Source organism: Heteronotia binoei, chromosome 15 (assembly GCF_032191835.1).
Source record: "Heteronotia binoei isolate CCM8104 ecotype False Entrance Well chromosome 15, APGP_CSIRO_Hbin_v1, whole genome shotgun sequence".
NCBI classification, from domain to species: Eukaryota; Metazoa; Chordata; class Lepidosauria; order Squamata; family Gekkonidae; genus Heteronotia; species Heteronotia binoei.
The window spans coordinates 10,554,840-10,626,127 of NC_083237.1; the positions used below are offsets into that span (position 1 = coordinate 10,554,840).

General features: G+C 43.9%; 5 protein-coding genes across 5 annotated transcripts in view; 3 read left to right on the top strand and 2 right to left on the bottom strand.

Moving 5' to 3' along the window:
- Positions 1-444, top strand: part of LOC132582981 (olfactory receptor 6X1-like) — a 948-nt gene extending 504 nt beyond the window's left edge. The window contains exon 1 of the mRNA XM_060254646.1: positions 1-444. This exon is cut by the window's left edge and continues 504 nt beyond it. Coding sequence (XP_060110629.1) covers positions 1-444 — 444 coding nt within the window.
- A 25,918-nt stretch (positions 445-26,362) lies between these two features.
- On the top strand, positions 26,363-27,280 carry LOC132582983 (olfactory receptor 6X1-like). Its single transcript, XM_060254647.1, has one exon. It carries the CDS (start codon positions 26,363-26,365, stop codon positions 27,278-27,280), a length of 918 nt encoding a protein of 305 aa, XP_060110630.1.
- Positions 27,281-34,599: 7,319 nt separating this feature from the next.
- Positions 34,600-35,532, top strand: LOC132582984 (olfactory receptor 6X1-like). Its single transcript, XM_060254648.1, has one exon. It carries the CDS (start codon positions 34,600-34,602, stop codon positions 35,530-35,532), a length of 933 nt encoding a protein of 310 aa, XP_060110631.1.
- Positions 35,533-45,171: 9,639 nt separating this feature from the next.
- On the bottom strand, positions 45,172-53,781 carry LOC132582985 (vomeronasal type-2 receptor 26-like). The gene is made up of 5 exons (XM_060254649.1): positions 53,573-53,781; positions 50,821-51,112; positions 49,091-49,439; positions 47,511-47,645; positions 45,172-46,073 (listed from the first exon to the last, which is right to left on the bottom strand). Exons 1-5 carry the CDS (start codon positions 53,779-53,781, stop codon positions 45,172-45,174), a joined length of 1,887 nt encoding a protein of 628 aa, XP_060110632.1.
- Positions 53,782-57,997: 4,216 nt separating this feature from the next.
- Positions 57,998-61,549, bottom strand: LOC132582986 (vomeronasal type-2 receptor 26-like). The gene is made up of 3 exons (XM_060254651.1): positions 61,373-61,549; positions 59,820-59,949; positions 57,998-58,899 (listed from the first exon to the last, which is right to left on the bottom strand). The coding sequence occupies exons 1-3, from the start codon at positions 61,547-61,549 to the stop codon at positions 57,998-58,000; spliced, it is 1,209 nt and encodes a 402-aa protein (XP_060110634.1).
- Positions 61,550-71,288: the final 9,739 nt, after the last annotated feature.

Consider the following 71,288-nt stretch of genomic DNA (forward strand, 5'->3'; position numbering starts at 1 on the left):
TGTGGGTCCAATGTCATTGACCATTTCTACTGTGACATAGGACCCCCCTTAAGTCTTGCCTGTGCTGACACTCAGATCATTGAGTTGCTGGGGTTGTTTAGCTCTTTCATTATTATTGTTATGACCTTGTTCCTGACACTGACATCCTACATCTTTATCATCTCCACCATATTACGCATTCCTTCAGCCATGGGCCGCAAGAAGGCCTTCTCCACCTGTACATCACACTTGATTGTGGTGTCTATATTGTACGGGGCACTGATTGTCATGTATGTGAGGCCCAACATGCATTCCTCTTCTCGTGTAACCAGGGTATTAGCAGTCTTGAACACTGCCCTTACCCCAATGTTGAACCCTTTCATTTACACAATAAGGAACAATGAAGTAAAAGAAGCTGTCAAGAGCATGATCCAGAAGAAGAAGAGGATCCCAAATAACGTTTAAAATGTTTTTCAAGAAGTTATAGATATTATTAGTGGTGCAATAATTGAATGAGAGGTGGGGGGGGCAGGAATTTCATGTGCAAGGGTAGGGAATGTCCCAGTTTACCAGACATTGTGCACTATTCTCAGTGAGGTGTGATACCTCTTATCTAGGTTAGTTTGGTCATTTCAATGCCTTGTGATTACGATAGATGTGTAAAATATCCCAAGTCTAGAAATCACATTTTCTTTCAAATGTTCAACAGTCTTTTGGAACGCTAGCTAGTGGATAAGCTCATTTAATGGAAGTGTGGGACACTCAACATATAGAACCTATAAGCAAGCAAGAGACAGATAAGTTCTTAAATGATGTCTTTCCAAAGTTGTATCTCTGAGCAAGAGAGAATTGAGACGAAGAGAATGAGAGACTTTAATTGAAGACTTGTTTGTTTGTCTTTTAAAAGGATGGCTATTTGGGAGCATTTCAGGTGGGTAGCCATTTTGGTCTTCAGCAAAACAGCAAGATTCGAGTCTAGGAGCACTTTAGGGACCAACAAGATTTTGGAGGGTATCAGCTTTTAAGAATCAAAGCTCTGTTTGTCAGTGTTAACCAAGGGAGCTTTGACTTCCAGAAGCTTAAACCCAAAAAACCTTGGTCTTAAAGGAGCTACTGGACTAGAATCTTGCTTTTCTACTTGGAAGTGAAAATTCAAATGTTCTACTGAATGCATTTTGACTATGGTCATTTCCAAACCTGTAGTTGTCCAGAGTTTCTTGGACATTTACATGATTAAGATGCAATTTCTTCATGTCTTGTCCCCCAAACTGGAAGGATATGGCAAAATTTGTAAGCTGAACTCATAAATATATCCAAGACTTGACTGCTTCCAGTTGATATTGTTGCAGTGACTTTTACATGGGGCTCCGCTCCGAAAGAGCCCTGTGGCGCAGAGTGGTAAAGCTGCAGTACTGCAGTTGGAGCCCTCTCCTCATGACCTGAGTTCAATCTCAGTGGAAACTGGTTCAGGTAGCCAGCTCGAGGTTGAAGAAGAAGATATTGGATTTATATCCCGCCCTCCACTCTGAAGAGTCTCAGAGCGGCTCACAATCTCCTTTACCTTCCTCTCCCACAACAGACACCCTGTGAGGTGGGTGGGGCTGGAGAGGGCTCTCACAGCAGCTGCCCTTTCAAGGACAACCTCTGCCAGAGCTATGGCTGACCCAAGGCCATGCTAGCAGGTGCAAGTGGAGGAGTGGGGAATCAAATCCAGTTCTCCCAGATAAGAGTCTGCACACTTAACCACTACACCAAACTTGATTCAGCCTTCCATCCTTCTGAGGTCGGTCAGATGAGTACCCAGCTTGCTGGGGGGAAAGTGTAGATGACTGGGGAAGGCAAATGGGAAACCACCCCATAAAAAGTCTGCCATGAAAACATTGTGAAAGCAACATCAGAGTCGAAAACAACTGGTGCTTGCACAGGGGACTACCTTTTTACCGCTCCGAAAACAGCATTGAATTCCAGTTAATAGAAAATGTTGTGAAGTTTATTAACCAGCAACTGGCATCATTAAAACAAATTGCCTTATGTCCACTTTACTTGCTTCCTCCCAGAACTCCAATAGTTCATTTCTTTCTCTCTCTTCAGGAATTTGGTCAACTGACTAGAAACAGGCTCCAAAATGAAATTCTGACAGAGGAAGGAGCAGAAAGGGTCAGACGAGCAGTCTTTCAGAATTTCACCCTGTGGATGCTCTGAGGCAGATGATATCTTCCCAAACTACCTTGTTCTCCAGCTACATCATCATCCTCTGATGTATAACCTAAGATAACTGCAGGAGCATTAATTACAAAGGAGTGCATTCTTTTCTCTACACATAAAAATCCAAGAGAAATGAAAGGGAATTTCCTCTTTTAAAAAGAGGATAAGGTAAACCAGTAGCCATATCAAAAAGGGGAGGGGGGGAAGGACAGGGAGAATTTCAGAAGGGAAATCCCCTGCCCATAGGAACACTACTAGTGACATATTTTGGCATTTTAAGAAGACCCATTCTGTTCGTGGCTACTCATTTGTTCAGAGCACAATTCAAAGTGCTGGTTATTATTTTTAAAGCCTGGAAGAGAATGAGATCAGACTACTTGCAGGACTGTTGCTCAGTGGTTACCAACTCTGGGTTGGGAAATTCGGGGAGTTGTGAGGTAAAACATGGGAAGGGCAGGGATTGGGGAGAAGAGAGACATCCGCAGGGTATAATGCAAGAGTTTTCTCCAGGGGAACTGACCTCTGTTGTCTGAAAATCAGCTGTATTTCCAGGAGCTGGGGTTGGCAACTCTAGTCTGGGGTATTTGGAAACTCTTGTCTGCTCCCATATGAACTAGCCCACCATTGAGCCCACCCTCCGAGGTCCGATTCTGTATGCCCACATTTTGTCAAGTAATATATCCACAAATGGCAGGGCTCTTTCTGCTGCGGCACTGGAGCTCAGGAAATTCCTGCACAGATCAGTTTGCAATAGTTCACTGCCTCAACAAGTGCTGAGAGATTCTGGCAGTGGTTTCAATATGTTGTCTATATGTTTTCTTTTTGTTTCTTAAAGATCATACTGTCTTTTGCAGTCTGAATATTTCAATGTTACTGGCATTTTAGCTGATTAAAATTTAACACCTTCGTTACTAAGATTTTCTTCTTTTTGCTGATGCCTACTCATTCCTATAGGCTCCTTGCCTGCTACTTCCACCCACCAACCCCATACCTTCCTGCTCTTGCAGTATTTGAAGGTCATCTGAATACTGATGGAGCGGGTTTGCCTATTGCCAAAAGTCTGCAGTAATACCAGATGAAAGGGGGGTGGGATTAACCATCTTTCATTGCTATAGGCAAAATTAGATTGATAACCAATGTCACATCCAACCTTTCTCCCCAGTAGGGACTCAAAACAGTTGGTTAAGCGTGTGGACTCTTATCTGGGAGAACTGGGTTAGATTTCCCCACTCCTCCCCTTGCAGCTGCTGGAATGGTCTTGGGTCAGCCATAGTTCTTGTATGAGTTGCCCTTGAAAGGGCAGCTGCTGTAAGAGTCCTTTCAGCCCCACCTACCTCACAGGGTGTCTGTTGTGGGGGAAGAAGATAAAGGAGATTGTAAGCCGCTCTGAGACTCTGATTCAGAGAGAAGCCCGGGGTATAAATCTACAGTCTTATTCTTTCTTGTACCTTCTATTTGAGGTTGGTCTGGCTATGAGGTCCTATTGGCCCATAGTCAGCAGTTACCATCCATGGCAGAGTGAAAATTCAGACGAGGATTGCATTGATCCTAATTTAGTGTTCTAACTAGTGCACCACACAGGTTCTGATAGATCACGGAAACTGTTTAACTCCCATTGCTTTGCCAGAAAGGCAAAACACATCTAGAGAGTAGAGAAAGGTGCCAGCTAAGATGGTGACCATCAGTGTCCTCAACCAAAAGCCTGAAGGAACATCTCAGTTTTACAGGCCCTGAGGAATTGCATAAGTTCCCACAGGGCCCTGATGGATTTCAGTGCAGGGGCCCACCAGGTTGTGGCCAGGGAGACCCAGTCTTCTATAATGTCCACAAACTGTAGGAAACTTTTATTGTACATCCACTCTAAGAATGCTATAGAATTTCAAAACCCTAGCCGTTGAAGCTGAAAATCCCTGTTCAGTTTTGCATTTTTGTTATGTGAAATCATTATAAGTTTCACAGACCCATTTGATCTAGTTTTATTGAAACATTATCCAATATGACTGCCAATCTAGTAGAATAACAGCACAATCCAGGGAGGGGGGGGGCGGAAAGTCTTTTGGGAACAGATGAGCCGCTACGTGGGTGCAGGAAGTATTTGCACCAACGTATGACCGGCGCCACCACAGTAGAGGGGAGTTACATGGGCGGGGGGCTGCCTGAACGCCGCTCCTCCCAAGGGCAGCGGCACCTGAGGACTGCGCCCGAGTGTGGGTGGAAGTAAGGCAGAGCACAACATTCAGGTAAAGGAGGGGGTGGAGTTGGGGGCACGGCCAGGCTTAGGCGGCTTCCTGAGCAGTTTTTTTTTTTTAAATAATAAAAAGCTTTATTAATATAAAGTTCAAGATACAAGTATGAAAATGCATCGGCAGATGTGTAGTATGTACCCATATACAGCGGGAAGATGGATATAAACAAAGTTAGTTATTAAAATACAGGTTACAACAACAGTTGACATGACATCAGTATAGCATGATATGGGTCATTAGGATTTTTGCTGTCCTTTGAGACCTTGTCAATAAAGGGACGCCATTTACACACAAAGTCCAGAGAAGCAGATTGGGAGGTGTTACGAGGATCTAAATCATGAGTGAGTTTATCTAAGACAAAGTAGTCCCACAGCTTTAGCCACCATGCCTGCCTTGATGGAGGGTTTTGCTGTTTCCAAACCGAGGCGATTGCAAATTTGGCCACCACAAACATATGTGAAATTAAATCCTCTGTTTGTGTAGGAATACGCGAAGTGCCTGTATGATTCAGTAGAGCATATTCCGGCGTGAATGGGGGAGAAAATGAGGTGAGGTCATGTACTTCTTGGTAGATTAGTCTCCAGAAATTATTTATGATGGGGCATAGCCACCAGGAGTGAAAAAATGTGCCTCTCTGACCGCAGTTCTTAAAACAAAGGGGAGAAATTGAGCAGGAGTATGATAACTGTACCGGGGTCTTATACCAACGTGTGAGAACTTTAATGGCTTGAAGTTGTACATTCATTGCTTTTGTTTTATATATGGTGGAGTTCCAGATGGCCAGCCATTGCTCTTTGGCTAGTTCAATACCCAGATCTCGGTGCCAGGCCCCTTGATAGGAGTGTGGTTTCATGTCAATGGAGTGGAGTAATAATTTGTAAATTCTCGATATCAAGCCTTTAATTGGGGTTGAATCGCTGAATAGAAGTTTTTCAAAATCACCAAGAAGGATTCGCAAGGGAGGACTAAAGAGGTGAGTATCCAGTAAATGCTTGAGTTGCAGGTATTCAAACCATGGAAGTCGGATGTCGAGTTTGCCTCTAAGGTCACTTTATCTTTTAATACCCCTTCAGACAGGACATCAACAAAGCGAGTCAGCCTCAGCCGTCTCCATTTTATGAAAGAGTTTTTATACCGACCTGGGGTAAACCAGGGTTGGCCGAGAAACGTGGCTAAGGGGGATGTTGGAGGGGCTAATAGGTTGCAGTGTTTGTGCCAAATTTGTAGAAGAGAAGCTAAAAAGGGATTTGAGGAAAGGGAAGGTTTGACACGCCTGAAGACACCCCAAAGCTCTTCCTGGAAGGAAGAAGTCTTAAGATAAGAATTTTCAATGAACTTCCAATCCGCCACATATGACGGCCTGTAATATTTTATTAGGGTAGTAAGGATGATAGCATCATGGTACCTTGAGATGTCAGGGACCGCCAGCCCTCCCGTCGAAGTAGGTCGTCTGCAGGACGCAAAATTAAGCCTTGACTTTCGATGTTGCCATACAAATTCATTCACTTGAGTCTGCCATTTACGTAGCAAGGGGGCTGGGATACACAAAGGGACAGCGCGTAGATAAAACACTATCTTAGGCAAGACCAGAGATTTGACTAGATAGATGCGTTCCAACAGAGTGAGAAATTTTTCGCCAGAGAGAGTTAAAAGGGAGTTGATAGAATCAGAGATCTCCGTCCGGTTGATGGAAGAGAGGGTATCGAAATTTAGAGGGATATGAACTCCAAGGTGTTTCCAAGATTTTGTGACCCATTTGTACCTATAGTGTTTTTTGATGAAGGCACTGGAAGCAGAGGATAAGGAGATGGGATGTAGAAGGGATTTATCAAAATTTATAGTGAGGCCAGAAGCTGCAGCAAAGTCAGCCAGATGGGAATGGATTGCCGGGAGCGATAAGAAAGGATTGGTGAGATATAGGGTTATATCATCTGCGAAAAGGCTTATCTTAAAAGTTCTTATCGTTACCGGGACACCATGGATTCGTGAGTCTTCTCTGATTTTGATGGCAAGAGGCTCAATTGCAAGAGCGAATAAGAGAGGCGAAAGAGGGCACCCTTGGCGAGTACCCCTAGACAATGTAAAGATATCTGAGTTAAGGTTATTGATCCGTAACAGAGCTGAAGGGGAGAGGTATAAAGAATCTATAAGGTTGCGAAATTTGGGACCAAAATTCATTTTTTCAAGCAAAGAGTGGAGGTACAGTGGCTCAACCGAATCAAAGGCCTTCTCTATATCTATAGTTAGGATGCAAGCATCACGAATGGCCTTAGATTTGCAATGGTATATTAAGTTCAGCGTTTTTTGGGTGACATCTGTTAAGTCGCGACCAGGAATGAAGCCTGACTGATCAGGAGCAATATAATTAGCTATGAAGCTATTTAGCCGTTTAGTTAGGATACTAGCAAAGAGTTTGTAATCAGTGTTTAGAAGGGATATCGGTCGATAGGATCTAGGGTCCTGTTCATTTCTTCCCTTCTTGTGCAAAACGATGATCTTAGCGAGGCTCCATGACTGAGGAGTAGAGCCAGTGTTTAAGATATGGTTGAAAAGGGACAATAGATATCGAGAGAGAGAAGAGCCATGTGCTTTATAGAATTCGGAGGTGAAGCCATCGAGGCCCGGGGATTTATTTGTATGCAAGGATTTAATAGCTTCAGCGAGTTCCAGTTCATCTATGGGATGGTCGAGGTAACTTCTGTGAGATTCTAGTATCTTGGGCAGAGAGTTGATAGATTGAAAAAAGGTCGAGATCGATTCTAAGGATGGATTTTTGGATTGATATAAGGAGGAATAAAATTGTTTAAAGACTTTTAAAATGGATTTTGAAGAAGTGCATAAAGTGTCGTTACGGTCTCTGAGACCCTTTACATTTAAATTAGCGACTTGGTGCTTGGCTTTCCATGCCAAGAGCCTTTGGAATTTGGGGCCTCTGAAACAGTAAGCCTGTTTAGTGAATAGTAGATTACGCTTTTCCTGAGCAGTTTGGCCCATGACACGCCCCCCCCCCCCCGAGAGGCACAACGTTACACCAGCAAAAACAACGGCATGTCCCATAGGCACTCGTTGAAACCAAAAACAAAGGTCGCCTACACCGCTGCAAAAGCTCGCAAACCACTTAGGGAGCGGTGTGATTGCCTCATCAATCCACTCAGCCTGGGGAGCCCCCTCCCCAGCACCCAATCACGGTCTCCCCCCTCCTAGAAATACTTTCGCTCTGGCCTCGCACAACTGTTAGGGAAAGGAGCGCATGGTGGGAAACTCTGTTGGCAAGCTCCCGGCCATACAGACTTAGAGTGAGGGACAGGCAGACACGGTTGGTGACGGGTTTTGCACTGCACAGTTGCTTTGACAGTATCTTTGACTTGTGAGAGCTAACTGCTCTTGTTTCCAGGTCACCACAGGTTCTGGGCTCCCGGAGGCTCTGCATGCGAGGACTGTCACCCATGGCTGAGTAAGTTCCACTGTCCCCCTCCCCAGCCTCCCCCTCCCCTCACTCTCAACCACTTGGTGTGTGAGCATCTCTGGCACTTGAACCAGGCAGTGGGCTCCAGCAAGGGGCATTTGCTGACCCCGCTCCCCTGTGCTGCCGCCTGCTGCCTTCCCTTGGTCTGCCCACTGCCGCATTCACAACCCCTGGCAGTGCATGGTGTGTGTGTGTGTGTGGCAGCTGCCCCATTGCGAGGAGGTGGGTTGGAGACTGTCCCTTTAAGAGAGCGCCCGGCTGAAATGCAGCCTGCTCTTCCAGCCACCGCCCCTTCAGGTGCTCTTGATCTCTATCTCCATTTTGCAGGTGGGACTCCAACACAAAGGCTTCCACGTGTGTCACTCCACAGCCCCCCACTCCCTCAGCTGTTTCTGCCCGCCACTCTGAATGAAGCCCCGCCCAAGGCGAGACTGCCTAGCGTGCACCAGGGAGACTGTTGCACTCTGTTCCAGAAAAATAAAGTCTGAGCGGTGCCCTCTGTTGTCTCTCCTGCTTGGCATCTGCTGCACGTTCACTGGACAAACCCTCCCTCCCTCTGTCAGTGGCCTCTCTGAGGGAATTCCTTGGAGGGTGGACAGAATTGGTTCTTAGGGGGGGAAACAGTCTATGAGCCACCACGCTGCTCCTGCGAGGCTGGACAGGGGAGGGGAGTGCCACCCCTCAGCCTGCCTGAGCTGACAATCTACCTGACCCCACAGGGCTGCTGTGCACAGTGCACTCGCACTCTGAGTTCTGTGGCCCCCGGCAGAGGTGTTCTGTGCACATGGCAGGGGGCATCAGAGCAACGCAGGGGGTCTCTGGGTGAAAGGGTGTTTGCTGCTGGGCTGCTCACTCCCAGACACACATTTCAGCCGCTGTCTTTGACAGCGAACTGCACTTCGTAGTTCCTGCTTGTCTGCCTGTCACTGGCAGAGTCTCTGACAGCGGGAGGGTGTGAGGGGATTGACAGCTTCTCCATGGTCCCGTGCGGGCCGGTCTCACCCCAACCCCAGCCTCGCCACCAAGCCAGACTTCTCATGCGCGCATGCCCAGCCTCACTCTTGTTCCCTCCTCGTGTTGGTAGGATGTCTCTCCTTTGCCTTTGATGGTCTGCCCATCATTGGCTCTGTTCTCTGTTTGGGGGCAGATTGGGGATGACTATCAATCTCTCTGGGGCCACTACTCCCCATCCCTGACTGTCATGAGCTGCAGCGCATGCGCCAGGACCCCTTTGGCTGCCTCCGCCTCCCTTACGTGCCTACACCAGTGGTGTTGCCATGGCAACCCTCTTCCTCACAGCAAGCTATGCCTCTCCCCTTCCCATGCTCCAGCATGCCAAAATCCTCGGGAAGTCTACTAGCGGCGCGGCAGCTACGCCATGGCTGGCCGCCACTTATGTATGGATTGGGTTGCTCATCTGCTAAATCTTCTGTCAGGCAGAATAAGGGGGCAGAATTAAAGATCAGAGGAATTATTCTGTTCCAGAAAGACAGGAATGGTTATTTAAAGCAAATCATTCAACCTGAATTGACATATTTACTGACCAGGCTCCTCATTCTCATTTGCACAGGAATGAATTGTATTTATAAAATATTGTGATATATATTTGAACTTCATTAAAACAAAAGTGGCGGGGGGGGGATATCAACTGAAGTCATAGTACTCTTTCTCTTTTTGGAAGTCTGTTTATACCCTAAAAAACATATCAACAACAACAACAAATTTTATTTGTATCCCGCCCTCCCCACTAGAGCAGGCTCAGGGTGGCTAACAGCACAATTCAAGCTTCAATCATACAGGAATAAATAAAATTACATTTAAACAGTTTAATTAAAATTCAGATTAAATTTTAAAAGTTAATTAATAAAAGTGCTAATGCTTTTATGATGGCAGTTTTTCTTAGCAATTTCCTTCTTCTTCAGCGAAAGCCAATCGGAAGAGGATGGTCTTGCAGGCCCTGCAGAACTGTTCAAGGTCCCACAGGGCCCGCATTTCCTCTGGAAGTTGGTTCCATAGGCTCGGAGCTATAGAGGAGAAGGCCCGGTTACGGGTGTTTTGCAACTTCACCTCTCTCGGTCTGGGAATAGTCAACAAGTTTTTCCCGGCTGACCTCAGTGCTCTCTGGGGTTCATATAGGGAGAGACAGTCTCTAAGGTAGACAGGTCCTCGACCATATAGAGCTTTAAAGGTAATGACCGGCACTTTGTAACGAACCCGATATACAACTGGCAGCCAGTGCAGCTCGCGCAGCCCAGGCTGTATGTGCTCCCACTTGGGAAGCCCCAACAGCAGTCTAGCCGCCGCATTCTGCACCAGCTGCAGCTTCTAAGTTCGGTACAGAGGCAGCCCCATGTAGAGGGCATTACAGTAATCCAGTCTCGAGGTGACCGTTGCATGGATCACTGTTGCCAGATCTTGGCACTCTAGGAAGGGAGCCAGCTGCTTTGCCTGTCTTAGATGGAAAAAGGCTGACTTGGCAGTGGCTGCAATCTGGCCCTCCATTGATAGTGAAGGCTCCAGTAAGACTCCCAGACTCCTGACCCGGCGCGCCGCTTTCAGCGGTGCCCCGTCGAAGACTGGGAGAGGTATTTCCCCTCCCCGAGCACCCCGACCTAGACAAAGGACTTCTGTCTTCGCTGGATTCAATTTCAGCCCGCTCCTCCTCAACCAAGTTGCCATATCCTGCAGGGCCCGGTCTAAATTCTCTGGGACGCAGTCAGGCCGTCCGTCCATTAGTAGATAGAGTTGGGTGTCATCTGCATATTGATGGCACCCAAGTCCATGTCTCCTAGCAATCTGGGCAAGGGGGCACATATAGATATTAAATAACATTGGTGAGAGAACTGCCCCCTGAGGCACTCCACAGTCCAGTGTGTGCCTCTGGGACCGCTCGCCCCCAATTGCCACCCTTTGTCCCCGATCCTCGAGGAAGGAGGAAAGCCATTGTATGGCAGACCCCCTCACCCCTACATCGGCGAGGCGGCGGGTCAGTAGCCGATGGTCGACCATGTCAAACGCGCCTGACAGATCCAGCAACATCAGCACCACCACACCGCCCCGGTCCAGATGCTGTTGGAGATTATCTACCAGGGCGACCAGTACTGTCTCCGTCCCATGACCCGGGCGGAAGCCGGACTGGCAAGGGTCTAGGACGGAAGTGTCATCCAGAAAGTTCTGCAACTGCGACGCCACTGCCCTCTCTATAATTTTACCTAAAAATGGTAAATTGGAGACCGGTCGGTAGTTTGCCAATTCGTCCGGGTCTGCTGTACTTTTTTTCAAGAGGGGACGGACCAAAGCCTCTTTTAGGGATGATGGAAAATGCCCCTCTGAGAGGGATCTATTTATGATGTCCCATAAAGGACATTCAAGCTCCCTCTGGCAGGATTTAATTAGCCAGGAGGGGCATGGGTCCAAATCACAAGTTGTAGGGCACGCAGATGAGAGAATTCCGTCAACTTCCTCCAGGTTGAGCGGGTCAAAATGATCCAGAGTTAAACCGGAAGACAGGCACGGGGCCTCGGGCTCATGTACTGTATCCAAAGTGATGGGCAGGTCCTGGTGGAGCGACGTGATTTTATCTGCAAAAAATTTCGCAAAAGCCTCGCAGCCTATTTCTAATTGTCTAATATTTGGTCTGCCCTGGGGCAGTGCAGTTAAATGTCGAATTATTTTAAACAATTGTGCCGGGCGCGAATTTGCAGACGCAATCTTGGCCGCGAAGTACTTCTTCTTCGTGGCCTTGACTGCCATCTCATAAGACCTCATAAACGTTCTATAGGATGTTCTCGCCGCTTCGTCACGAGTGCGCCGCCACTGCCTCTCTAGTCGTCGGAGTCCTTGTTTCAACCGGGGTAGCTCCAAGGTGTACCAGGGAGCCAGCCTTGAACGAGGACGCAGAGGACGTTGGGGTGCAATCTCGTTGATTGCCCCGGATAGCCAATCTTGCCAGGCCTCAACCAGGGCATCAAGGGAATCGCCAGGGAGCCAAGGATCCCGAAGAGCCATTTGGAACCGTTCCGGGTCCATCAGGCTCCACGGGCGAGCCAAAATAGGCTCTCTGCCCTTACAGGGTTGTGGTAGCGTCTCCTTACAGGGTTGTGGTAGCGTCTCCTTGAGAGCTAAGTGATCCGACCATGGTATCGCCTCCGTTGCGATTTCGTTCACTTGAATCCCGGTCGCAAAGATCAGATCTAGAGTGTGCCCTGCCTGACGCGTGGAAGTCATGACAAATTGAGAGAGTCCCAGTGTCACCATGGAAGACACTAGGTCCATCACCTGAGTGGAAGCTGCGTCATCGGCATGGACATTGAAGTCCCCCAGGACCAAAAGCCCTGGGTACTTCAATGCCCAGCCGGACACAGCCTCCATCAGGGATGGTAAGGCGCTGGCCGGTGTGTTAGGCGGATGGTATACCAGCCAGATCACCAACCTCTCTCCGACATTCCACGCAAAGCCAACGCACTCAATACCGTCGATCTTTGGGGCCGGGAGAGCCCGGAAGGAGTAACCCTCCCATATGAGTACCGCCACCCCACCCCCCCACCCGCTAATCCACGACTGGTGAAAGACCGAGTAGCCTGGGGGGGTCATCTGGGAGAGCGCCATCGTCTCCCCCTCTTGAACCCAGGTCTCGGTCACGCAAGCCAGGTCAACGTCCTGCCGAAGCAGGAAGTCCCTAATGGTCTCGGTCTTATTATTTATAGACCTGGCGTTGCATAACACCAGTGTCGGACGCGGGCAATTTCTCTTGGTCCCACTACTTGCCACCATTGGGATGGGAAGTAGACTGGAAGGGGGCCGAGCACTATTTCGTCTCAGCCTCCTTCCCTCGCATCTCCGTCCATTCCCACCGTCATATATTAATTTTACTTTAACAGAACTTCAAATATGCATTCAATGTATCATAATAAACACATGTTGTTCCACAGAAAGTAATATTCTCATTTAAAAAAATCTATTGCTAGTAAAAAAAATAATTCTTAATTGATATGGGAAGATTTTCTCCAGGGAAGCCTTGAGCTGTTAACAGTGAAACACAAAATAGAAAAAAAAAATTTGTACAGTAGGATAAGAAGCAGAACTGATACATAGGATCTTTCATAATCACAGCTATCTCCTGAATATTTGGGAATCCAATAAAGTAGACATTAGGAACTGAAGTGAAGAGTTATCTGCCAACAGCAGGAGGTCCAAATAAGTAGTGTTTTAGCTGCAACTAGCAAACGTGGACTATTGCACCCTTCTTAAATCTTCGTTCGCGAAGCCAAGCCGAGAGAGAGAGAGAGAGAGAGAGAGAGCAATATAGCAATAAGCTCTTTTGTATGTTTGGAGATACACAAATTTGGTCCACAAATAGAGCAAGATGGTTTCTGGTTTGCTGCCCTGTCATGTCTAGCCTGACCCACACCAAGGTAGTATCCATGTCTCTTGGCTGTTCCGCTTTAGATTACAGGCAGAGGAGCAGATGAATGAAGATCTAAAGATTTCTTCTTTGTTTCCTTTAGCTCCTTAGCTTCAGTCCTCCAAATTCTGAAGAGACTACTTCAAATACAACAAAGACTCTTTTATCACTATCTGACAAAAGGAACGTTGACTCTTGAAAGCTCCTCTATAATCTTGTTGGTCTTTAAGGTACTATTGGACAGTAATCTTCCTCTTCAGACTGCAGACCAACCTTTACCACTATCCTCCTTTGCTTTGTGCCATTGTTCATGGTTAAACGTTTAAACAAAAATCCTCTTGTTTTTTTTCTGACAATGCTTGTTTTTTTTTTCTAGACTCATTAACTATTATTAATTTTTAAAAGATGTTGGAAGTCTTTTCTACCCAATTGTCGCCTTGTCAGGAAAGGAGAAGAGTGATCGATTGAAATAGACTAACACAAATGGTCCAATCCATGTCCAGAATACAGATACTCTCTGCAGAAATATAGGATCTTTTTGTGATCTTATTTCCAGCTTTTTTAAAAAAAGTTTTCTTCTAGCATGTTTGTCTTGTAAAGTGCATACATGTGTATTTTATCTTTCTGTGAAAGGAAAGTATTAATAGTGTTAATTAAAAAGTGTGTGCAATATTTGTTCATATCAAACATCTGACATTTAAACTATGTGGCTCTTACATTGATAAGCAAGTTTGGCCACCTCTGTGATATATATTTGGATATGAACAGATGGACAGAGTTAAATTTTGCATTATAGGATGAAATACACACAACATTAATATTATACCGTGTGTGTGTAGATAGGTAGATAGATAGACAGACAGGTAGATAGATGTATATATAAGATGTATATATAGATATAGATATAGGATATTTTTGTGGGGCTCTTTACTGTCATAAAAAGAGGGTAGAACAAAGTTGGAGTCCAATAGCATCTTTAAGACCAGCAAAGTTTTATTGAGAATGAAAGCTTTCATGCGCAAAAACACACTTCATCAGACAATAGTTTAGAATGTAATTAACAGTCCAACATATATAGAGAGTGGGTAGCAGATTAGTATGTAAAAAAAAGTGAAAATGTTTTTAGCAGATTAAAACAATAACAAGTTGAGGGTCTGATAATAATCAGTTTGGGTTGACTGGGCAAAAAAAAACATTAAAAGTCAGAATTGGATATTGTTGTCTACGTCTTCATTCTGAAGAGTAATAAATTAGAGCCTGTTGTAATGTTCCATTGGTCTCTTCTAAAGCATAGATTAAAATAACAACATTTTTTCTGTAGAATGAAGCTGGAGTCTACTCTGTTCAAATACAAATACAAAAATACATTAGAATACAGTGGATGTATACCTCTCAAGTATGGATTGAACTAAGAACATTCTTTTCTAAGAGTAGTTCTGTTAGAGAGATTTCTACTCGATTATATTGCGTAAGTATTATTCTGATACACTATTCTAAAAGAGAAATACAGTGGAATACAGTGGATGTATAGCTCTACTTTTCATGAGAATGGGTTTAGATAAGAAACCAATATCCATTTTCAGTCCCGGGGAAGTGTTCCAGGTTTCATAATAACTTGTGATTCAGCAATTTCCCTTTCCATTCTGTTCTTGAAGTTCCTTTGCCAAACGAAAGGCAGCTATGATTAGGCTGCTTAATAAGCATGTTTAATGGTGATGATGCAGATCAGCTATTTTGATAAACTAGTTAGTTTCATGCTGTTGTCTCATGCCCTTGTTTGGTGTAGTGGTTAAGTGCAGGGACTCTTATTTAGGAGAACCGGGTGTGATTCTCCACTCCTCCACGTGCACCTGCTGGAATGGCCTTGAGTCAGCCATATCCCTTACAGAGTTGTCCTTGAAAGGGCAGCTTCTGTCAGAGCTCTCTCAGCCCCACCTCCCTCTCAGGGTGTCTGTTGTGAGGGAGGAAGGTAAAGGAGATTGTGAGCCACTTTGAGACTCTGAGGTTCAGAGTGAAAGGTGGAATATAAATCCAATTTCTTTCTTACTTCCTTCTTCTCCTCCTTCTCCTTCTACATTGCTGCGCCTTTTCAGTAAAGGACAAAATAAAGTGTCTAATGACTGGCATTGCAACTTACAGGTACTTTAGGCCAGTCCAGTCATTTGGTTTCTGGGGGGGGGGGTAGTAATTACATCAGTTTTGTATTAGAATATTGATTGCTCTTTGAGAAACCTCTGTACTTTTAAACTATTTGCCTCTCTCCTGGAGGCTAACAGGTGGTTGATGAAAAATGGCCCTCCCCTCTATGATTTTACTGTAGATAAAAAAAGACTTCAATTACAAGATGGGAGAGGTAGATGCTCACCTCCCACAATTCAGAGCCTTACCTTATATCCTTATCAGTATTTGAAAATAGGACATATAGATGACAATATGCATGGCTTTATTCTTAGATATTTGGAAAACTCTTATAGAAGCATACCTGCCACCATTGTCACAGTTTTATCTCTATGCTGAATAAATATAAAATAACATTTTTTAAAAATAAAACTTTCCTCCGCTTACCCAGAGATGCTTATCATGAGCAGTTTTATTGACACATACTCTTGCTTTGGTTTAAGACAGGAAGAAAGGAAAGAGATGGCCAACGACTCATCAGTCACAGAGTTCATTCTCCTGGGATTTCCTGAACTTCATGGACTGAAAGGAGCATTTTTCGCCGTATTTCTGCTGATGTATCTTCTGTCACTTACAGGACACTGCGCAATCATCATAGTTGTCCTCAAAGAACCCCTGCTCCATACTCCAATGTACTTTTTCCTTGTCAATTTCTCCATGGCTGAGATCTGTTCCACAACAGCAGAGGTTCCCAAGATGCTGGACAATGTACTGTCTGGGAAAAACACCATCTGCTTTGTGTGCTGCATGGCGCAAGGCTTTGTTGTCTTCTCAATGGGGGCTGTCGAATTCATCACCCTCACCAACATGTCTTTTGACCGCTATGTGGCCATTTGCAAGCCCTTGCTCTATAATACCATCATGACTGGTGAACTATGCCTCCGCTTGGCCTTATTAGCTTGGGTGGGAGGGTTTGTGATAATTATTTCACAATCCGTAGTTGTATGGAGTTACCCGTACTGCAAAGAGAATGTAATTGACCACTTCTTCTGTGATGTTGGACCTGTCTTGAAATTGGCTTGTGCTGACACAACTTTGATGGAGTTGACTGGTCTCTTATACGGTGCTACCGCAATGTGGGGTTCATTTGGCTTTTCTCTGATCTCATACGCATGTATTATAGCCACAATCATAGGGATGTCTTCTGCTGCTGGACGGTCCAAAGCCTTTTTCACATGTACCTCCCATCTTACTGTGGTTATCATTTTTTATCTAGCAGACATGTTTATGTACTTGAGGCCTTCAACTCAAGGAGATACTCAAGTCAACAAAGTGGTGTCTCTCGTGCGCACAAGTTTCATACCCATGTTAAACCCTTTCATCTACACCATCCGAAACAAAGAATTCAAAGCAGCAGCTTGGAAAATATTGAGAAGAAAGTGTCTCAATATTTGACTGACTAAAAGAGCTTTGACTCTTGAAATTTTATAGAATTTATGGTATCAAATCTCTAGTCCATGTCATATTTGACTATGAAGCTTATAACGATCATCGAGAAGTACTGCCATTTTCCACTGCCATACCTTTTGCCAGTAGCCAAAAATTGCAACTCCTTAAAGAATCTTTTTTAGTGATAGGAACCCTGAGGTTACATACAAATTAGCAAAATTTGGCTGGCTTGCCACAAGAATAAGGAAAACTCTAATAATTCAGTCAGGAAATGGCTAAACACCTTTGCCAATCTGTTTGCTGTAACTGTCATGTTTTGTTATATTTGTAGTTTTATAACAGTATTTTATGCCTTTTATGTATGATTTTATGGTCAATCAGTTTTAATTCTGTATGATTATACTGCTTTAAATGCTGGCTTAGGCAGTGAATAATTTGTCCCCGACCTGGCCAGGCCGCGAAAGCAGCTACGCGCCGTGGGGACGTCCTTTGCCTCACCGGAAGGCTGATGAGAACTTCCCCGGCATCCGGGTGCTGCCAGTGGGCAGGAGGTTGAGACTATATTTAGCCTCAGCCCCACCCAAACTGCGCAGTTGCTTTTGGCTCTCAACTGGGTCGGAGGCATGTCAGGCTTTCAAGACCGAGAGCGGGGAGGCGTCAACGCGTTGCTGGAGGGCCTGTGGCCTGGGCGAACAAGCGTGCAGAGGCAGCAGCATGCCGCGGAGTATCGTCGGGGAGCGTCATCGATTGGTGGCGGGTCTGTGGCTCCAACAAGCAAGCGAGCAGCGGCAGCAGCAGCCCGTGGGAGTGACAGAGAGCATCTTCAGCAGTGTGAGGCTGCATGGGTTGGCGATCAGCCCCTAAAGGGGCAGTAGTAAAGAGGGGGAGGGAGGGCTGTTTGGGAGCAGCAGCCCTTCGTTGTGCTTTATCAGGGGGTGAAGCGGGGGTGATTTTTCTGGTGTGGGGTGGAGTAGGAACAATGGGAGGTTCGTGTGGGGGCTAGTGGCCTTTGTGCAGGTGCACACACGGCCCTCTCTCTCTCCCTCCCCCCCATATATAAGAAAAAGTTTATAGAACTGCCAGTGTGTTGGGGGCTTATTGGGGTGGGTGAGTGAGTTAACTGCTACCGCCCTCCCATGCATTTTCTTCTAGCTGGGGGTAGGCTTCTGAGAGTACAGCAGCAATGGGTCCAAAAAAGGGATAAGGCCCTTCTAAGGGCACACAGCCCGCTAAAGGTCCCAGAAAGCGGGTTCACCCGGGTACTCTGGGGGAGGATCAGTTGGAGGGTAGCGAGATGCTCCAGGCAATAATGGATTGTTTGGGTGCCTTAGAGAGAGAACAGGGCACGGCTGGGGCATCCACAGTTTGGCAAGGGCATTGCAGTGCCACAGGGAGGTTGGGCGCCTTTACTTTTGAAAGGGAGGTGTTCGCAAGACTCTCTGCGTTGCAGGAAGGCATGAGTTCGAGGACGGCACCTGATCAAAGCCAGGTGGCAGGGACGAGCAAGGATGCAGTGAAGGGTGACGAAATTGAGGAGCAGGAGGTTGTGGAGGAGAGGCAACAACCAGCTCAACCAGTGGCGGTGGCTGTGACGCCGGCAGGTGTCGAAGGTAAGATGACATTGACACAACATGCGCCCACATGGCCATGGGGAACATGAGGTCACAGCATTTTGCCTGGGCCCGGCGGGGCGGAGCAGGTCACTACACCGACAGAACAAGGCAGGCACTGGGTATTTCCGGCTCAGCCTGGGCCGTCATGGGCCTCAGGGAGTTCAGTTGCGAGGTGGGTACAGGGCCCCCTGGTGGGTTGGTGCCAGCCACCCCCCGCTTTGTTGTGGGCGGAGCCTGCTCAGGGGTCCTCTGCATCATCACCATCAATGGGGGTGCTCCCATGGGGGGGCACATGTCAATGGCCCACCCCTTGGGGTGGCCCAGTGCGACTTGGAATGCTTGGAGTTATCTCCCAAATCTTATGGGTCTGTGCCTTTCCTGGCCCTCCCCTTTGGAGATACTGCAATGCCATTGGGGGATCATTTGACCCCTGTGACGCAGGAAAAAATTCTGAGGGGAGAATACGTCAATGTATTCAGTCTCCTTTATAGGGAGTTAGAGAAGAAGAGTAAGGAGGAAATGGATGTGAAGGAGAAAGAGAAGTTCTGCGTAGGAAGGTGGACAGAATCTGGGCCAACTGGCTGCCAGGTTTTCTTATATACGCAGGAGTGATTGCCAGGATGCAGCCATGTAGGGCTGTGCCTTTGTTTCAGTATTGTGACATTATATACAGGGCATACAGTGATTTTGTGGGAGCTGCCTGGTTACAATATGACGAGACTTTTCGGATGACGGCAGGAATTAATCCGATGTTGCCATGGGACCAAATTAATCAGCAGTTATGGCTACAGCTGATGGCCCCGGCAAAGCCCAATGTGGGTGACAGGGCAGACAGTGGTCATTTGGTGCATAGGGAGCCAAGCGCCTCAGTAGCCCGCTCTACGGCGGGCCAGTCGGTTCAACCACGGCTGCTATGTTGGGAGTTCATGTCTCAAGGAGTGTGCTCATGAAAAGCATGTAAGTTCAGGCATGAGTGCCCGTTATGCAGCGGGCCCCACGCATTAGAACATAAGAACGTAAGAGAAGCCATGTTGGATCAGGCCAATGGCCCATCTAGTCCAACACTCTGTGTCACACAGTGGCCAAAAAATTATATATATATATATACACACACACACTGTGGCTAATAGCCACTGATGGACCTCTGCTCCATATTTTATCTAAACCCGTCTCGAAGGTAGCCATGCTTGTGGCTGCCACCACCTCCTGTGGCAGTGAATTCCACATGTTAATCACCCTTTGGATGAAGAAGTACTTCCTTTTATCCGTTTTAACCTGTCTGCTCAGCAATTTCATCAAATGCCCATGAGTTCTTGTATTGTAAGAAAGGGAGAAAAGTACTTCTTTCTCTACTTTCTCCATCCCATGCATTATCTTGTAAACCTCTATCATGTCACCCCGCAGTCGACGTTTCTCCAAGCTAAAGAGTCCCAAGCGTTTCAACCTTTCTTCATAGGGAAAGTGTTCCAGCCCTTTAATCATTCTAGTTGCCCTTTCCTGCACTTTCTCCAATGCTATAATATCCTTTTTGAGGTGCGGCGACCAGAACTGCACACAGTACTCCAGATGAGACCGCACCATCGATTTATACAGGGGCATTATGATACTGGCTGATTTGTTTTCAATTCCCTTCCTAATAATTCCCAGCATGGCGTTGGCCTTTTTTATTGCAAACGCACACTGTCTTAACATTTTCAGTGAGTTATCTACCACGACCCCAAGATTTTTCTCTTGGTCAGTCTCTGCCAGTTCACACCCCATCAACTTGTATTTGTAGCTGGGATTCTTGGCCCCAATGTGCATTACTTTGCACTTGGCCACACTGAACTGCATCTGCCACGTTGACGCCCACTCACCCAGCCTCAACAGATCCCTTTGGAGTTCCTCACAATCCTCTCTGGTTCTCACTACCCTGAACATATCTAGCTCACATATTTTTGTCTTAGCTCAGGAAGGATGACGCCAGAGTACACTAATAGATGCAGCAGCCCACAGCTTTAATGCCAGTAGCTCACAAAGTAGAATTTGCTCATGAGACTCCTCAGGGAACATTGCTTACAGGACTGTCTGTTCAATGGTTACCAACTCTGGGTTGGGAAATTCAGGGAGTTGTGAGGTAAAACAAAGGGCAGGGTTTGGGGAGAAGAGAGATATCAGCAGGGTATAATGCAAGAGTTTTCTCCAGGGGAACTGATCTCTGTTGTCTGGTAATCAGCTGTATTTCCAGGAGCTGGGGTTGGTAACTCTAGTCTGGGGTTTTTGGAAACTCTAGTCTGTTCACATGTGAACCAGCCCACCAACTGAGCCCATCCTCAGAGACCCAATTCTGTATGCCCATATTTTGTCAAGTAATATGTCCACAAATGGTAGGGCTCTTTCTGCTGGAGAGCCAGTTTGGTGTAGTGGTTAAATGTGCGGACTCTTATCTGGGAGAACCGGGTTTGATTCCCCACTCCTCCACTTGCACCTGCTGGAATGGCCTTGGGTCAGCCATAGCTCTGGCAGAGGTTGTCCTTGAAAGGGCAGCTGCTGGGAGAGCCCTCTCCAGCCCCACCCACCTCACAGGGTGTCTGTTGTGGGGGAGGAAGATAAAGGAGATTGTGAGCCACTCTGAGACTCTTCGGAGTGGAGGGCGGGATATAAATCCAATATCTTCTTCTTCTGCTGCTGCTATAGCATCTGAGCTCAGGAGATTCCTGCACAGATCAGTTCACAATAGTTCACTGCCTCAACAAGTGCTGAGAGATTCTGGCAGCGGTTTCAATTTTTTTGTCTATATGCTTCCTTTTTGTTTGCCTACCTTAAAGATCATACCGTCTGTTGCAGTCTGAATATTTTAATGGCACTGGCATTTTAGCATCTTTCACTGATTAATGTTTAACACCTTTGTTACTAAGGTTTTCTTCTTTTTGCTGATGCCTACTTATTCCTACAGTCTCCTTGCCTGCTCCAACCACCCATCAACCCCATACCTTCCTGCTCTTGCAGTATTTGACAGTCTGCAGTAATACCAGATTAAGTGGGGGGAGGAGATTAACCATCTTTTGTTGCTATAGGCTATAGGTTGCTATATAGATTGATAACCAATGTCACACCCAACCTTTCTCCCCAGTAGGGACCCAAAACAGTTGACCTGTTCGGTGTAGTGATTAAGTGTGCGGGGTCTTATGTGGGTGAACGGGGTCTGATTCCCCACTCCTCCCCTTGCAGCTGCTGGACTGCTCTTGGGTCAACCATAGCTCTGGCAGACGTTGTCCTTGAAAGGGCAGCTGCTGTAAGAGCTCTCTTAATCCCACCTACCTCACAGGTTGTCTGTTGTGGGGGAAGAAGATAAAGGCAATTGGAGGCCGCTCTGAGACTCTGATTCAGAGAGAAGGGCAGGGTATAAATCTTCTTCTTTCTTGTACCCTCCATTTGAGATTGGTCTGGCTATGAGGTGCTACTGGCCCATAGTCAGCCAGTAACCATCCATGGCAGAGCGAGAATTCACACCAGGACTGCCTTGATCCTAATTCAGTGTTCTATCTACTGCACCACACAGGCTCTGAAAGATCAAGGAAGCTGTTTAACTTCCTTTACTTTGCCAGAAAGGAGATATTTTTTCACCCTCTCTGAGCTGCCTGCCTTCGCTAGCTTCTCATGAACAAACCTTTGCACCCATTGCAAATACCCTGTGGTTGTCTGGCAGATAATCTGCCAGGATGCTCCAATCCCCCTTCAATTTCATGGCTGAGTTTGAGGCTTCTAGCTTTATTTCCAGATGAGCTATGCCCGTTACAAACATTAGCTTCTGTTGCTTGATAGCATTGTGAGACTTCTGCACGTAGCCCAGGCCAGGGTCTCTCCGTTTCCTTCCTCCTGGCTCTGCCAGTCCCATCATCATCATGAACACAACGGCCAATTTGAAAATGCCTAGCCTTATTTTCTGGCGAGCTGTGCTTTCTCAGACAATAAGGGCAGGGGCGTTAACTCATTCATTATGAGGGCCAGATCTGATATAAATGTAGGGTTGCCAAGTCCAATTCAAGAAATATCTGGGGACTTTGGGGGTGGAGCCAGGAGACATTGGGGGTGGAGCCAGGAGCAAGGGTGTGACAAGCATCATTGAACTCCAAAGGAAGTTCTGGCCATCACATTTAAAGGGACCACACACCTTTTAAATGCCTTCCTTCCAGAAGAAATTATGAAGGATAGGGGCACCTTCTTTTGAGGCTCATAGAATTGGACCCCCTGCTCCAATCCTTTTGAAACTTGGCAGATATTTTGGGGAGAGGCACTGGATGCTATACTGGAGCCTCTATCTCTAAAAACAGCTCCCCCCCCCCCCGAGCCCCAGATATCTGGGGATCAATTTTCCATTATTTCCTATGAGAATAGGTCTCCATAGGGAATAATGGAGTGTCTGGCAGACATTTCCCTCCCCTCTTCCTGCTTTCTGATTACCCTGAAGCGGGGGGAGGGCCTCCAAATCAGGGGATCCCATGCCCCCGCCTGGGGATTGGCAACCCTATATAAATGAGACCTTGTTGGATCAGACCATGTGTGTCATAATATGTAATGCCAGGCAGCAGAGATAAAAACTTTATAAAGGACACAAACACAATTAAAGATTTCAACATAAAACATGATTAATAAATGCATAAGCATCTGTTGGTCTTGATGATGCTTTCTTTGTATCTCTCCTGGGTGATCCAGAGAACTGGGCAAAGGAAACCCTGGCTCTTTCTTTCCTTCCCCAGGGGACCAGGAGGGGGAGGAGCCTCAGCCAAATGAAAAAAGAGAGGATTGGCTCAGTAGCTCTGCTGTGTGACTGAGAGACCCTGACAAAGCAAGCTATCCCTCCCCTCTCCTCCCCAGGGGAGGAGCCTCAGACGATGGAGAAAATGAAGGTTTTGCTCTGTAACTTCTGTGCAATTGAGCAAGCCTGGCAAAGCAAGCTGTGATGCAGAAGAAAGCAAGAGAGAGGGAGAAGGAAGCAGATGAAAGCCAGTTGCTCAGGGGCCTGATAGGAGCCATCTGGGGATCTAATTTGACCGCCAGGCCACATATTTGACTGCAATAAGGGATTCCATAGCAAAAAAAAAAAAGTGAGGATTTTTGGGCCAGGCTGGTCCATTTTCCTTCATATTTGGCATTGCAGATCCCATAGCCATCCTGAAGTCAGGAGGCCCATTTGGAGACACTTCATTCTATGAGAAGTTATGCATGCCACAGTCCTACAGCTTGCCAGTTCTGGTTTTCTTACTGGCAGTGACATGGTGCTGCATGCAACACTATGGCCCTCACATGGCTGTGCGCATAACCCTTCAAATGGCACTACCTGGGAACCCTAGTCTAGAAGCTGGGGTCACGTGATGATTTAGTCCATTCAAGCTTTTCAGGTACCAGAATTCTTGGAGAGCTTTCTCACGTCAGACCTCCGGCACTAACTGGGAGCCTGTAAACATCAGACACATGGTGGGACCTTTCAGTCCATGCTTCAAAACATCTATGTTGCTTCCAATTCAAAGTGCAGCCTCTAAATGCTTTTGTGATCCTCCCTCAGTGGGACTGCTGTACCTCATACCTAATATGTCCCAGCATTATGGGGGTCTCTTGCTAGTTGCCTAATGCCTCGTCCAGCATTTGGGCAGTCTTCTCCTTCCTACCTGCAGTAGGAACAAGAAGCCACACTTGGGACAGGCAGTCAGCTGTGACCCACTGCTTCTGACCACAGGATGAAAGCAGAGGAGAGCCTTCAGAGGGCACCTAGGATAGATGGAGACAGGGGAGCAAAGCCAGCCATAGGGAAACAGGTGTGTGGATGTAGGGGAATATCTTTTCTCCCAAGGAAGGAAATTGTTGAGATTGATTCTCAGTTATTCCTTGCCTTGGTTAAACACAAAATGCTTGTTTTGAGCTCCTGCTTCACACTCTGGGGAAATCATGTCTCTTATTCTGAACTTCTCAGTCTCTAGGTTACCAGTCACCAAGCTTCTTGGCAGGGTATAACTCCATAGAAATGCCAACGGCTCTGCCACTTGCATTACAATGGGCTCCAAACACTCATATTGGAAACACCACTGGGCATCTAGGTGGACACGATCCTCTACATCTGTAGGGAGACAAAATACCTTCAGTAGGAAAATGACAGATAGTGTATACCTTTCCTTAGTACTTCTTTTCCTTTTTGTTGATATCAAACAATATATAACTTCCTTATGTTGTTAAATCCCTTATTTCAATAAAACAGGGATTTGACCTTAATTGCTTCAGCTCGTTATAATGTGTGATCAGTTACTTAAAACACTGGAAACTGAAAAATATCATGAGACTCTGACAATACAGCTAATGTGGGCAGTTGGGTTTGCTTTGGAAGACAATCACATTGCACTGTTTTCTCCTGGCTATTTTAATCTCTCGACAACAGAACTGATAAAGGTAAGTACCCTTTAACCCCAGTTGTTTTAAAGGAAGATTTCAATGCCATTATAGAAATGCACAACATTACTGGATACAAGCATTGTAGGGCGGATGGTTAATTTTGTATATGAGTAAGTTAGTTTTGTATATGAGTAAGGTAGTTTTGTGTATGAGATGATTCGTTTTATATATGGTGTGGGTGGCAATAACCGCAGTCAGACAGATTGTTATGAGGCTGGTCACCTCAGGCTTGGGATGAAATTTTTGAAGTACGCTCAAGAAAATAAACACCCACGGTTGTGATGACCAATAATTTATTTATTTGCTTCATTTATACTTCATCCCCCCCAATAAGGACCCCAAGCAGCTTACATTGTTCTCATATCCATTTTATCTTCATAACTATCCTGTGAGGAAGGCTAGACTGAGAGATTCTGACTGACCTGAGGTCATCCACCAAGCATTCATGGCAAAATGGGAATTTGAACCTGGGTAGCAGTGTAAAAACGAGGGCTTTTTTATTGAGGAACATGGTGGAATGGAGTTCTGAACCTCTTCATGGAAACAAAATTCTCAAAAAAGTCTAAAAGTTATTGAGGAGCACCTGTGTGTTTCTCCTTCATTTCTCTCCTGGGAGTTCCGGCACTTCTTTTTCCAGAAAAAAAGCCCTCATGAAGACACATTCCCTTAGTTCCTCTTTACCATGGTTCTCCCTGAAATCTCTTTATTTTACAGTTCCCTTTAGGTCCATCAGGTTCATCAGTGGCTATTAGCCACAGTGTATTGGTGGAACTCTCTGTCTGTGGCGGTTATGCTCTGTATTCTTGGTGCTTGTGAGGGGCAATAGTATGAGAACTTATAGTGTCCTGGGCCGCTGATGGACTTCCTGATGGGCCTGGGTTTTTTGGCCACTGTGACACAGAGTGTTGGACTGGATGGGCCATTGACCTGATCCAGCATTTCTTCAAATACAAACAATGGAATAAAATCTCATCTTCCTTACAGGAAATGAGAATATGGAGGAAACCATTAGGAAGGGCCAAGATGTTATCAATAGCATGAACTACTATAGCAGCAAAATGGGTATCACAAATTGTGGAGTGGCAACAACCCCTGTGGGAACACTTTGTTATGGCTAAGCTTTCCAACTCAATGATTGTTTCCTCTATAGGCAAGTATGAAGCAAAATTTATATCCATCCTATCGCAGGAGTTGTCCTTGAAAGAGTAGCTGCTGTGAGAGCCCTCTCAGCCCCACCCACCTCACAGGGTGTCTGTTATGAGGCGAGAAGATATAGGCGATTGTAAGCCACTCTGAGTCTTTGATTCAGAGAGAAGGGAGGGGTATAAATCTGCAATTCTTCTTCTTCTTCTTGCATTAAAACAGATTTCCTTAAATATTACATGCAGTTTTTCATATACTAGCTTTTTGGATCCTGTTGGCTTATTGGGTCCCCCCCCCCATTTCTCAAGTCCTAGGAATGGCCAATGGGACATCAGTGAGCAACTTCATCCTTCTGGGCTTCCCAACTCTTCGGAAATGGCATCTGTCGCTCTTTATACTCATCCTCATCATCTACATTCTCACCATTGCTGGAAACAGCCTCATCATCGTAATTGTGAAGGTCAGCCAACAGCTCCATACCCCAATGTATTTTTTCCTTAGCAACCTCTCATTCCTTGAGATCTGGTACACGACGACTGTCATCCCTAAGATGCTGGAGACCTTTCTGACAGCCAGGACAACCATCTGTCTTCGTTGTTGCCTGATGCAATCCTTCTTCCATTTCTTCCTTGGCATCACTGAATTTCTCATCCTCACTGCCATGTCCTTTGACAGATACATTGCCATTTGCAAGCCTTTGCATTACACGACCATTATGAGCAGACAACTCTGTTCTTTACTGGCCTTAGGATCCTGGTCACTGGGATTTGTGGTTATCTTCACCCAGGCAGTTTTGCTCCTGAAGCTGCCATTTTGTGCTGGAAACATCATCGACCATTACTACTGTGACATCGGACCTATTCTGAAATTGGCTTGCACTGACACTGACCTGGTTGAATTCTTGGGTTTGTTGGGAACGGTAACCATAATCCCCAGTTCTTTTCTGTTCACGGTGGTTTCCTACATCTACATCATCTCCACCATCCTGAGAATCCCCTCCAGCAAGGGACAACAAAAAGCTTTCTCCACCTGTGCTTCCCATCTCACAGTGGTCACCATTCTTTACGGAGCTGTTCTCTTCATGTACTCAAAACCCACAGCACACTCCTCCTTCAGCTTCAACAAAGTGGTCTCAGTTCTCAACACGGTGTTGACCCCACTGCTGAACCCTTTCATTTATACAATACGGAACAAAGAAGTGAAAGCAGCTTTGAAGAAAGTTATAGCCAAGTGAAGTGGTGTAAGAGAATTTCATACTGAGGGGTAAAGCAGAAAGTGGATTTCGAGTGTCTTGTTTCTATCCACATTGCAGTGGAGATTGTGCTAACCCTGTTTCTGTGATGAGAAAATTACTGTGGCTACCCTACATTCTCTTCCCTGATCAGCCTAGTGACTTAGAACGGACTGTTCTACTAAACTGTAGAGGTTTAGATAAAAATATGGAGCACAGGTCCATCAGTGGCTATTAGCCACAGTGTGTGTGTATATATAAATTTTTTTGCCACTGTGTGACACAGAGTGTTGGACTGGATGGGCCGTTGGCCTGATCCAACATGGCTTCTCTTATGTTCTTAACTCCTGAACTAATAGCATGATTCTCTTTCTTGCTGTTTTTGCTTTCAGCTGCTGGGTTGGATGCCCTACTGTCAAACAATAACAATAGATTCCATTCCAGGTATACAAGATGAGGCCCACATAAGGGCCTGTGAAAGACAGGCCGTCTCATTCCTCCCACCTTTCTGTTGTCTATGGTTTACTCTCAAATCTAGCAGCCCACCTTTCTCCAAAATAAAACAAAAGCACCTTAAAGACTACTATTGCTACTTGTTGAAGCTTCCCTTATCTGCCCTGGCCACTTGCTCAACTTTCCTTTTGCCATGGCAGATAGAACTGAGGTTGAAAATAGGTCAGCTTCCTTTCTTCAGTTGTTCCTGGTGGCTGCCATCACATTTCTTCATGCCATTTGGGGTTGCTACAGTAACACAAAATGGCAGCTGGACTCCTGGGGTTGTTGGTGATATCTGTAAATAAGCCAATGCTGATGTTATCTTTTGGAAGGTGGATTGTTCCTTCAAATTCATTCTTAAAAAAAAAAAAAGAGGCTGCAAGGAGGGAGAAGGAGATGGCAAGCTGAATTAAGATTGATTCCCCTACAGAAAATGGCCGCCATGAGGTGCATACTCTATGGTATACCATAACACAATGATGCCAGACAAAAACAAAAACACATATCGCACCATAAGTGCTTGCTGCTCCTAAACACCTCAAGGCTGAATATGACAGGAAGAGGTGGCAACAATGCACTGCAAACAAAAGGAAGTGCTGAGCTTATGCATCTGTATGACCATTGCCATGCCCTCCCTGCACCCCCATAATTATTCTTCCTTATCTCAATTATGAGGCAATTTCAGGACTTTGAGCCCCACAGACATGGGGTCACATACACACACACATATGCTGGGGAGAGTGGGAAGCAGTTATCTATTTCAGCTGCAGGTTGGGTGGGAAGACAGTGGGAGGGGTGAGTGAATGCCAAGGGTTGGGGGTGAGTGGGAAAACAGCAAGGGTGGGTAGGTGAGTGAAAGCCAAGGGATGGGGGGAGGGAAGACAGCAAGGGTGGTGGGTGAGTGAATGTCATGGATGGGGGGAGTAGTGGAGAGCCTAAGGTGCAAGGATAGTTGAGATGAAGAGGCAGTTAGGGGATGGCTGGTAGTTGAAGGTACTGAGTTTGGGGTGGGGATGGGAAGACATCAAGGTTAGGGGGAATGAATGCCTTCACTTGAGTGGGTGGGAAGACAGCAAGCATGGGAAGGCACTTGCCTAGAGCCTCTTTCTAGAGCCCATTGTATTTTTCCTTGAAACAGGCCTTATTCCTAGTAAATAAATAAATTTATGAATTGCACGGTCCCTGCTACTTTAGGGTTCTGGGAGATGTACAAGTCCATAATAAAACATGCAAGTTAAACAATCAATAACTTTTCAAAAAATAAAATCAGATGGTGGTAATGAATTCCAATTCAGACTGCCGGCGACTTCACGGGCAGGGAGGAAGAGGCAAAACACATCTAGGGAGCGGAGAAGGGTGCCTGCTAGGATGGTGACCGTCAGTGTCCTCAACCAAAAGCCTGAAGAAACATTTCAGAATTACTTATGCAATGAAGAATTGCATAAGTTCCCACAGGACCCTGAGGGATTTCAGTGCAGGGGCCCACCAGGTTGTGGCCAGAGAGACCCAGTCTTCTATAATGTCCACAAACTGTAGGGAACTTTTATTGTACATCCACTCAAAGAATGCTACAGAATTTCACAACCCTAGCCTTTGAAGCTGAAAATCCCTGTTCAGTTTTGCATTTTTGTTATGTGAAATCATTAGAGGTTTCACAGTCCCATTTGACCTTCTGGTTTTATTAAAACATTATCCAATATGACTGCCAACCTAGTAGAATAGCAGCACAATCCAGAGAGGGGGGGCGGAAAGTCTTTTGGGAGCAGACGAGATGCTACTTGGGCGCGGGAAGGGTTTGCACCAACATATGACCAGCACCGCCACAGCGGGGGGGGGGGGGGGGTTACGTGGGCGGGGGGCCGCCCAAGCGCTGCTCCTCTTGAGGGCAGCAGCACCTGAGGGCTGTGCCCAAGCATGGGCAGAAGTGAGGTGCAGTGCGGCGTTCAGGTGAAGGAGGGGGTGGAGTTGGGGGCGCGGCCAGGCTTAGGCAGCTTCCTGACCAGTTTGGCCCATGACACGCCCCTCCCAGAGGTGCAACGTTATGCCTACAAAAACAGCGGCGTGTTCCATAGGCACTCATTGAAACCAAAAACAAAGGTCACCTCTGCTGCTGCAGAAGCTCCAAAACCCATTAGGGAGCGGCGTGATTGCCTCCTCCCCAGCACCCATTCGTGGTCTCTCCCCTCCAAGAAATACTTCCGCTCTGGCCTCGCACAACTCAGTTGTTAGGGAGAGAAGCGCGTGGCAGGAAGCTCTGCCGGTAAACTGTCTGCCATACAGACTTAGAGTGAGGGACAGGCGGGCACGGTTGGTGACAGGTTTTGCACCACACAGTTGCTTTGACAGTATCTTTCACTTGTGAGGGGGAGAGAGAGGTCTCTCCCCTGGGGCTAACTGCTCTTGTTTCCAGGTCTCCACAGGTTCTGGGCTCCCTGTGGCTCTGCATGCGAGGACTGCTGCCCATGGCTGGGAAAGTTCCACTGTCCTCTCCCAGCCTCCCCCTCTCATCACTCTCGACCCCTTGGTGTGTGAGCATCTCTGGCACTTGAACCAGGCAGTAGGCTCTGGCAGGGAGCATTTGCTGACCCCGCTCCCCTGTGCTGCCGCCTGCTCCCTTCCCTTGGTCTGCTCTCTGTGGCGTTCCCATCCCCTGGCAGGGCACGGGGTGTGTGTGTGTGGCAGCTGCCCCGTTGTGGGGAGGTGGGTCAGAGACTGTCCCTTTAAGAGAGCGCCCAGCTGAAAAGCAGCCTGCTCTTCCAGCCGCCACCCCTGCAGGTGCTCTTGATCTCTATCTCCATTTTGCAGGTGGGACTCCAACACAGAGGCTTCCATGTGTGTCGCTCCATCACCCACCCTCACTCCCTCAGCGGTTTCTGCCTGCCACTTGGAATGGAGCCCCGCCCATGGCGAGACTGCCCAGTATGCACCAGGGAGACTGCTGCACTCTGTTCCAGAAAAATAAAGTCTGAGCTGTGCCCTCTGCTGTCTCTCCTGCTTGGCATCTGCTGCATGTTCCCTGGGCAACCCCCCCACCCTGTCAGTGGCCTCTCTGAGGAAATTACTGGGAGGGTGGGCAGACTTGGTTCCTGGGGGGGAATAGTCTAAGAGCCACCACGCTGCCCCCATGTGGATGGTCAGGGGAGGGGAGTGCCGCCCCTCAGCCTGCCCAGGCTGACAGCCTACCCAACCCCACAGGGCTGTTGTGCACAGGGCACTGAGGGGGGGTTGATGAAGTGGACTCAGAGATCTGCGACTGATGCACTCACACTCTGAGTTCTGCGGCTCCGGGGTAGGTGTTCTGTGCACATGGCAGGGGGCATCATGACAACACAGGGGGTCTCTGGGTGTGGGTGGTGTCTGCTGCTGGGCTGCTCACTCCCAGACACACATTCTAGCGGAGCAGCCAAGAAGCCAAGAAGGTCTGAGCGCCTGCTCCGGCTGCAACGCCACTGAGGATGTTCTCCGCATCTGAGAATGAAACATCTGGAAGGAAAACTTTCTCCAGTAGAACACGGCACTTGATCCCGAAAGACTCTACAAACCCTAATGATGTTACCAGCCGTGAAAACCTGAAATCTTTGATAATGTATACTTTATTGGAAACTCATAGCTGGATACAAAAGTTGAGACTAATACCTGGGAATGGGTGTCTCTTAGTCTTAAGGAATCTGCATCAAAACAGTATCTAAGCAAAGCAAAGTCACTATTGTCAAAACAAAGGGGAGTGAAGGTGCAAACTTTCACACGAGAGCTTCCGCTTATCTCTTTGCCTCTGGGAAGATGCTGGCCGACCGCGGTATCTACTAACGGTCGCATTCCTTTGCTCCTTTTATAACCTAAACAAAGTTTACACATCAAATGTCCCCCTCAATATGCATGCTGGCTACAGTATAATGAAAGGCTCGGGGTTAGTATGAAGAGTCCATTTGGTTAGTATTTTGCATTTTTAATATGATAGAGTTACAGAGCCTGACAACAGTCGTTTACACGATTTAAAACAATAAGTCGATAAAATCTATGAAACATTAATACAATTAAAATTTAAAAACTATTCCATGGTGCTGTACCATTACTATGTTGGCGGTTCTGCTTTTCAGACGGTGGTCACCGGGAACTCTGGCTGATGTCAGGTGGCAGCTCTCTCTCAGTTTAAGCATTGAAGGCCTGTCGAAACAATCCGGTCTTACAGGCCCTGCGGAATGTAGGAATGAATACAGCCTGGACAGACCTCTTAACTGACCAGTGTTATGCAAGACTAGAAGAAACTCTCCAATTTTCAGTCAGTGGACGCTATTAATAAATTACTGGAACAAATATTTTACAATAAATCAGACCTAAAGTGATCCCGGTTTTTCACTTTTTAAAAGTGTGTGCATCCTGCTAATTTCTATCAAATTTACCTTAAGAAAAATTTAAAAATATTTTAAATATATTGTAATAAAAACATTTTGTTGCTTGAAGAGTGGGGTTTTTTTCCTTTTAAAAGGTGTATTACCAGTAATGTTTTTCTTAATTAGCATGGGAAGATTTCCTCTTGGGAAGGCCTTGAGCTGTTAACAGTGAAACACACGCACACATACAAACACACTAGAAAGAGGATATAGCAGGATAAGGAACAGAACTGATATATAGTGTATTTCATAATCGCTATTATCTGCTGCTGAATACATGGGAATGATATGGAGTAGACATCAGGAAATCTGACTTTACATAAAACAAATAATGGCAATATATTCTAATGCTTCGGATTCAGTTAGATTTGGAAGCAGGAGTCCTGTTTTTGATCACACATCTATCCTATTCATGCGTGAAGCACTTCCGTTGTCAAGAGAGGAACATGAGAAGACCATCACTTCTACACAAGCCAGGTAAGGCAAATGTTTCTGAGGCAAACAGAGTATAGGTGTCAGACACCACAGCAGTTTATTTGAATCTCAAAAACAAACAGCTCAACTTGGGATAAACAAATTAAATAAACATGGCTGCCCTGTTATGTCTAGTCTGACCCCTGCCAAGGTGGTGTTTCTGTTTCTGGGTTGTACCCCTTTAGATTTCAGCTGGAGGCTCAGATGCTGGAAGATCTAATGGGGATAAAGTTTCTTTTTTGGATTGCTCTGCTTCCTGAGCTCCGGTTCTCCAGATTCTGAACAGACCATTTTAAATAGAAAAAAAAATGGGACCGATTTTCCAGTAGCCTTACGCCGCTCTGACGCTCCTCTTCTCAGTGGGACTTCCATCCAATTTCACACTATCTGCCCCAGGGCTGCAACAAGCATCAGCTTTTTTTTGTGTGCAGCAAATAGAAACCTCTAAAAACCAGTTTCTGTTTGTTGCATGAAAAAGTCAACGCTAGTTGAAGATAGTGTGAAATCTAACAGAAGCCCCGCTGAGAAGAGGAGCATCAGAGTGGCGTAAGGTGAGTGGGAAATTGGTCAGAGACTCTTTTATCACTATCTAGAAGAACATTTATTCCATTGCATTTTAACCACCTTTCCCCACCAAAGCAGGATTCACGGATGTGTACATCATAATAATTCATAATATAGGAGACAAAATTTATAAGTAATAAAAACACATTAGCCATCCTAAAAAGATGGTGTTAGGAATTACAGCAGTACCATGGGGAAAGCAGGGGGTGGGTGACAGAGAGCTCTGACTTTCAAAATGTCATATACCTAAAACCTTGTCGGTCTTTATGGTACTACTGGACTTGAGTCTTCATCACCTACTGCAGAATAACTGGAAACTTTCAGCAGTATGCACCTTATGAACATATGAAGCTGCCTTATACTGAATCAGACCCTTGGTCCATCGAAGTCAGTATTGTCTACTCAGACTGGCAGCGGCTCTCCAGGGTCTCAAGCTGAGGTTTTTCAGGCCTATTTGCCTGGACCCTTTTTTGGAGATGCCAGGGATTGAACCTGGGACCTTCTGCTTACCAAGCAGTTGCTCTACCACTGAGCCACAGTCTCTCCCCTGCTCTCCAGGGTCTCCAGCTGAGGTTTTTCACACCTATTTGCCTGGACCCTTTTTTGGAGATGCCGGGGATTGAACCTGGGACCTTCTGCTTCCCAAGCAGATGCTCTACCACTGAGCCACCGTCCCTCTCACCTTTGTTTGTATCTAACTGTTCATGATTACAACGTTTAAATAAAAATCTTCCATTTTTTTCTGCTGATCATTGTTGGTTTTTCTAAAATCAATCAAGTTTATTATTTTAAAAAAGAAGGTGAAGTCTTTCCTGCCCAGTCATTATCTTACTGGGAAAGAAGAATGAAAAGTGATTTGGTTGGATTGAAACATAGAAACATAGAGTTGGAAGGGACTTCCAGAGTTAACTAGTCCAACCCCCTGAGCAATGCAGGAAACTCACAAATACCCCCCCCTAAATTAACAGGATCTTCATTGCTGTCAGATGGCCATCTAGCCTCCGTTTAATAAGCTCCAAGGAAGGAGAGCCCACCACTTCCTGAGGAAGCCTGTTCCACTGAGGAACCACTCTAACGGTCAGGAAGGTCTTCCTAGCGTTGAGCCAGAAAGTCTATTTCTGAAGGGTAGCCACAGTAAAAGAGTTAGATTCAAGTTCAGTAAAACAAAATTTTCAGGGTGATTCCTTCTGTTCCTTTGGATTTGGGAAGATGTGTAGATTAAATTTGGCCTTATGGGGCAAATACATACTTATACACATATATGTGTATTTTTTTTTTTGTTAAAAAAGGAATTAAATCCTTTTCTCCCATCCCACCCAGCACTGCCTCTCATGAGAATCCCTTTTGACATATGCTATTGCTTTTTTTTTTTTTTTCAGAAAAGAAGAAATGAAAGAGATGGCCAATGGCACATCAGTCACAGAGTTCATTCTCCTGGGATTTCCGGAACTTCATAGACTGAATGGAGCATTTTTCGCCATATTTCTGTTGATGTATCTTCTGTCACTTACAGGAAACAGCCTGATCATCCTAGTTGTCCTCAAAGAACCTACGCTCCATACTCCAATGTACTTTTTCCTTGTCAACTTCTCCATGGCCGAGATCTGTTCCACAACAGCAGAGGTTCCCAAGATGCTGGAAAACGTACTGTCAGGAAAAACCACCATCTGCTTTGCATGCTGCATGGCACAAGGCTTTGTTGTCTTCTCAATGGGGGCTGTTGAACACATCACTCTTACCATCATGTCTTTTGACCGCTATGTGGCCATTTGCAAACCTTTGCACTACAATACCGTCATGACAAATCAACTATGCCTCCACTTGTTCTTGCTGGCTTGGGTTGGAGGGCTTACAGTAATTATTTCACAGTCCGCAGTTGTCTGGAGTTACCCATACTGTGGACAGAATGTAATTGACCACTTCTTCTGTGATGTTGGTCCTGTTTTGAAATTAGCCTGTGCTGACACAACTTTGATCGAGTTGATTGGTCTCTTATATGGCGCTACTATAATGTGGGGCTCCTTTGGCTTTTCATTGATTTCTTATACATGCGTAATAGCTACGATAATTCGGATTCCATCTGACACTGGGAGATCCAAAGCATTTGTGACATGTGCTTCCCATCTCACAGTTGTTTCTATTTTCTACATGATTCTTATGATTATGTACTTGAGACCTTCAACCCAAGGAGATACAAAAGTCAACAAAGTGGTGTCTCTCGTGCGCACCAGTTTCATACCCATGTTAAACCCTTTCATCTACACCATCCGAAACAAAGACTTCAAAGCAGCAGCGTGGAAAATACTGAGAAGAAAGTGTCTCAGTCTTTGACTGATGAAAGGAACTATGACTCTTGAAAGCTTAGACCCTGAGATTCTTGTCTCTAAGATACTACTGAACTAAAATCTAATTGTGAAAAAGTTGCTGTTCTACCATTTCCTCCAGTTTCCCCCCATAACATTCCTATTTACTACATGGCATCACTAACTATATGATTTCACTAAATTCCCCCATTGATTCCAAGTCACTCAGGGGTATTCTATAATTATAATCCTTTAGTATCAAACTATAGACTTCAGTCTACTTCAAGGCTTTTGTATTTTCTTCATGGTAAGGCTTTGTTTAAACATTGCCTTTTAAGCGTAATGTGTTCTTTCAGCCCTCACATCTGTATTCTCACCAATCCCTAGGAAGGGCTATCTGTCCTCTACAGGACTTTTTTTAAAAAAGAAAAAGCCCAGCAGGAACTCATTTGCATATTAGGCCACACCCTCTGATGCCATGCCAGCCAAAACTGTGTTCATGTGCATTCCTGCTAAAAAAAAAAAAAAAAAAGCCCTGGTCCTCTTCATTTTATTTTATTTCTTATTTGGAATTAGAGTAGTAGATTGCAAATTAATGTAATGAACAGTAGAACGTTATGTAATTTGGAATGGCATATTGGATTCTCTGGTCTGGGGACAGGGGAAATAACTCTACCCAGCCAATCGCCCTACTTCAAAGAAGAAGATGCTATAAAGTCACTCCCATGTTTGAGAAGGAGACGGTTGGAGAATCATGGCAGGGCCTCAGTCAATTACTTTCAGCATTCCACAATTAAGGATACATCTGTCCATCAGTCTCCAATTTTGACATATTTATTTCCTTCACTATGTTCCCCCGTCCCACCCAGAATTAAACCCAAACAAATGGTAACCGTATAAACTAAGTTTGTTATTCTTGTTTGGTCCTTGAATCTGTTAAACACCTTCATTATGCTGTATGCTAATTTACTGATCACCCTCTGTCTATATGTACCTACTGGTCATTTCCTTTTCATTGTGTCTGGAGTTACAAATAAAACTTTGTCGGTCTTAAAGGTGCCACTGGACTCAAACTGCATTCCAATCCATTAATATCCTCTAAACTTTAGGCAAATACTTTGATAAAGCAATCCGATGGCCAAAGAGGGCAGGAGGAGGCGGTGCTGCATCCTAAGTAGTTGCTGGCCGCCCCCTGCCCTTTGACCCACCCCAAAGACAGCCTATAGGGCCAGCATCAGGTTAGGGCGGGCCCCGGGTTCCTGCGCTTGGTCTGGCCCCGCTCCCTCCACCAGCAAAAGCCTGCCTTGCCTCTTACCCCTCCCCGCGGTGCCACAAATGGGGATCAGGGTAAGTCCACATCTTTGCTTTTCCAGGGTTTTGCAAAGATTAATGATGGTAGTCTGTGGATACTAAAGTATATAGAAAAGCAGTATCTTGTAGTATCGTGACTATAAATGTCACTAAAGAAGAGTGCCTTGTCCCATTCAGTGAGGCGAATGTCTCACACATTTACTGGAGAGCCAGTTTGGTGTAATGGTTAAGTGTGCGGACTCTTATCTGGGAGAACCGGGTTGGATTCCCCACTCCTCCATTTGCAGCTGCTGGGATGGCCTTGGGTCAGCCATAGCTCTGGCAGAGGTTGTCCTTGAAAGGGCAGCTGCTGTGAGAGCCCTCTCCAGCCCCACCCACCTCACAGGGTGTCTGTTGTGGGGGAGGAAGGTAAAGGAGATTGTGAGCCGCTCTGAGACTCTTTGGAGTGGAGGGCGGGATAGAAATCCAATATCGTCTTCTTCTTCTTCTTCTTCTACACTAGTTCAGGAATTTGGAGGATCAAATATGACAGGGGTGGCCAACAGTAGCTCTCCAGATGTTTTTTACCTACAATTCCCATCAGCCCCAGCCAGCATGGCCAGTGGCTGGGGGTGATGGGAGTTGTAGGCAAAAAACATCTGGAGAGCTACCGTTGGCCACCCCTGAAATATGTTATGGTGGCTATGGGAGTCACTGTCCTTATCTTGTTGCTTCTGTTGAAATCCTGAGTATTTATGTTGCATGTCTAGGCAATGTCTAAAGTTCAGTCATTATAGGGTTAAATATGTTTACACGTTTCTATTGTTTAGCTGCTTCAGGAAGGGATGTCTGGCTCACTGCCAATGAGATGAGCATGGATGGAACGTTAAGAAGAGGGTTGAAAATGACGGTTGAAGAAGAGCAGTTCGATGAGCTCCACCACCTTTTCCCCTACAAAACGACCCCTGGCTATGTGCCATGTGCTTCCTCATTATTTCTGGTGAGTGGTTTCATACATTTTGTGGGTGATTCTAAGTGCAAATGTCTGGACAATAAGCTTCTGTGGAATATTTTGTGGAGGAAAGGCAGCATGGTGTAGATCCTGGCAACTAAGCATAGGAAGGCAGTGGCAAACCACCTCTGCTTCTCACTTTACTTGGAAACCTGTTGGTGGGTTGCCATAAGTTGGTTGCGATTGGGTGGCATTTTGCATACATGGAGAGAAAGGGGGGGGAGGAGACAGAGAACTGTTGCTGCCTTTGTTCCATTTCTCTGAGATGCAATTCAGTTATTAGCTTTTGCTTTGTAGTCATCATGTGACAGATCATGACATTACGGATGAAGGGGAAATAGCTTCTGCAACTAATATTTATCAGTCTTTTTTTTTTAATCCTTCCTTCAAGAATCCTGGCTGGTTGATGTGCCTGAATCAGTGACATGAGGGTCCAGTCTTACATCTTCCCACCTCCTTTGAAACAGATGAGACACCACACCAAAGACTTCCCTTTTCTCCTCACAATAATAGTACTGCGTTCCAAAATCCCAGGACTTCACCAGCTGCTCTCAACTGAACTCTGCCCAATTTAGGAACTGAAAGAACTGAATGGGAGAAGCGGGGGGATTAGTGAAGTATCGTAACTGAAATGCTTCTGGTCCCCTGGAGGATAATGTATGAAGATGAGCCTGTCATAGGCTACTGTGCCTTCTCTAGCACAGTAATACATGGAAGTATCTTCAACTGTCAGAGAGTCTATCTTCAGCTTTGCTGTGGAGTCACTGGTGGAGGGGGTCACACGACCTTTAAATTCATTGGCAGTATATGTGGTGTATCCAGTCCTGAAGCTTGTTATGTAAACCAGTCCTTTCTTCTTGCCTTCACGGACCCAGTGCATATGGTGGTCATTAATATTGTATCCAGATACCACACAGTCCAGAGTTACTGAGCTTCCAGGAGACGCTAAGACCATTGGAGGCTGAGTCAAAGTGACTGATTCAGAAGAACCTGGTTTTAAAAGAGGAGAAATATTATAACTGTGGGTGGGAAGCCGTTGCTGGAGAACTATGCTCCACATAACATCCAGACAGACAATTAGAGGTTTTTGGTTTTGTTTAATACACAATATAAGATGACCCAGGACTTAACCTAAGGTAGATGAAACCTATTTTGTGACCTGAAAATTAGTAAACCTGAAGCAAGATGGTCATCTTTCATTGACTACGTTGTTAATATGAAGAAAGATCTTCGAGACATAGAAAATAAGGATGGTAAAGAAATGATACCATCATTCAATCTGACACAAAAGAAAAACAAACAAGTTAGAAATAGGGAGTGTGAATTCTAGTTTTCATTAGGTTGCTGTAATTGCACATAAATTCATTACATATCAAATGCTAAACATTGTTTAAAAACTCAGATTCAAAACTCAGTTTTTAGTGTGAATGTATATAGACTGAAATCTTCAAATTTCATTACAGAAGCTTGAAAATACATTTTTAAAAAGTTTTTAAAATATTTTTTTTAAAAAAGAAAATAGCTCAATAGTTTCATGTTGCGGTGAAATTAAGCTCTTAAGAATTTGGAATCCAATCCACTGAGTAACTAAAGTAAAGAAATATCAAAGGCTGTGCTGCTATTACTCACCAATTAATGAGAACCATAGAATAAAGCAAATGTTATGGAAAAAACACATGACACCTGTTAGATCTTTGCCTTGGGTTCAATAGAACTGATTTTCTGTATTTGCCGCAGACAAGGAGGTTAATAAGCCGCAAGTACTTATATAATCCAGGGCAAATATGTTAGTTTGCATTTCAGAAATACCCCTTCTCCCATCACTCGTTCCTTCCCATCTCCTTCCGACAGCCAATCAGATTATTTCAGCCACCCCTTTAGCTTTCCAGTTTTCATACTTCTGAATGAGAACAAGAGTATTTCATGAACATACTCTTTGGATTTGAAACAGTCCAGTTTCTAATATAAGTTGTCTCTGATCACAGTGAATCTACATTTGTACTTCATCCAACCACGTTGACAAAATTTGCTAGAAAAATAATAATGTTCAAATGTATGGCAAAGATGTCAACACATTTAGATTTTTTTAAAGGTAGGGAGCTGCTGCAGTGTTTGCAACATTGAGGCAAAAGTGATGCAGTGCCCTTTTGCAGTAGCTCTGCATGGAGTACCAGATGGCGTTGCCAAAAACAGGTTGGTTCATCTTATTTCAGTGCCCATAGCCTTCCTATTAAGGCACTGTGATGCAAGGGTACAACTCAGGCTATGAATGTATAAAAATTTTGAGTTAAACCTTTGGTATTCCCAAGGGCCACTGATAGCAGAATGGGAAAAGATCTCTGTTTAGCACTTTGGACTTTCACTGATAGACTGTGCAGAGATTTGAATGGATGGACCAAGAATTCTGAGATCCAGTGTGGTTAGTGGTTAAAGAGACTCAGCTATGGATCCCTACCCTTCCATGGAAGCTTGCTCAGTGAGCTTGGCCCTGTCGTTTTGTAGAAAAATAGGTTGTGGAACTCATTAGCATAACTCATTAGCATATGCCACCCCTCCAACCAGCCAAAAACAACCTGACACAAGAAAGGAGAGCCCTGGGTGAGCAAGGCCTGCTTGGGCTGGCTAGAGATCCAGCCAGCCCAAGGAGGCCTCACTCACCTGAGGCTCTCCTGGGCTACCCCCCCCCCCCAGTCAAGAGGCCAGCAAGCTACCCACTGCCTAAAATCACATAAGAAGTGGTGGTGTGGGCTTCTCCAGGGGTTAATGAGGGTTGCTGGTGGTGTGGCAAAGCTCCTGGTGGCTGGCTGGCTGCCCGCTCTCCTAATCCAGGGATTGTTATGCAGCTGCACCTACTATTCCATGGACAAGGTAGGTCAGTGGGGAGGAGGAGGGGGGCCATCAGGAAGGTTCAGGAGCTTTGCTCCTGTGAGCTCCTGCTGAATTCAAGGCCTGGCTGTTGCGAAGATAAAATATAAGGGAGGTAATTGATGGAAGCTGCTTAGGACCACCATTGAGGAGAAAGGCAGGGTACAAATGATGCTAATTAATTAAATGATTTGACTCGGGGTCAGACTACACATTACCCTTTTTGGTTAGTTGTGTCTGCATTTCCTGGACCTAACTTGTTTTCCTTACAGACATGCCACAGCTTCAGGGATGCCTGCTGATGAAAAGGAAGTGGTTCACTGGTACAGCATCTGCTTGGCATGCAGAAGGGGCCAGGTTCACTCCCTGCCATCCCCAGTTCAAGGGTCAGGTGGGAGGTGATGTGATAGAATGTCACGAAAAACTCCGGAGACCCACTGCCATTTTGAGTAGACAACACTGAGCTTGATGAGCCAAGGGTCTAATACATCATCATCCAGTTTCATGCAGCCTTGCATTTTCAGTATAATATGATCTTCAGCTGTGTGAGTCTGGAGATTTTCAGCCCAGGAGATCTGAAATCCAGATTCACTTTTAAAAATATCCCATCTCCTGAAACAACCTGTTTTGTTTGTTTGTTTTATTCCTCTCCCCCATTCTTTGAATCAAGAGAAAGCCACCGACTTTGAAGTGTGAATTTGATTTAATTAAATGTTGTGGATCGAGATGGGTAGTCATATTAGCCTGCCTCGTATCTGAAGACGTGAGCTGTGACTCATGAAAGTTCTTATTCTACCACACCTTTGGTTAGGCTTTAAGGCCTTTAAGGTGCTACTGGATTCGTCCGCTTTTCTTCGAATTTAGCATTGGGTTTGTCATGGTCCCACAGTGCCCCCTACAGCATGGCACACAAGCGACAGCCCCTCCCCCCCAAAAAAAGCCCATAAAGCCACTCCTTGTGGTATCAGTCCCAAGCTCACAGCTGCAGCAATAGAAGTTCAATTTATGCCAAAAGTGCAATAACGAAACTTCCTGTGGTTTTCACAGAATGACCAAAGAAACTTCCTGAGAAACTGAGTCTAGTGTTGCTCTCTTTACTAAGCCTTTACTGCCATCTCCTGACAAATGTGGAGTAGAACATTCTCTCCTCCCCCAATATCTTTCCATTCTGCTGGCATCTGATCATATGACAAGTTTACTGCTGGACTCTTAATCTACTGCATTTTAAAATTAGGACTAGCTATTAATTGTTGATTTTTTTTTTTTAATCTGAGCTACTAATGAACCTGATTTTCCTGTCTTACTCTAACATCAGACAGAAAGCACAGTACAGAGGAAGGCAATTATTTTCATTTCCCAGGTTGATCATTTCCTCTAATATGAAATATTCATGCTGGGTTTGGCCGGCAGGTGTCTCCACAGACCTTACAGCATCCAAGGATCCCCAGACTCAGCCATAATTCATACGTGATACTTGCCAAGTACATTTCATTCTTAAGTCTGCCAAGCATGGATTGCAGAATTTTGCGTATTTCACAGCTACAGATCCTGAATTCAGTAATCTCGAATCTCTGACTGATCCTTCCAGAGTACACCAAGCTGCATTTGTTGGACCGGTCTACCTGCCCTGCCTTTCCATTTCCAGCGGAGGTATTATGTGCCTTTGTCCAGAGCGTTGACTTTTGAAAGCTTATACCCTGGAAACCTTTGTTGATGTCTAAACTCAAATCTGGCTCTTCTACTGAAGACTAGCACAGATCCCTGTGTACTTATGTAATCCAGTTCTGTGGAAAAGCATACGTGTGGACTCAGATCTTGACAACTCAATGACAAAAGAGCATCAAGTGATGCTCCAATAAAGGACAGAAGTCAGCTAGCAATTCTTTTATTTTATTTTTGGTAGGTCATGTGTGTTTGTGTGCACACGTACACCTGGAATCAACTGCAACCTCTAGTGACTGGACTACTGGGGGCCTTGGAGACCTTCAGAGAAGTTGTTGGATAAAGCCTGCCCTCACCTCCCAACTGCTGGTGTTCCAAGGAGATCTCCCATCTGAGTACTTGCCAGAGTCAGCCAAGCTTAGGTTCCAAGATCTGACTTGCCTGGGCAATCCAGGTCAGGGTGTAATTCTTCTCTTGAAAAGTGTTTTTTGCAATTTCAACAATGGAGGTGGCAGAGTGGGGGCTGAGAGATGGGGGGGCCTTCTGGTAAAGCGATCAAAAGTCTTTCCCACAAAATCATTTAAAAAAAAAAAAACACCAAACATACTGGAGCTACTCAGACAAACAATGAAACATTGGGCGTTTTCCCACAGAGCTCACCGCGGAGCGACGTCCCTCTTCACCACGCAGCGTCTGCGCGGATTTCCCACCAACTGCTCCGCAGAACCAGGAAGTGCCAGACCTTTTGCGTCGCAGATGTAAACCGCTAAAAACCAGTTTACATTAGCGACGCAAAAGCCGCGGCTCTTCCTGGTTATGTGGAGCAGTTGGTGGGAAATCCGCGCAGACGCTGAGCGGTGAAGAGGGACATCGCTCCGCGGTAAGCTCTGTGGGAAAACGCCCATTCATTTTTAAAGATCACAACTTCAAAGCCGGCCTTTTTAATAAACATCCCAAACAACTGTGATTTATTCATGGTTAAGGATCACCAGTAAATCTTTGATCAAATGAACTGATAGTCTCCTCTTTTTCATCATATATCTGTAAATGTCAATAGATGTTGTTGTTGTTTTTTTAAATTGTTCATATGAAAAGCTGATCAAGAGAAATACAGGATCGTTGAGAAAATGTCACAAGTCAAGTTGATCACAAAAACAAATACTTATCAAAGAATAATCACTCATAATTAGTCATACATAGAATTTTCCACTCCATATTCAGTCATGTGAATTAGTCAAACACTGATTTGTGTTTCTTTGAGGTCTGTTTCATAGTTGGGATTTAACTGTAGCCCAAATCAGATAAACTCCACTATCTTCATTCATTACAACCTGGATTCATTACACCATGGAGGACTAAGTACTTCTCCTAATTAGCTGTTCCCTTCAGCATACTGAAGGTCTTTCTTGCTCATGAGGAGAGAATTTGTCGTCCAGTCTGTGCAGTTGACCTGTCCTTTCTGAAATAAGCTGATGGCAACAGATACAGTCTGCCTTTCACTGCTTGATCTGTACAACAACCCTGTGAGAGAAGTGAGGTTGATAGCAGATAAATGGCTCAAGGTAATCAAGATGAAGGATTTGAACCGGGGGCTGTCTTACTTGTAGAATTCTAACCAGTACCCTCTAGTGTCTTTGAGTAAAATGTTTGAGTTGCACTTCACATCTTGAAAAAACTATAACATTCCATGCTTCTTTATTGGGTTATATTTATGCCATCAGAGTAAGGGAAATGGTTTCCTACATAAGCCATGATGACAATTTTCCTATGGAAAACAGCTTTCCTAAGATGAATTTTATGTTTTGGAACAATATCCCTTTTAGCTGCTGACATGTTTAACCCATATTGGTGCCTAAACTCAAATCTAGCTCTTCTGTGGACTAGCACAGATACCCTTAATACAATTCTGTGAGGCTATGAAAGGCTGTGAAAAAGCATATGTGTGGACTTGGACATTGACAACTCAGTCAGAAAAGAGCATCAAGTGATGCCCCAATGAAGGACAGAGGTTAGCTAGCAATTCTTTTAATTTGTTTTTTTGAAGATTGTGTATGTGTGTGTCTGTGTGTGCGTACCTGGAAAACATGACAACTTCTGGTGACTGACCTATTGGGGGCCTGGAAGACATTCAGAGAAGTGACTGGATAAAGCCTGCCATCACCTCCCAACTGCTGGTATTCCAAGGAGGTCTTCCATCCAAATACTTGTCAGAGTTGTCCCAGCTTAGCTTCCAAAATCTGATGAGATCGGGCTTGCCTGTGGTAGCCAGGTCAGGGCGTAATTCTTCTCTTGAAAGGTGTTCTTTGCTATATCAACAATGAAGGTGCCAGATTCGGGACTGGAAGATGGGGGGTGAGGCTTGTGGCAAAGTGATCATAAGTCTTTCCTACAAAATCATCTGTTTTCATAATCAAATATACTGGAGCTACTCAGACAAGCAATAAAACATTTATTTCTAAAGATCACAACTTGAAAGCCAGCCATTTTAATAAACATCCCAAACACCTGTGATTCATTCCTGGTTTACATTTACCAGTAAATTGACGAGGAAATGAATCAATAGTCTCCTCTTTTTCAATACCTGTAAATGTCAATACATGGTGTGTTTTTTAAATTGTTCGTATGAAAAGCTGATCAAGAGAAATAGAGGATTGTTCACAAAATTTGACAAGTCATCACAAAAGCAAATACTTATCAAAGGATTTTGACTTATAATTAGCCATACACAGAATGGTGTTTCTTTTGAGGTCTGCTACACAGTCAGGATTGAACTGTACCTTCAAGTTAAACTCCACTATCTTCATTCATTCCACCCTGAATTCATTACACCATGGAGAACTAGGTATTTCTCCTAATTAGCTGTTCCCTGTGATTCAGTTGAGGTCTCAGCAGAATAATGTAACATTTTGGGAAAAAGATAAAGCAAAGTAACCCAGTACTAGAGGCCAAAATGGAGAAGATCTCCACGGCTACCATGTATTTTCCTTTGGTGCTCAGGTAGGTTGGAATAAAAGACAACCAAACACTGAAAAATATCAGCATACTGAAGGTGATGAACTTGGCCTCGTTGTAACTGTCTGGCAAATCCCTAGCAAAGAACGCCACCGTCAAACTGAAAATGGAAAGAAGTCCCATGTAGCCTAAGATCATGTAGAACATGGTGATAGACCCTGGATTGCATTGTATCACTATCTCTTCAGTCAAGGACTGTGCATCTAAATTTGGGAAAGGGGGGAACGTTCCCAGCCACACCACACAAAACCCTGCTTGAATAAGAGAGCAGGAAAGTACAATAGAATTGCTCAGTCTTCTCCCAACCCACTTTCTCATGTCGGTCCCTGGCTTGGTGGCCATAAAAGCTACAACCACAGTGATGGTTTTGGCCAACACACAAGAAACAGCCACTGAGAAGATGATGCCAAAAGCAGGTTGCTGGAGCCAGCAGGTTAGTTTACTTGGTTTTCCAAGGAAAAGCAAAGAACAGAGGAAACAAAACAGAAGGGAGACCAGAAGTGTGTAGCTGAGATCTCGGTTGTTGGCTTTGACTATGGGGGTATCTTGGTACTTAATAAAAATTCCTAGAACCAACAGTGTGATTATAGATAAGGTAAGAGCAATGGAAGTCAACGAGATGCCTAAAGGTTCTTCATATGATAGGAAGTTTGTCATTTTGGAAATACATTGATCTTGATCCTTGGTTGGATACTGATTTTCCAGACATACAGCACAGTCATCCATATCTGAAAAAAAAAGAAAGAAAGAAAGAGCGGCCATGCCACTGTCAATACAAATATTACTTAGCAAATTCCATGGGAGCACTGAGGGAGTTCATTAGTCTTCCTCCTCTTAACTGGCTCTATATAAGGAGATCGTCATTTGAAAATGCATCTTTATATTCACTCACTGTTTTTTTTCTTTTTTAAAAAAATTGAAATAATCTTTATTTATGTTGTCGAAGGCTTTCATGGACAGAGTCTATTGGCTATTGTAGATTTTCTGGGCTATGTGGCTATGGTCTTGGCATTGTTACACCTGATGTTTTGCCAGAAACTGTGATTGGCATCCTCAGAGGTGTAACCCAGAATACTGGAATTCTCTCTGGGTCAAACTGAGAAGTTGGTAGGGAGGTAATTTATATCTACTCAGACAGCTGGGTTAGGTCTGAGACATTATCTTGTGGGAGCTTCCTGGACTGTGACATGCAAATGGAGGAGCTTACCTGAGGTTGTTCTTTTGTGTATGGATTGGCTATAGAAATTCTTATCATATCAGTAGTGCTGTTGTAAAACATATTTTTAAATTGCAAGTACCTAAACCATGGGAGCTTTACACCCACTTTTTTCTCTAAATCCTCCTTACTGATAAAAATACCTTTATGAACAAGATCAATAATTCTATATATATCCTTTCCTCTTCTGTCTTTAAAAGTATTAAATTCCTGCCTGGAGGAAAACCAATCTTGATTTTAAAAAGAAGTCAAGTGCGAACATACTGGGAATAAACGCTTCCTATATTTGTCCCAAATTTGTAATGAATTATCTAAAAAGATGTTTTTTTAATGTTTACAGGTTTATAATTTTTAGAGCTCCAGACTAACTCCTGCAATGAAAGATGCGCTGCATAGGATTCCTCGACAGCTTGCCATGACATATATGCTTTTCCCAAAATAACTATGACTGTGCTAGCCAAATTCAAAGCAGTACAGTAAAACTTCAAATCAGTCATACCCAAACCACCAGCTTACATCGGTCGACACAGCATATCAACATTAATTCTTGCATTTTTACCAACCCAGAAGAAATCATTTAGAGATCTCTCCCACATTCGTATTTGAGATTGTGGGATATGAACAGGAAGAGCTCTAAACAAAAACAGAAACTTTGGCAATAAAAAACTCTTAATCAGGCTAATTAAACTGAACTGAACTAGGATAAGATTTAATTAAAGACAGATATGTAGACTTGAACCGAATGGGTGAATTGACAGTGAAGGAAAGCATTTGGACTGAGATGACCTCCTTCCAAATACTGCTGATACCGAACAGAAATTGCCACTCCTATAGGCAGCATGGAAGAGATGGTGGCGTTAAGCGTTAGTTAAATAAAAGGGTAACCATGCATCTAGCTAAATGACTGGATCTGAATCAATGTAGAATGCATGTGCACTTTGTTACCTACCCACATGGTTTGAAATCTTCCCTTGTGGACAGGGAGCACAATCGTAGCAGCAGAATTTCTTCCCTTCCTTCTTCCTCTTGTGATAGCCAGGCTGGCAGTAATCATTGCACAAGGAAAGGGGCACCCCCTGCTCCACTCAAAAGACAGAAAAATTGGGCGGAAGAAATTAGATTCTTGCCAATTAATTGATATGGAAATCAGCAACTAGATAGCTACATTAGAAGAACAGAAACATTCAGAGCATCTTGCAAGTCCTTCTCTCATCTCAACTAACCTTATTTTTGCATGCTGTTGTCTGGTTGAACAATAGTGAATGAATGGGAGGAAAGAAACTTATTTTTCCCATGCTTCAACCCCTAGCATGAACTGCATCTGTCTGTGCTATAGAAATATGTTTTTAAAAATGTATCAAATGTAGGTGACCAGCGAAAAGGGCATCTGGTCCTCCCTCCACCAGAGAGAGAGAAAGAGAGATTATGAAGTTTAATAATGTTAGAACACTTTTTGTATCCCAAAGTTGTTAATGATACACATCCTAATCAAAGATAGACAAGGTCACGATACGGAGCAAAGGAGATTTCCAGCACCCACATCACCCATCTGAAGACTGGAGTCACCCACCAAAATACCCATTCAACCATACTTGGCTCATATTCCTTGGCCATGTAATCATTTCCTTTTGAATGATGAATTCTTGTCCTGCAAGAGCCTTGGGATCCACTCTTCCAACTTTCACTCTGAGAAAGGACTTGTTTGGAAAGGTGATGAAGTTTGTTATGTCAAATCCAGTTCCCATTTCTCTCTTTGCATTAAAAGACATGGTTTCTCCTTCTGAGTTATTAAACACAGTGCCTTGAAGGACTGGATGGAGCTGGTTGAAATCAAGGGTGAGAATAATGTCATTTATAACTATTTATCAGGCAGAACATTCAGAAGGAAATTCATTTCTCCTCCACCCCATATGTCAACCAACCTCTGGTCAACAGTGGTTCAGAATGGACCAAGATAGATATTATCTTCCATCAATTGATGGAAACAGAGGCATTTTTATGGTGGAAAGATTACCTGCCAAGTTTGAAGATCTAGAAATTCCACATTTTTCCTACCCGGAATTCCTCTATAGATGGATCTCGATGAGTACATGGCATGCAATGCATGTGCCACAGCATAGACAGCATTATAGATACTATAGCTATAACCACTCATGTCCATTTCAAAAACTGCCCGAGGGAGATTCACTAGCCTCTCCTCCCCAGTACATGCATCCGGGATTTCCATTCCCTTCTGGGGACTCTGAAGTGTACAATCAAATGCTTGTTCCCAAAAGGTCTTTAGAAAACAATCTACTTTTTTCCATTTAGGGTGTACATTCTGAAGAAATATCTGAAATCCAGCTATTTCATTTGAGTGAGCTGTGAAGGAAACCGCACCATCAAAGTATTGAAAGTTCCAGTACTTTTGACTGCCTGCTAATGCAAAATCAACCTGGCCTGTCAGAATCCACACCTTTCTATAGGAGGCATTTTCCATATATCCAGGATCTCCTATAAACATATAACCGATAAATATGAGAAAGGTACTTAATTCTCCGTAGAAGATATATGCATTCGCATTGCTCTCTGTGAAAGGTCGAAATATATTTGAGAGTAACTCATTAACATCAAATAAATTGTCCGTGCCGAGTGTGTTTGGACATCTTTCAGTGAAGGCTGAACAGATTCCATGTTTGGAAAGCAGTGGCTCCAGGACCTTCATGAAATGTTCTCCATTGTCATTATCCACAGCAAACAACCCGACCCACATCCAGCTAAAATGCTGAAGCAGCCAGATAATCCCTATATACTGATGTTCTTCATTTGAGACCATGCGGTAAAAGGAATGGAACGGTTTTGTATCCCTCTCCTCTGGGGCAAATGAACCATATGTTAGCTAAAAGGAAAATTGAGACACTCGACAATTAATTGTATGGAGTGTTGACATGCTTGTGCCTCTTTGTGCAATGAACAGTCGCTGAAAGAAACTGATCTAATGAAGAATTAACATGCCAATAAAGGTTATTGTACTGTAGAAAAATTCAGTTACACTGAGTGAAAATTCTAGCTGGGAATACAATGTTGTTTTGCCCCGCCCCCAACACTTTTTTTCCCCAGGTGAAGACACAGGATAACAATATATGGGATAAAATAGATTTTGTTAAAATGTCTGGTCTGCATCATCAAGCTATGCCATGAACTTTGAAGAACGGGTTGTATTAAGAATGCGAACTCCAGTTTGGAGTAACCTTGTAGGTTTTGAGGAGGTGCTTGTTGAAGGTGTGTGTTGAGTACCAAAGACAACTCAGCAGGAATATGATGCCGTAGAGCACCCCAGGCCCCACATAGAGGCTAGAAACCCTGAACTGTAACAAAGGCACTCCATTGGCTGTCAGTATTTAGGGCAACTTCATCGTGGCTCCTGATTTGACTGGAATGACCAGAAAGTTTTGTTTTTATTATTCCAGCCTGAAACTCAAAACTCTACTGAGAGATGTACCCCCTCATCCCATGCCGTTAAGAAAAAAAAATATGCTTGATGCCACAAACCATTCTGCCAATCCAGGTAATGAAGGAGTGATTTAGAAACAGTCCTTCATCCATTGATGATTCAAGGTGTTCGTCAGTTATCTCTACATGGGTTCTAGCAGTTACCCACTTGGATCTTGCCATTCCTAATTATGGCTTAACCAGTTGTTGAACTAGGACAGGCGTATCAGAAATTGTTATGGGAAAGAAACTTCTCAGAAGGACATTGTCATTCCTCCTGCTTCCTGATATTTCTTATTTGTCTGAAGTAACTTGCCTTAGAGAAAGCCCTGTGGCGCAGAGTGGTAAAGCTGCAGTACTGCAGTCGGAGCCCTCTGCTCACTACCTGAGTTCGATCCCAGTGGAAGCTGGTTCAGGTAGCTGGCTCCAGGTTGACTCAGCCTTCCATCCTTCCAAGGTCGGTAAAATGAGTACCCAGCTTGCTGGGGGGAAAGTGTAGATGACCGGGGAAGGCAACGGCAAACCACCCGGTAACAAAAAGTCTGTCGTGAAAAAGTTGTGAAAGCAACATCACCCTAGAATCAAAAATGTCTGGTGCTTGCAGAGGGGACTACCTTTACCTTGTCTTTTCTTTTCTTTTTTAACTTGCCTTAATTCTTGTACTTTTGCAAGTCACACAGTCTTGATTTTGCTGTTTGTTATACCTCTCCCTTCTTCACACACCAAAAAAGAGATTAACCGCCTACCTCAAAAATGTGAAATTTCACACTGCAAAATATGTATCCTACCTGTGGAATCTTATAAAGACTGAAGATATCTTCCATTTGAAAGGAGGTATCAGAGGAAAAACCCCCAATGACAGCCATCAGGTTTTTATGCGTGTCACACATATAATTGGGGAAGCTTCGATGTATCTTGAAGATGAGGTCCAAAGAGCTAAGATAGGTCACTCTCGCATCATAATAGCTGTCCGAGATGTGGAAGCCAAGTGTGATATTGGGCAAGATCTGGGTATTCTCATTGACCTCACTGATGGCGAATTCCAAGGCCAGGACATGCTGGTACAACTTAGTCACAGCACTGTGGATAGACAAGGTTTGTTTTATGTGATAATTCTGTATGGCACCCCATTTTATCATAATATTGATCATTTTGTCTCTGACTGAATTAGTTTGATAAAAGGTTGTATTTTGATATATTACTATTTTTTTCTAAAATATTAAACATATCTTTGTTTACATGAAATGCCTTTGGGCTTTTCTAGAATATATTTTTCTGTGAAGTTATTTAGGGGGGGATAAAAAGAGAGAGGATAAACTGTCTTTTGCCAGGTCAAAGCAGTGAATGAGAAAAAGAAAGGAAGAAGTTCAACAAGTGGAAAAGTAAAACCAGGAAAAGTATAACAGAAAGGAGGTGCATGCATAAAAGAAAGGAAGCAGTTTTACTAAAGGACTCCTATTTTTAATAAGAGTTATTTTTCATTCAGTAAAGAAATGGTTTCATTGCATTTCAGGATGTTTTGAATGGCAGGCAATCCTAATCCAAATTTCTTCTCTATTCCGCTTCAAATCCCATGCCTGTTTAATGACCTTGATTTTGGACATTGGCAATATTGTTATTGATGTTTGCCATCAAGTCACAACTGATTTTTGTTTACACTGTTGAGTTTCCAAGGCAAGAGATGCTCAGAGGGGGGTTACAATTGCCTACCTCCATGTCATGTCTCTGGTGTCCTTTGGTGGTCTTCCATCGAAACTCTACCAAGGGCCAATCCTGTTTATCTTCCAAGGTCTGACAAGATAGGGCTAACCTGGGCTATCCAGGTAAGGTACCTGGATAGCCAGGTTAGCCTATCTTGTCAGACCTTGGAAGATAAACAGGATTGGCCCTTGGTAGAGTTTCGATGGAAGACCACCAAAGGACACCAGAGACATGCCACTGGAGGTAGGCAATTGTAACCCCCCTTCTGAGCCATCTTCTTGCCTCTGGAAAGAAAGTCCCCTGTGCTAAACACCAGTCATTTCCGATTCTGGGGTAACGTTGCTTTCACGTTTTCATGGCAGACTTTTTACGGGGTGGTTTGCCATTGCCTTCCTCAGTCTTTTACACTCCCCCCCACCCCCAGCAAGCTGGGTACTCGTTTTACTGACCTCGGAAGGATGGAAGGCTGAGTCAATCTCAAGCCGGCTACCTGAACCAGCTTCCACTGGGATAGAATTCAGGTCATGAGCAGAGAGTTCAGATCACAGTACTACAGTACTGCAGCTTTACCACTCTGTGCCAAAAGGGCATTAAATAAAAAAATGTCCTCTGGTACTTTGAATACATTTTGCCAGTACTTCTTTTCACTACAGAACAACACCATATAACAAAAAGAGAATATTTCTTACTTTTACAGCTCTGACATTTTTGAGAAGTATTATTTCCTGTTTTCTCGCCAAGATCTTTATGCTATCCTGGACTGACTTCTAAGTTCCTAAGATTCTTATTACTCTATTATTACAAACCTTAACTCCAAATAGACTTTTAAAATAATAACAGCATCCTAGAGAGCAAGGGTCGGTTTACAAGTAACGAAAGGTCCATAAATACAAACAAAATTCTAGATCAAAAATTCATTTTTAAGGGTCCTACGCTGTCCTAACCAAACTGGCTTTTGAACAATCTCTCTCACTCTTTTTCAGTGTGTGTGGAATTCTGTTAGTTATACAATTGTAAAAGGTTGAAACGTATAGAAATATCATATAAAGTGTTTGCAGGTTTGGTGCTTTTAAAATATTCTTTCTAACTGGTAGGGTTGCCAGATCCTCCCCCACATTATGACGGATCAGGGTAGGGTATGCCAGATCCACGTTGGAAAACTCCTGGAAATTTGGGGATGGAGGATAGGGTTCTCGGTGAGGTACAGAGACAAAGAATCTCCCCTCCAAACTGGCTTTTGAGCAGTCGCCTCCCTCCTGACTCTTTTTCGATGTATTGAATTTCTGTTCTTTACATCATTGTAAATAATTACGTCTGTTATTTACATAATTGTGCTGTATAGAAGTGTCACAACGACATAGTAGGTGGTTTTGGTGCTTGTAAAGTAGTCTTTCTAACATGTAGGTTCCCCAAATCCTCCCAGTGATGAGAAATGAGGGATAGAGTAGGGTTTGCCAGATCCAGGTTGGAAAATGCCTGGAGCCTGGGGAGGACAGGGATCTCAGTGGGGTACAGAGACATCGAGTCCATCCTCCAAAGCATCCATCTTCTCCAGGGGAACTGATCACTGCAGTCTGGCAACTGGTTTACTTCTGGGGGATTCCCAGGTTCCTACTGGCAGCTACCATCACTACTACCTGCCCTGGTCCTGCTTTCCAAAATAGATATTCTATTGTGGGAGAAGATATTCAACATACTTTGTAACAGACAATAGTGAACAAAATCCACAAATGGATTGGAAGGGTAGAGAGGCAAATCTGGGAGCACTTTCTTGGAGAATCCTGTCTCTTGTATAAATAACTCATGGGTTTTGTGATCTAAGCTCACAGAAGAACTTACGTGGGAACCTCAAACAAGTCTGATGAAGGGTTTTTCTTGAAGTCTATGTCACAAAACACATAGCCAATCTGAGAAACAATCCCACCAAGCAGGAAGTTCCCTGGTTGGTACAACTCATGAAGGTTAGAGAGGGCACCTCTCAGAGGGCATTTGTCTGATTTGCTGGTCATGGAAGTCTGTAGAAGTGGCACGACCATGAATGCTACCATCTTATGCCAAATTTTCTCTACAGATGCTGGTCCTCCTGGTCTCATCCTCAGTACTGGCTCAACCCAAACAGTATCTTGGCTTTGTTAATACCCTTTGGACAAAGAAGCACGTCCACCGTTCTTTCAGCATCAACTGGATAACAGAGGCCACCTGAGTGCCAAATGAGTCTGCAAAAGCTCTGATTTCTCCTCCACCTTATCAAAGCAAAATTGGGGAGTTCAAACAGACAGAGCCCTGCCCCTGCTGAGCCTTTTCTCCAAGCTGTTAATGATGAAAGGATTCTTAATCATCATAGTCTGGCTAGATTATTTTCCTAGCTTCTTTAGAAAATCTTGAGCTGTGTCCGCAGGAACAAATTACAGTAGTTTAGATAATTCAAGAAGAAATAATTGCCACAGTAATCTTTGAGGTTTGAGAGGTGCCACAATTTGGTTTAATTGATTGTTCCAGATGTGGCCACAATTTTCTTGTACTTCCTCAATGGGACATATGGTTAACTACCATTGATATGGAAAATATCTTGATGATTTCAGGGAGTAGAAACTGTGGAGAGCAGGGCTTTAGATAAGGGAAGGAACTCATTGGGGATATGAGGCCATAAAGTCCACTTTCCAGAGATGCTATTTTCTCTAGGGAAACAGCTACAAGTCAGGAAGAACTTTATCGCATGTGTAGATCTTGTCCACCCCAATGGAGCAACAAGTGGGAGATGGTTTTGAGATATCTATGGTAATCAAACACCAACCAGAAAGTTAAGCCCCAAAGTCATCTTTTACAGATGTTCCATTTTCATGTGCATACTACCAGAGGAGTTCCACCTTAAAACAAAACAAAACAAAACAGGCCATTTTTAAACTGAGTTGACACTTTTATTTAATCCATTCATATATACACTCCAAAATAAGAATATGAGGGGGAACTTGAAAGATACTCATATTTCAAATAACTTTGACGAAATCGAAGGAGTAAAATACACACACACACAAACACACACATTTCATATTCCCTCATACATTGATTGGGATATGTACTTTTGAATTAATTTTGAGGTGGTATTTTCTTTTTCCAGATCAGCTTCTTTATTGGTCTCAAAACAGCAACTTATATTTAGACTCTTGAAGACAGTTGTGTGGAGAGGACATCTCATGAACTCCACCTGTTTGGTTCACCCGATATTTCCTGAGCATTTTCTCAAAACCAACTCTAGGCTCATGCTGCGTATCATTCATTCATTCAGTCATTCATTCAGTCATTCATTCATTCAATCATTCAAAACATTTTTATGCTGCCTTTCTACCCAATTAGGGTTCTCAGGACAGCAAACATTTTTTAAAAAATCCAAACATTTGAACAATTAAAAAGATATTGTAAACTATCAAATGTTTAATAAAAGCTCATAAACAAATACCAACAGAGTCAAGAAGGAAGGCCAGTAACCATTTTGGGGGGTACACAAAAGAAACTGCAAAAATCTTCACCTGCTAGCGAGAGACTATGACAATAAGGCACTGGGGGAGGGAGCTCCAAAGTTTTTGTTCCATGATGTAGAAAGCCTGTCCAGTCTCAGATGGTCAGAGCTATCAAAGCAAGGTCTCCAAAGTTGACTGGTGTGCACAGGTCATGGTGCACTGACTTCCATAATAAAGAGAAACCCAGGGAGATGGATTATCAAGAATTGTTGTAGAGTGTGGTCAGGGACCCAAGTGAACGTGTCTTTCTTGTTCATGAGGAGATAACAGAGGACCAGCTTGCTGCACCTATATTTATTTATGCAGTTGACCTGCTCTTTCTGAAATAAGCTGATGGCAACAGACACAGTCTGCCTTTCCCTGCTTGATCTGTACAACAACCCTGTGAGAAAAGTGAAGTTGATATACGATAAATGACTCAAAGTAATCCAGATGAAGGATTTGGACCTGGGGATGTCTTAGTTGTAGATCTCTAACCAATACGCCCCAGTGTCTTTGAGTTCAATATCTGAGTTGGGCTTCTCACCTAGAACAAAGTATGACATTCTATGCTTCTTTATTGGGTTATATTTTATGTCATCAGAGCAAGGGAGATGGTTTCCTAATTAAGCCATGAACACCATTTTCCTAATGAAAACCGTTTTACCGAGCTGATTTTTATGCCTTGGAATTGCGCCCCCCCCCCCAGTTGGAATAAAGAGGCTGACACAGAATTTTTGGGAAACGGGCCACTTTATTTAATTAACACAACTAACATGGCAAGGGCTACCTGCAATTGGACAAGCCCTGGGGTCTTCCCATGACCCCGCCAAGTCCAATAATAGACAAGCCACCCAGCCCCTGGCACGAACCATATGATTGTGGCTAATGCCGGGCCAGTCCGGCCACAAACTACCCTCCCCTTCAACTTCAGCCCCGATCACCAGAAGGAGGTGAATTTAGGGGGAGGCCTGAAAACGATCTGCATTCTACAGCACTGAGCTGTAAAGCCCATCTGCCGTTTCTGCGTATCGACTGCACTAACATGTGCAGTGGCCTGGGTGCTCACCTGCAAGGTATAAACCCCTTGCTCCTTCTGCCAAGTGACCGAACTAACCTATCCATCCCTAACTTCCACACCACTACCAGCAGTACAAAGTAGGTGAAAAACACCTCACCACAGGCCAATAAGGTGGGGTGAAAAAATTCCTACCTGACCCCTAATAAGATGACCAGTTAAACCTGCACTACTGCAGGGTGGGTGGGTGGGCCGAGAACGAAACAAACTGTGTTGTTCTGGGCGGGGTTGCAGCTATATATAGACCCAATGCACTGCCCACATGCAGTCCCAGATGCCCGGAAAGCTCTCCAGCCTCCCGTCCTTCCGGGGAGGCAAAATGCAGCCCCACGACGCAGCCCGGCTGGGGCAGGGCCAAATTATATCCATTTTACCTGAAGAAAGGTTTAATCTGCATACCCTGAAAACCTTATTTGTGTCTAAACTTGATCTAACTTTTCTACTGCACACTAGCACAGATATGCTTCTTACAGTTCTGTGACACTACATGAAAAAGCCTATGTGTGGACTAGGATCTGGACAAATCAGTCACAAAAGAGCATCAAGTGATGCTCCAATAAAGGACAGAGGTCAGGTAGCAATTCTTCCATTTTGTTTTTTTTGGAAGACTGTGTGTGTATGAGTCTGTGTGTGCGTGTGCACCTGAAAGACATGGCGACCTCTGGTGACTGACCTATTTGGGGCCTGGAAGTCATTCAGAGAACTGGCTGGATAAAGCCTGCCCTCACCTCCTAAATGCTGGTATTCAAAGGAGGTCTTCCATTTAAGTACTTGCCAGAGTCAGCCCGGCTTAGCTTCCAAAGTCTGATGAGATCGGGCTTGCCTGGGTTATCCAGGTCAGGCTGTAATTCTTCCCTTGAAAGGTGTTTTTTGCTATTTCAATAATGAAGATAGCAGAACAGGGTCTGGGAGATGGGAGTAGCTTGTGGTAAAGCGATCATAAGACTTTCCTACAAAGTCATTTTTTATATATATATAATCAAATATACTGGAACTACACAGACAAGCCATAAAAAATTCATTTCTGAAGATCAAAACTTAAAAGACGGCCATTTTAATAACTATCCCAAACAACTGTGATTTTTACTTCTTACCAGAGAGAGTGCAAGGGCTGTTACTTGGTGGATGCCACCTTGAAGCCCCAATCCTTCCCTCTCCCTCCCTACATGTCCCACCTCTCTCTGCTGACCTCCAGACCAAGGAAGAGGGATGGGGAGGCTGGAGGGTTTCACAGCCTGCAGAACTTTCTGTTGAAGGGGGGAAAGGGACCATCAACCTGGAGGCTTCCCCCACAGTCCTCCTCAACTATGATTCATTAATGGTTAAAGTTTACCAGTAAATCTCTGAGCAAATGAACTGATTGTCTCCTTTTTTCATCATTTACCTGTAAATGTCAATACATGGCTTTTAAAATTGTTCATATGAAAAGATGATCAAGAGAAATACTGGATCATTGACAAAATTTGACAAATCACATTCATCACAAAGACAAATACTGATCAAAGAATAATCACTCATAATTAGCCATACACATAATTTCTGTCTCCATATTCAGTCATGTAAATTAGTCAAAAATTGGTTTGTGTTTCTTTGAGATCTGTTACATAGTCAAGATTGAACTGTAGCCCACATTAGATAAACGACACTATCTTCATTCATTACACCATGAATTCATAATACCATGGAGGACTAAGTATTTCTCCTAATTAGCTGTTCTCTGTGATTCAGTTGAGGCCTCAGCAAAATAATGTAACATTTTGGGAAAAAGATAAAGCATAGTAACCCACTGCTGGAGGCCAAGATGGAGAAGATCTCCACAGCTACCATGTATTTACCTTTGGTGCTCAGGTAGGTTGGAACAAATGACAACCAAACACTGAAAAATATCAGCATACTGAAGGTGATGAACTTGGCCTCATTGAAACTGTCTGGCAAATTCCTAGCAAGGAATGCCACCATCAAACTGAGAATGGACAGAAGTCCCATGTAGCCGAGGATCATGTAGAACATGGTAATAGACCCTGCATTGCATTGTATCGCTATCTCTTCAGTCAAGGACTGTGCATCTAAATCTGGGAAAGGGGGGGAAGTTCCTAGCCACAATACACAAACCCCTGCTTGAATAAGAGAGCAGGAAAGGACAATTGAATTGCTCAGTCTTCTCCCCACCCACTTTCTCATGCTGCTCCCTGGTTTGGTGGCCATAAAAGCTACAACCACAGTGATGGTTTTGGCCAACACACAAGAAACAGCCACTGAGAAGATGATGCCAAAGGCAGGTTGCTGGAGCCAGCAAGTTAATTTCCTTGGTTTTCCAAGGAAAAGCAAAGAACAGAGGAAACAGAACAGAAGGGAGACCAGAAGTGTGTAGCTGAGATCTCGGTTGTTGGCTTTGACTATGGGGGTATCTTTGTATTTAATAAAAATTCCTAGAACCAACAGTGTGATTATAGATAAGGTCACAGCAATGGAAGTCAAAGAGATCCCTAAAGGTTCTTCATAAGATAGGAAGTTTGTTATTTTGGGAATACATTGATCTTGATCCTTGCTTGGATACTGATTTTCCTGACATACAACACAGTCATCCATATCTGAAAGAATAAGAAAGAGAGAGGGGTCATCCCAGTGTCCATTCGCATATAACTTAGCACCAGCTTCTCATGATTGTCTTCCGGGGGGAGCTGTGGGAGTTCTTTATGCTTACTCCTCCAAGCAGGTGCCATATAAGGAGATGGCCATCTGAAAATGCATTTTGAGATTCACTCACTGTTTCATGTTGTTATTCTTGTTGTTTGTTATTGTTGTTACAACCAAATGGTCTGAACAATTCCATTTCCTTCCTTCCCTTATGTTCCTTGACCAGACATGTGTGACACATCCAGGTGATCACCAGTTCTTGAAAGAGGGACTTGAGGGGGGGCAGACCTGGTAGGTGAGGTCTTCAGTGGAAGAACACAGCTGAAAGCTGTTCCATATGCTTTCAATGTTAATCCACCTTTGAAGTTACCATCGACCTAGCCTCATTGCACATTCTTGCTTACCGGATTGCCCTGATTTCTTCCTGCTTCCTCAACCTCCTCGTTTCCTTCTTCATTCTATAGCCTGCTCAGTTGACCATACACCCAGGGTTACATATTTCCAGAGATCTCATTCATTGGTTCATTCATTCATTGGTTCATTCATTCATTCATAATAGTAGCGCCAGTAGTTCGACAATGCAAGATACCAGGTGCAGGTTTCTTTTATGACCAAATCAAGACTACATTCTGCCGCACATTAAGGATAAGATATAATTTGAGGCACATATGGCAGTCTTGAAGTGAACTGGCAGTAAATAAAAACATTTGGACTGAGAAGACATAGTGCTGATCTAGAGCAGAGGTTGCCATTCCTATAGGCAGGATGGAAGAGATGGTGGCCTTAGGCGTTAGTTAGATAAAAGCGTAACCATGCATCTAGCAAAATGGTGGATCTGAAACAATGTAGAATGCTTGTGCACTCTGTTACCTACCCACATGGTTTGAAATCTTCCCTTGTGGACACGGAGCACAATCGTAGCAGCAAAATTTCTTCCCTTCCTTCTTCCTCTTGTGATAGCCAGGCGGGCAGTAATCATTGCACAAGGAAAGGGGCACCCCCTGCTGCACTCAAAAGAGAAAGGTTGGGCAGAAGAAATTAGGTTCTTGATCATTAATTGATATGGGAATAAACTACTAGACAGCTGCATTAGAAGAACAGGAGGATTCAGAGCATCTTGCAAGTCCTTCTCTCATCTCAACTGACCTAATTTTTGCATGCTGTTTGCTGGTTGAGCAATCGTGGATGAATGTGAGGAAATAAACTTACTTCTTTCCCCTCATGCTTGAACCCCTAGCACGAACTGTACGTGGCTGTGCCATAGAAAGATGTTTTTGAAAATGTATCAAAAGTAGGTGACCTGCAAAGAGGGCATCTGGTCTCCCCTGCACCATAACTTCTTCCTTTGAAAGTATCTAAAGTCTTTCCCTTTTTCCTTCCTCCTATTTCCCTTTCCACCCACTATCGTGTTCTTTAGTTTTCCCTCCTTCTGTCTTTCCTTCCATCTGCTTCCTTAGAATAGTCTGTCCAAGTTCTTGCAGTGCTGACCACTAGGCCCAATCTAGTAATATGGTGGGGATCTCCCAAGGACTTGCATAGAGCACTGTATTGCCCCTGTATCTCCATCCTCACACTATTTCTTTTTTTACCTCCTTCTGGCAACCCCTGTACCCTCACCTTTTCCTGCTTCCTTTTCTCCTTCTGGCCCACCAACTATTTCTATCTACTCCCCTTTAGCTATATGTATTATTCATTTACTTCTTTCATGCTTCACCTCCCCCCCCCCCACCCTCAGTCCGGGAATCTAAAGCATCTAGCATCTTTCTTCTCTTTGTCATTTAATCCTCACAAGAATCTGGTGCAGTGGATTAGGCTGGATGTGTTTGGCTGGCCCAGGATCACAGAAAGTGCTTCCACAGCAGATCAGAGATTTAAGTGAACCTGAGTATCCCAGATGTAATCTGATACCCTAAATGCTATACTACATCGACTTTCATGGGGTTGTTGCTTTTGAACAGTAGAAAACAGCCAGAACTGTAAATTCGGTTTTAGCAAATCATTCAGTAGCAGCTGCTAGACTTATCCCTGGTAAGTCCTCCCTCAAAGGCCTATATATATATATATATATATATATATATATATATATATATATATATATATATATATATATATATATATATATATATATATATATAAGCCTGCTGAATAAAAGCACCTCTGGATATGGCCTTGGCCTCCACTGCCTTTTATTGACACCCACTATGTCTTAAACTGACAATAATGTGGTTGCCTAGCAAAAGCAACAGATCATTTATTTCTTAAAGCTACAGTATCTAATATTTGGGGTGTTATGCCCCTCAGTGTTTGGGGTGTAGATTTTTTTGGGGGGGTGGGGGGAGTGTTAACCATGATGTTTTTTAGGTTTTTAGAAAGTTCCCTCTTGTCTGAAGATTGGTGTTGCCCACCAAAATACCCTTTCAACCATACTTGGCTCATATTCCTTGGCCACGAAATCATTTCCTTTTGAATGATGAATTCTTGTCCTTCAAGAGCATTGGGATCCACTCTTCCAACCTTCACTCTGAGAAAGGACTTGTTTGGGAAGGTGATGAAGTTTGTTATGTCAAATCCAGTTCCCATTTCTCTCTTTGCATTAAAAGACATGGTTTTTCCTTCTGAATTATTATACAAAATGCCTTGAAAGACTGCATGGAGCTAGATGAAACCAACAGGAGAAGAATGTCATTTATAACTATATACAGGCAGAACATTTAGAAGGAAAATCATTTCTCCTCCCCCCCAGATAACCAACATCTGGTCAACAGTGGTTCAGAATGTACCAAGCTAGGTATTGTCTTCCATCCATTGATGGAAACAGAGGCATTGTTATGGTGGAGAGATTACCTGCCAAGGTTGAATATCTAGAAATTCAATGTTTTTCCTTCCTGGAATTGCTCCGTAGATGGATCTCGATGAGTACATGGCATGCAATGCATGTGCCACAGCATAGACGGCATTATATATGCTATAGCTATAACCACTCATATCCATTTCAAAAACTGCACTAGGGAGATTCACTAGCCTCTCCTCCCCAGTACATGCATCCGGGATCTCCATTGCATTCTGGGGACTCTGAAGTGTACAATCAAATGCTTGTTCCCAAAAGGTCTTTAGAAAGCAATCTAATATTTTCCAGTTAGGATTTATGTTCTGAAGAAATGTCTGAAATCCAGCTACCTCATTTGAGTGAGCTGTGAAGGAAATTGCACCATCAAAGTATTGGAAGTCCCAGTGCTTTTGACTGCCTACTAATGCAAAATCAACCTGGCCTGTCAGAATCCATACCTTTCTATAGGAGGCATTTTCCTTATATCCTGGATCTCCAAAGAACATATGAGTGATAAATACCATAAAGGTTCTTGATTCTCCATAGAAGATATATGCATTGGCATTGCTCTCTATGAAAGGTAGAAATATATTTGAGATTAACTCATTCACAACATTTAAGTTGTTCCAGACAAGAGTGCTTGGACATCTTTCAGTGAAGGCTGAACAGATTCCATGTTTGGAAAGCAGTGGCTCCAGAACTTTCAAGAAATGTTCTCCATTATCATCATCCACAGCAAACAGCCCAATCCACATCCAGCTGAAATGCTGAAGCAGCCAGATAATTCCCGTATACTGATGATCTTCATTTGAAACCATGCGGTAAAACGAATTGAACTGTTTTGTATCCCTCTCCTCTGGGGCAAATGAACCATATGTGAGCTTAAATGAAAGTTCAGATATTCTATAATTAATTGTGCAGAGTGTTGGCATATCTGAGCCTCTTTATGTAATGAATACTTGCTGAAAGAACTTGAGGATTTCATCAAAAATTGAGTTACTCTGAGTGAAAACTATAGCTGGAAAAGCAATGTTCTTTTGACCACCACCACCCTCTTTGCCAAAATGAAGACACAATATAACAACTTATGGGATAAAACATATTTTGTTAAAATGGCTGGTCTGCATCATCAAGATATCCTATGAAGTTTGAAGAACAGGTGGTATTAAGAATGTCAACTCCAGCTTGGAGTAACCTTGGAGGTTTTGAGGAGGTGCTTGTTGAAGGTGTGGGTTGAGGACCAAAAAGAGCTCAGCAGGAATGTGATGCTGTAGATAAGGTCAAGCCACACCTGGAGGCTAGAAACCCTGAACTGTAACAAAGGCACTCCATTGGCTGTCAGTATTTGGGGCAACTTCATTGTGGCTCCTGATTTGGCTGGAATGACCATATTTTTTGTTTATTCCAGTCTAAAACTCAAAACCTCCTGCCATTCAAGTTAAAAAAAAAGAGGTATGGTTGATGCCACAAACAATTCTGCCAATCCAGCTAATGAAGGATTGCTTTAGAAACAGCCCTCCATCCATTAATGATTCAAGGTGTTCATCAGTTATTCCTACTTAGATTCTAGCCATGCCCCACTTGGGTCCTTCCCAGTTAATAGTTTAACCAATTGTAGAACTGGGACAGGGTTCCCATCCTTTTTGAGCATATGGGCCCAACAGAAATTATCTCCCATGACCTGGAAACCAGCCATATTCACTAGTGAATTCTCATGCCTCATTCGAAGCAGAGAATCTGGGACAACACCATCCCTGGCTTCACTGGATCCATGAATGATCTTATCAGAAATTGTTATGGGAAGGAAACCTCCTAGAAGGACCGTATCTTAACTATGACTTCCTGATACTTCTTGCCCATCTGAAGTAACCTGCCTTATTTTTAGTACTTTTGCAAATCACTCAATTTTGATTTTGTTGTTTGTTATGCCTCTCCCTTTTTCATCAAAAAAAGAAGAAGAAGAAGAAACGTGAAATATCACACTGCAAAGCACGCTTCCTACCTGTGGAATCTTATAAAGACTGACGATATCTTCCATTTGAAAAGAGGTATCAGAGGAAAGCCCGCCAATGACAGCCATCAGGTTTTTATGAGTGTCACACATATAATTGGGGAAGCTTCGATGTGTCTTGAAGATGAGGTCCAAAGAGCTATGATAGGTCACTCTTGCATCATAATAGCTATCAGTGATGTGGAATCCAAGTGTGATATTGGGTAAGATCTGGGTATTCTCATTGACCTCCCTGATGGCGAATTCCAAGGCCAGGACATGCTGGTACAACTTAGTCACGACACTATGGATAGGCAAGTATTATTTCATACCATACTTCTGTAACGCACCACATTTTATCATACTATTATCATTTTGTCTCTGACAGAATTAGTTTGATAAAAAGCTATCTTTCAATATATTACTGATTTTTTTCCCTAAGATTTTTTCCTATCTTAGGAAAACAAAGATTTATTTGTTTATATGAAATTACTTTGGGCTTATCTAGGATGTACTGTTCTATGAAGTACTTTAGGAAACAAAAAGAGGAGAAACTGTCTTTTGCCAGCTCAAAGCAGTGAATGAGAACAGAATGGAAGAAGTTAAATGGGTGGGAAAGTAGAACCAGGAAAACTAGAACATTAATCAGGTGCATTCGAAATCATAAAAACAAAGGAAGGAGTTTTACTAAGGACTCTTATTTTTTAATAAGGCTTATTTTTAATTCCGTAAAGAAATGGTTTCATTGCATTCCAGTATGTTATAAATGGCTGGCAATCTTAATCAAAACTTCTTCTGCATTCCACGTCAAATCCCATGCCTTGATTTTGGTTATCTGTGCTATTGATGTTTGCCATCAAGTCACAGCTGATTTGTGGTGACACCGTAGAGTTTCCAAGGCAAGAGATGTTCCGAGGGGGTTTGCCATTGCCTGTCTCCATATTGTGGCTCTGGTGTACTTTGGTGGTCTTCCATCCAAACTCTGCCAAGGGCTAATCCTGCTAAGCTTCCACGGTTTGACATGATAGGACTAAGCTTGGCTATCTAGGTAGGGGACATCAGCAATAATGCTCACAAGCTATAGGTACTGAAAGAATCTGTTTCCCCAATATTGTGCTCACATCGTTTGGACTGCTGCTAACAGATTTCTAATTAGATTTCACATTCCTGGCTTGAATTGCTGGAAGGTAAGGCCTCAAAAGGGGAAGTTTAAAAAAAAAAAACTCCCCCTTTTTTAGTACTTTGAATACATTTTGCCAGTGTTTCTTTTCACTGCAGGACAACACCATATAACAAAAAGAATCTTTCTTAACTTAACAGCTCTGACATTTTTGAGATGTGCTATTTCCTGTTTTTGCAGTACTTTTTGCTGTAAAGTATCATCTACATATATTTATCGGGGTTTTTTAATCTAACATACATTTCTTAATATCTTTACACAAAAAGTATCATTCCTTCTTTTGGATACTAACCAATAGATCTTCCCTCCCCACCAGGGCTTTCATTTGCATGTATTAAGAATCTATGTTGATACACAGAGATTGTAGACAATAATTTTAGTTGCTTTTCTGGTTCATTTAGAAAGGTTCCCAAGACTTTTTAAAGACTAAAATAATTTCATTTGTGGCTATTTAATAACTATAAATCCTCACTTTTCAAGTTATTGTTATTTCAGAAGATACATCCTGCTTGTTTTTTGTGTAGCTTCCATGTATGCCCAAAATCGTTGGTCTTTATCTGTCAGTCCTATTAGTCCCAAATCCATTGAAGGGTTAGACACTCCTAGATCAAAGGCCTGGCCAAATTATTTCACTGATAGAACCAGTGTACATACTGGTTCTAATTTAAATTGCTTCCCACTTGGAGACATCGTATTATTTTTAAATGTTACAGTACAGTAAAAACGTATTGCGTAAAACCATTGGCCATTGCAAGATTAACATATTAGATTATTCAAAATCTTAGTTACATGCAGCAACCCCATGATTCCATAATCAGGCTCTAATAGTCCAGTTAACAGCATCATTTTACTGTCTACTGCAGAGGTGGCCAACGGCAGCTCTCTGGATGTTTTTTGCCTACAACTCCCATCAGCCCCAGCCAGCATGGCTGATGGCTGGGGCTGATGGGAGTTGTAGGCAAAAACATCTGGAGAGCTACCATTGGCCACCCCCGGTCTACTGGATATTACCTTTGCCCTGATTTTACTTGCAGCCAAAGCAAAAAGTGCTACCTCACAAGAAACTGTAGCATCAATATCTGATAACAGAAATATTAATTTATCCATAGCAAAGGCCAAATACAATTGATTTCTTATTTTTAAATGTTGAGCACTGCTATTTTGCCTTCTGGCTAAGATTTTTATATTATCCTTCACTGAATTCTAAGCTCCTTATTACACCAAAGAGACTTATTAAATAAAAACAGTATCCTAGGTAGCAAGGATTGATATACAAGTAATGAAAGGTCCATAAATACCAAAAATACCTAGGTTTAAAAAATCATTTTTAGGGTACCTGCACTGTCCTAACCAAACTGGCTTCTGAACAATCTCCCCCATTCTTTTTTTCAGTGTGTGTGGATTTCTGTTAGTTACACCATTGCAAATGGTTGAAACTTACAGAGATATCAGATAAAGTGTACACTGTTTTGGTGCTTTAAAAATATTCTTTCTAACTGGTAGGGTTGCCAGCTCCTCCCCCACACAATGAGAGATGGGGTGGGGTAGGGTCTGCCTGAACCAAGTGGGAAAAATCCTGGACACTTGGGGATGGACGGCGGTTCAGTGGCAGAGCATCTGCTTGGGAAGCAGAAGGTCCCAGGTTCAATCCCTGGCATCTCCAAAAAAGGGTCCAGGCAAATAGGTGTGAAAAACCTCAGCTAGAGACCCTGGAGAGCCGCTGCCAGTCTGAGAAGACAATACTGACTTTGATGGACCAAAGTTCTGATTCAGTATAAGGCAGCTTCATATGTTCGTATGATACTGAGGAGGACAGGGTTCTTGGTGAGGTACAGAGACAAAGAGTCCACCCTCCAAAGCATCCATCTTCTCCAGGGGATCTGACCGCTGTGGTCTGGAGATCAGTTTACTTCTGGGGGATTCCCAGGTTCCTACTGGCAGATACCACCACTACTACTTCCACTGGTCCTACTTTCCAAAATAGAAAATCTGTTGTGGGAGAAGACATTCAGCATAAATCCATACAATGATTGGAAGGGTAGGAAGTCAAGTCTGGGAGCATTTTCTTGGAGCATCCTGCCCCTTGTATAAATAATGCATGGGTTTTGTGATCTGAGCTCAAAGAAAGACTTACTTGGGAACCTCAAACAAGTCTGATGAAGGGTTTTTTTTTTAAATTCAGGTCACAAAACACATAGCCAATCTGAGAAACAATCCCACCAAGGAAAAAGTTCCCTGGTTGGTACAATTCATGCAGGTCAGGGAGGGAATCTCTCAAAGAACATTTGTCTGATTTGCTGGTCATGGAAGTCTGTAGAAGTGGCACGACCACGAATGCTGCCATCTGATGGCAAAATTTCCCCAGAAATACCGCTCCTCCTGGTCTCATCCTCTGTGTTGGCTCAACCCAAACAGTATCGTGGCTTCATTAATACCCTTTGGACAAAGAAGTACATCCACCTCCTTGCAGCATCAACTGGAAAACAGAGGCCACCTGTGTGACAAGTGAGTCTGCCAAAGCTTTGGTTTCTCTTCCACCTAATCAAAGCAAAATTGGAGAGTTCAAACTGACAGAGCCCTGCCCCCGCTGAGCCTTTTCTCCAGCTGTTAACGGTGAAGGAGTTTTTAAACATCACAGTCTTGCTGGATTACTGTTTATTTTCCTAGCTTCTTTAGAAAATCCTCAGCTGTGGCTGCAGGAACAGATTACAGTGATTTAAATAATCCAAGGGGTGATAATTGCCACAGTGAGCATTGAGGTCCGAGAGATGCCACAACTTAGTTTAATTGATTGTTCCAGATGTGGCCCCAAGTTTCTTGTGCTTCCTCAGCAGGATATATGATTACCACCTGTGATTTGGGAAATGTCATGAAGAATTGGAGGGGTGGGATACTGTGGAGACCAGGGTTTGAGTAGCAGAAGGAACGCAGCAAGGATATATAGCCATTATATCCACCTTTGAAAGATGTTATTTTCTCTAGGGCAACATTCTGGATAACAGCTACCAATCAGGGAGAATTTCACCCCACATGTGGATCTTGTCAACCCCAACTGAGCAACAAATGGGAGATGGTTTTGAGATATCCATGGTGTCCAAACACTACCCAGATAGTTAAGCCCCCAAACCATCTTTTACACATTTTCCATTTTAATGTGCATACTATCAGAGGAGCTCCAATCCTTGGCAGCTTAAAACAAAACAAAGCAGCAGGCCTTTTTTAAACTGAATAGACACTTTTACTTCATCCATTCATTCAATCCATACATTCCACAATAAATTGCTTAATCCATTCATACATTCCAACATACATTCCATAATAAGAATATGAAGGAGGTCTTCAACGATGTTTTGAAACATATCTTAAATAACTTTGCCAAAATCAAAGTAGACATACATTACATATTCACTCATGCATTGATTTGGAAATGTAAATTAATTTCGAGGTGGTATTTATTTTTCCACATCAGCTTCTTGATTGATCTCAAAACAGCAAGTTATATTTAGACTCTTGCAGACCATTGTGTGATGGGGATGTCTCAGGAACTCTGTGTTTGGTTCACCCAGTATTTCTTGAGCATTCTCTCAAAAGCAACTCTAGGATCATGTTTCCTTCCTTCCTTCCTTCCTTCCTTCCTTCCTTCCTTCCTTCCTTCCTTCCTTCCTTCCTTCCTTAATATTTTTATGCTGCCTTTCCATCTGCTCAGGGTCCCTAGGCCAGCAAACATTTTTTTAAAAATCAACACATTTGAACCATTAGAATGCTTTTAAAACTATCAAATATTTAATAAAAGATCATATACAATCACCCCAGTATCAGGATGGCAGGTCAATAACCATTACGGGGCGGGGGGGGGGTACATAAAACAAACTGGAAAAGTCTTCACCTGCTAAAAATAGATACTGACAAAAGAAGACTGGCTAATCTACCTGGGGGGAGGGAGTTCCAAAGTTTTGTGCCATGATGGAGAAAGCCCATCCAGTCTCAGATGGTCAGGGCTACCAAGGCAAGGCCTCCAAAGATGACTGGTGTGTCATCAGGTTTTTATGAGTGTCATACATATAATTGGGGAAGCTTCGATGTATCTTGAAGATGAGGTACAGGGAGCTATGTTAGGTCACTCTTGTGTCATAAGAGCTGTCAGAGATTTGGAAGCCAAGTGTGATATTGGGTAAGATCTGGGTATTCGCATTGACCTCTCTGATGGCGAATTCCAAGGCCAGGACATGCTGGTACAACTTAGTCACGACACTATGGATAGGCAAGCATTATTTTATACCATACTTCTGTAACGCATCATATTTTATCATACTATTGAACATTTTGTCTCTGACTTAATTACTTTCATAAAAGGCTATATTTTGATTTATTACTGATTTTTTCCCCCTAAGACATTAAACATTTGTTTACATGAAATGACTTTGGACTTATCTAAAATGTACTGCTCTATGAAGTTCTTTCAGAAAGAAATAGAGGAGGAACTATTTTTTTTGCCAGTTCAAAGCAGTGAATGAGAAAAGAATGGAAGAATCTAAAGTGGTGGAAAAATACAAGCAGGAAAAGTAGAACAGAAATAGGTGCATGCGAAAATCTTACAAGAAAGAAAGCAGTTTCACTAAAGGACTCTTATTTTTAAGAAGGCTTATTTCTAATTCAGTAAAGAAATTCTTTCTTTGTATTGCAGTATGTTATTAATGGCAGGCTATCTTAATCAAAACTTCTTCTGTTTCTACTTCAAATCCCATGCCTGCTTAATGACCTTGATTTTGGACATCGGCAATATGTTATTGATGTTTGCCATCAAGTCATATCTGATTTATGTCCTTGAAAGGGCAGCTGCTTTGGATATAGAGTTTCCAAAGCAGGAGATATTCAGAGGCGGTTTGCCATTGCCTGTCTCTGGTGTCCTTTGGTGGTCTTCCATCCAAACTCTACCAAGGGCCAACCCTACTTAGCTTCCAATGTCTGAAAAGATCGGGCTAAACTGGGCTATTCAGGTAAGGGACATCAACAATATGATAATTGAGATTTATTTATTTATTTATTTTATAATTTCTATCCCGCCCTTCCCAACAAGTGGCTCAGGGCGGCTCACAGCACAAAGTTCCACATAAATACAGTTTAAGCATAAAGCAGTTAAAATAATTAATGCATTTAAAATTTTAAAACATTTAAAGCATTTAAACCATTTAAATATTTAAGACATTAGGGACAGCAACCTCTATTATAACTACACCTGATTTCTTGTTTCTTGTACCAGCTAGTCATAGGCCAGCCGGAAGAGGGTTGTCTTACAGGCCCTGTGGAACTGAGCAAGGTCCCGCAGGGCCCTCACCTCTTCCGGCAGCTGGTTCCACCAGGAGGGGGCCATGACAGAAAAGGCCCGGTCCCTGGTGGATTTTAAGCGGGCTTCTTTTGGCCCGGGGATAACTAGGAGATTTCGAGTTCCCGATCTCAGTACTCTCTGGGGAACGTGTGGGGAGAGACGGTCCTTCAGGTAGGCAGGTCCTAGGCCATATAGGGCTTTAAAGGTAATAACCAGCACCTTGTACCGGACTCGGTAAGCTATTGGCAGCCAGTGCAGATCCCGGAGCCCAGGCCGGATATGCTCCCATCTTGGGAGTCCTAACAGCAGCCGGGCCGCGGCATTCTGCACTAGCTGTAGCTTTCGGGTTCAGCACAAAGGCAGCCCCATGTAGAGAGCATTGCAGTAGTCCAACCTCGAGGTGACCGTAGCATGGATCACTGTTGCTAGATCGTCGCGCTCCAGGAAGGGGGCCAACTGCCTTGCCCGCCTAAGGTGAAAAAAGGCGGACTTGGCGGTGGCTGCTATCTGAGCCTCCATCGTTAAGGAGGGCTCCAATAGTACCCCCAGGCTTTTGACCCTGTCCGCCGCTATCAGCCGTGCACCCTCAAAAGCTGGTAGGGGGATTTCCCTCCCCGGACCCCGACGACTCAAGCAAAGGACCTCTGTCTTTGCTGGATTTAGCCTCAGCCCGCTTAGTCTGAGCCATCCAGCCACTTCCTGTAGTGCCCGGTCTAGATTTTCTGGGGCTGAGACTGGTCGGCTGTCCATGAGTAGATAAAGCTGGGTGCCATCAGCGTACTGGTGACAACCCAGACCATACCTTCGGGCAATCTGGGCAAGGGGACGCATATAGATGTTAAATAACATCGGGGAGAGAACCGCCTCCTGAGGCACTCCGCAATCAAGCGTGCGCCTCTGGGATAGCTCACCCCCAATCGCGACCCTTTGTCCCCGACCGTCGAGGAAGGAGGAAAGCCACTGTAAAGCTAACCCCTGAATCCCCGTGTCGGCGAGGCGGTAGGTCAGTAACTGATGGTC

What these genes read in the sequence shown, in the direction of transcription:
- LOC132582983 (XM_060254647.1), top strand. Translation starts at nt 26,363, where the DNA reads ATGGCCAATGGGACATCAGTGAGCAACTTCATCCTTCTGGGCTTCCCA.
- LOC132582984 (XM_060254648.1), top strand. Translation starts at nt 34,600, where the DNA reads ATGGCCAATGGCACATCAGTCACAGAGTTCATTCTCCTGGGATTTCCG.
- LOC132582985 (XM_060254649.1), bottom strand. Translation starts at nt 53,781, where the DNA reads ATGGTAGCATTCATGGTCGTGCCACTTCTACAGACTTCCATGACCAGC. An exon ending in GACTTGTTTGAGGTTCCCAC is followed by an intron (nt 51,113 to 53,572) that starts GTAAGTTCTTCT and finishes GTCTATCCACAG; the next exon opens with TGCTGTGACTAAGTTGTACC. An exon ending in GTCTTTATAAGATTCCACAG is followed by an intron (nt 49,440 to 50,820) that starts GTAGGATACATA and finishes TTTTCCTTTTAG; the next exon opens with CTAACATATGGTTCATTTGC.
- LOC132582986 (XM_060254651.1), bottom strand. Translation starts at nt 61,549, where the DNA reads ATGTCTTTTAATGCAAAGAGAGAAATGGGAACTGGATTTGACATAACA. An exon ending in GGCCAAGGAATATGAGCCAA is followed by an intron (nt 59,950 to 61,372) that starts GTATGGTTGAAA and finishes TTTTGAGTGCAG; the next exon opens with CAGGGGGTGCCCCTTTCCTT. An exon ending in GAAGATTTCAAACCATGTGG is followed by an intron (nt 58,900 to 59,819) that starts GTAGGTAACAGA and finishes TTATTCTTTCAG; the next exon opens with ATATGGATGACTGTGTTGTA.